Source organism: Triticum urartu, chromosome 1A (genome assembly GCF_056163025.1).
Source record: "Triticum urartu cultivar PI428250 chromosome 1A, HENAU_Tu73, whole genome shotgun sequence".
Lineage (NCBI taxonomy): Eukaryota > Viridiplantae > Streptophyta > Magnoliopsida > Poales > Poaceae > Triticum > Triticum urartu.
This window is the reverse complement of record NC_141873.1, coordinates 313,738,988-313,811,076: the sequence shown is the minus strand read 5'-3', so window position 1 is coordinate 313,811,076 and position 72,089 is coordinate 313,738,988. Positions and strand designations below refer to the sequence as shown.

Below are 72,089 nucleotides of genomic sequence, written 5' to 3'. Positions count from 1 at the left end.
TCTTGGCAACAAAGATCTTGCCTTCGGATCTGAGGTAGAAGGTATACCCAATAGTTTCTTTAGGGTATCCTATGAAGACGCATTTTTTCGATTTGGGTTCGAGCTTTTCAGGTTTAAGTTTCTTGACATAAGCATCGCATCCCCAAACTTTCAGAAACGATAGCTTAGGTTTCTTACCAAACCACAATTCATACGGTGTCGTCTCAACGGATTTCGACGGAGCCCTATTTAAAGTGAATGCGGCAGTCTCTATAGCATAACCCCAAAATGATAGCGGTAGATCGGTAAGAGACATCATAGATCGCACCATATCCAATAGAGTGCGATTACGACGTTCGGACACACCATTACGCTGAGGTGTTCCAGGCGGCGTGAGTTGTGAAACTATTCCACATTTCCTTAAGTGCGTGCCAAATTCGTGACTCAAATATTCTCCCCCACGATCTGATCGTAAGAACTTGATTTTCCTGTCACGTTGATTCTCAACCTCACTAAATTCCTTGAACTTTTCAAAGGTCTCAGACTTGTGTTTCAATAAGTAGACGTACCCATATCTACTCAAGTCATCAGTGAGGGTGAGAACATAACGATAGCCACCGCGAGCCTCTACACTCATTGGACCGCACACATCAGTATGTATGATTTCCAATAAGTTGGTTGCTCGCTTCATTGTTCCGGAGAATGGAGTCTTGGTCATTTTTCCCATGAGGCATGGTTCGCACGTGTCAAATGATTCATAGTCAAGAGACTCCAAAAGTCCATCTGCATGGAGTTTCTTCATGCGTTTGACACCAATATGACCAAGGCGGCAGTGCCACAAGTATGTGGGACTATCATTATCAACCTTACATCTTTTGGCATTCACACTATGAATATGTGTAACATCACGCTCGAGATTAAATAAGAATAAACCATTGACCAGCGGGGCATGACCATAAAACATGTCTCTCATATAAATAGAACAACCATTATTCTCAGATTTAAATGAGTAGCCATCTCGTATTAAACGAGATCCAGATACAATGTTCATGCTCAAAGTTGGTACTAAATAACAATTATTGAGGTTTAAAACTAATCACGTAGGTAAATGTAGAGGTAGCATGCCGACGGCGATCACATCGACCTTGGAACCATTCCCGACGCACATCGTCACAGCGTCCTTCGCCAGTCTCCGTTTATTCCGCAATTCCTATTTTGAGTTACAAATATGAGCAACTGCACCGGTATCAAATACACAGGAGCTACTACGAGCGTTGGTTAGGTACACATCAATAACATGTATATCACATATACCTTTGGCATTATCGGCCTTCTTATCTGCTAAGTACTTGGGGCAGTTCCGCTTCCAGTGACCGTTTCCCTTGCAATAAAAGCACTCAGTCTCAGGCTTGGGTCCATTCTTTGGCTTCTTCCCGGCAGCTTGCTTACCGGGCGCGGCAACTCCCTTGCCATCCTTCTTGAAGTTCTTTTTACCCTTGCCTTTCTTGAAATTAGTGATTTTATTCACCATCAACACTTGATGTTCCTTTTTGATTTCCACTCTGATACCCTTGCCTTTCTTGCCCCTCTGATACCACTGTTGGGGATCATAGCAGAAATTTAAAATTTTCTACGCATCACCAAGATCAATCTATGGAGTCATCTAGCAACAAGAGGGAGAGGAGTGCATCTACATACCCTTGTAGATAGCGAGCGGAAGCGTTCAAGAGAACGGGGTTGATGGAGTCGTACTCGTCGTGATCCAAATCACCGATGATCCTAGCACCGAACGGATGGCACCTCCGTGTTCAACACACGTACAGAGCGGAGACATCTCCCACGCCTTGATCCAACAAGGAGGAGGGAGAGGTTGAGGAAGAGAGCTCCAACAGCAGCACGACGGCGTGGTGGTGGTGGTGGAGGTGGAGCAGCAGTACTCCGGCAGGGCTTCGCCAAGCTCTTAACGGAGGAGGAGAGGTGTTGGGGAGGGGAGGGGCTGCTCCTTTGATGTGGTGTGCAGCCCTCCCCTTGCCCCTCTATTTATAGGGGAAGGGGGAAGGGGGCCGGCCCCCTCTAGATGAGATCTAGAGGGGGGCGGCGGCCAAGGGGAGGGGCTTGCCCCCCAAGCAAGGGGAGGCGCCCCCTCTAGGGTTTCCCCCCAAACCCTAGGCGCATGGGCCCAAGGGGGGATGCGCCCAGCCCTCCAAGGGTTGGTTCCCTTTCCTGTACAGCCCATGAGGCCCTCCGAGAGAGGTGGGCCCTCCCGGCGGACCCCCAGAACCCCTCCGGTGGCCCTGGTATAATGCCGATATGCCCCCGAACTTTTCCGGTGACCGTATGACAACTTCCCACATATAAATCTTCACCTTCGGACCATTCCGGAACTCCTCATGACGTCCGGGATCTCATCCGGGACTCCGAAGAACATTCGGTAATCACATATAAGTCTCCCTAATAACCCTAGCATCATCGAACCTTAAGTGTGTAGACCCTATGGGTTCAGGAACCATGCAGACATGACCGAGACAACTCTCCGGCCAATAACCAACAGCGGGATCTGGATACCCATGTTGGCTCCCACATGTTCCACAATGATCTCATCGGATGAACCACGATGTCGAGGATTCAAGCAATCCCGTATACAATTCCCTTTGTCAATCGGTACGTTACTTGCCCGAGATTCGATCGTCGGTATCCCAATACCTTGTTCAATCTCGTTACCGGCAAGTCACTTTACTCGTTCCGTAACACATCATCCCGTGACCAACCCTTAGTCACATTGAGCTCATCACGATGATGTCTTACCGAGTGGGCCCAGAGATACCTCTCCGTCATACGGAGTGACAAATCCCAGTCTCGATTCGTGCCAACCCAACAGACACTTTCGGAGATACCCGTAGTGCACCTTTATAGTCACCCAGTTACGTTGTGACGTTTGGCACACCCAAAGTATTCCTGCAGTATCCGGGAGTTGCACAATCTCATGGTCTAAGGAAAAGATACTTGACATTAGAAAAGCTTTAGCAGACGAACTACACGATCTTGCGCTATGCTTAGGATTGGGTCTTGTCCATCACATCATTCTCCTAATGATGTGATCCCGTTATCAATGACATCCAATGTCCATGGTCAGGAAACCGTAACCATCTATTGATCAGCGAGCTAGTCAACTAGAGGCTCACTAGGGACATGTTGTGGTCTATGTATTCACACATGTATTACGATTTCCGGATAACACAATTATAGCATGAACAATAGACAATTATCATGAACAAGGAAATATAATAATAACCATTTTATTATTGCCTCTAGGGCATATTTCCAACATTAAGTTCATCTAATCAAATTATTTAATGAACTCCCACTCAGATAGACATCCCTGTAGTCATCTAAGTGATACATGATCTGAATCGACTAGGCTGTGTCCGATCATCACGTGAGACGGACTAGTCATCAATGATGAACATCTCCATGTTGATCGCATCTACTATACGACTCATGTTCGACCTTTCGGTCTCTCGTGTTCCGAGGTCATGTCTGTACATGCTAGGCTCGTCAAGTCAACCTAAGTGTTTCGCATGTGTAAATCTAGCTTACACCCGTTGTATGCGAATGTTAGGATCTATCACACCCGATCATCACCTGGTGCTTCGAAACAACGAACCTTCACAACGGTGCATAGTTAGGGGGAACACATCTCTTGAAATTTTAGTGAGGGATCATCTTATTTATTCTACCATCGTTCTAAGAAAATAAGATGTTAACATGACAAACATCACATGCAAATCATAAAGTGACATGATATGGCCAATATCATCTTGCGCCTTTGGTCTCCATCTTCGAGGCGCGGCATGATCACCTTCGTCACCGGCATGACACCATGATCTCCATCATCGTGTCTTCATGAAGTTGTCTCACCAACTATTACTTCTACTACTATGGCTAACGGTTAGCAATAAAGTAAAGTAATTACATGGAGTTTTCATTGACACGCAGGTCATACAATGAATTAAGACAACTCCTATGGCTCCTGCCGGTTGTCATACTCATCGACATGCAAGTCGTGATTCCTATTACAAGAACACGATCAATCTCATACATCAGATATATAATTCATCACATCCTTTTGGCCATATCACATCACATAGCATACCCTCCAAAAACAAGTTAGACGTCCTCTAATTGTTGTTGCATGTTTTACGTGGCTGCTATGGGTTTCTAGCAAGAACGTTTCTTACCTACACAAAAGCCACAACAGTGATATGCCAATTGCTATTTACCCTTCATAAGGACCCTCTTCATCGAATCAGATCCGACTAAAGTGGGAGAGACAGACACCCGCTAGCCACCTTATGCAACAAGTGCATGTCAATCGGTGGAACCTGTCTCACGTAAGCGTACGTGTAAGGTCGGTCTGGGCCGCTTCATCCCACAATACCGTCGAATCAAGATAATACTAGTAAAGGTAAGCAAATTGAACAAATCATCGCCCACAACTACTTGTGTTCTACTTGTGCATAGAATCTACGCATAGACCTAGCTCCTGATGCCACTATTGGGGAACATAGTAATAATTCAAAAAATTCCTATGTGTCACCAAGATCAATCTAGGAGATGCTAGCAATGAGAGAGAGAGAGAGTGCGTCTTCATACCCTTGAACATCGCTAAGCGGAAGCGTTACAAGAACGCGGTTAATGGAGTCGTACTCGCGGCGATTCAAATCGCAGAAGATCCGATCCAAGCGTCGAACGGACGGCGCCTCCGCATTCAACACACATATAGCCCGGGGACGTCTCCTCCTTCTTGATCCAGCAAGGGGAGAGGATAAGTTGAGGGAGAACTCTGGCAGCACGACGGTGTGGTGGCGGTGGAGCTCTTGGTTCTTCGGCACGGCTTCGCCAAGCACTATGGAGGAGGAAGAGATGTTGGAGGGGGGAGGGCTGCGCCTGGGGAAAGGGTGCGGCTGCCCTCTCTATCCCTCACTATATATAGGGGGAAGGGGGAGGAGGATGCGCCCTAGGGTTTCCCTAGGGGAGGGGCGGCGGCCATAGGGGAAACCCTAGATGGGTTTGGGCGCCCCCACCCCTAGGAAACTTGCCCCCCAAGTCGGGAGGGGCGGCTGCCCTAAGGGACGCGCCCCCACCTCTCCAGGTTATGTGAGATGGGGTTGGAGGGGTGCACAGCCTCTTAGTGGGCTGGTGTGCCCCCTCCCCTTGGCCCATAAGGCCCCCAATGCTTGTCGGGGCCTTCGAAACTCCTTTCGGTCACGCTAGTCGTCACCCGATACTCCCAAAACAATTCCGGACTCCAATACCCTTCGTCCAATATATCGATCTTCACCTCTGGACCATTCCGAAGTTCCTCGTCATGTCCGGGATCTCATTCAGGACTCCGAACAACCTTCGGTAACCACATACTATTCCCATTACAACTCTAGCGTCACCGAACCTTAAGTGTGTAGACCCTACGGGTTCGGGAACCATGCAGACATGACGAGACACCTCTCCAGCTAATAACCAATAGCGGGATCTGGATACCCATATTGGCTCCCACATGTTCCATGATGATCTCATTGGATGAACCACGATGTCAGGGGTTCAATCAATCCAGTATACAATTCCCTTTGTCCATCGGTATGTTACTTGCCCGAGATTCGACCGTCGGTATCCCCATACCTCGTTCAATCTCGTTACCGGCAAGTCTCTTTACTCGTTCTGTAACGCATGACCCCGTGGCTAACTCCTTAGTCACATTGAGCTCGTTATGATGATGCATTACTGAGTGGGCCCAGAGATACCTCTCCGTCATACAGAGTGACAAGTCCCAGTCTCGATTTGTGCGAACCCAACATACACTTTCGGAGATACCTGTAGTGCACCTTTATAGCCATCCAGTAACATTGTGATGCTTGATACACCCAAAGCATTCATACGGTATCCGGGAGTTGCACAATCTCATGGTATAAGGAAATGATACTTGACATTAGAAAAGATCCAGCAAACGAACTACACGATCTTGTGCTATGCTTAGGATTGGGTCTTGTCCATCACATCATTCTCCTAATGATGTGATCCCGTTATCAATGACATCCAATGTCCATGGTCAGAAAACCATAACCATTCATTGATCAACGAGCTAGTCAACTAGAGGCGCACTAGGGACATGTTGTGGTCTATGTATTCACACATGTATTACGGTTTGTGGTTAATACAATTATAGCATGAATAATAGACAATTATCATGAACAAGGAAATATAATAATAACCATTTTATTATTGCCTCTAGGGCATATTTCCAACAGAAGATTATGTTGCTGCTGAAGAGGAGGTTAGCTCAAAGAAGAAAGTTGTCAAGAAGGAATTTGGCACAATAGCTTCAACCAAGCCTGTAATGCACAAGAAATCTCCTGCCAAGAGAGTGCCCATGTCAAAGGCCAGAGCCTCAACTCTTGAAGCCTCCAAATCAACTGAAGGAGAGGCTGCTGGTGAGGGAAAGAAGAGGAAGGAAAGGGTCAAGAAGACCATGGCCAAAGTTATTGGCAAGCCCTCAATGCTGATCCAATCAGATGAGGAAGAGGAAGAAGAGGTTGATGCACCATCATCAAAGACTCAGAAGCTGATGGGGGATGCCATCAAGTATGGGGCTGCTCCATCAAAGCTCAAGACTGCCCCCAAGGCTACTGTTCAAGCCACAAAGTCTGCACCAAAGAGATCCACCAGGAATATACGAGCTGCTGAGAAGAACAAGGCCCCAGTGCCTGGAATAGAAGAAGAAGACGATGAAGCCCAAGTGCTCATAAAGTTGAAGCCCAAGCTCCCAGATCATGATGATACACATCCAATGGCTGAAAACATGAAGATAAGGAAGGATGCAGGTCTCAGATTGTGGAGACAGTCAGATCCTTATGCCTCAAGAAGGAGGACTGTTGTAGATTATAGGTTCCACACTAAGGAACAACATGACTTCTGTGAGACTGTGCTCCTGGATAAGAAGCCCATAGTCAGTGACATGAAATGGGTTGATTAATGGAAGTACATTGACAACAATGAAGACCACTTCCCTGGAGTTCATGAGAGCTTCAGAATGAATGGAGTTGATGCCTTTATGGGTCAGAAATTGACCAAGTGGAATGATGAGCTTATCATGCAGTTTTATTCAACAGATCACTTCTACCCAGATGGAAGAATCGTTTGGATGTCTGAAGGTACAAGGTACCAGTCGACTGTTACTAAGTGGGCTGATAACCCACAAGTATAGGGGATCGCAACAGTTTTCGAGGGTAGAGTATTCAACCCAAATTTGTTGATTCGACACAAGGGGAGCCAAGAATATTCTCAACTATTAGCAGCTGAGTTGTCAATTCAACCACACCTGGAAACTTAATATCTGCAGCAAAGTGTTTAGTAGCAAAGTAATATGATAGTAGTGGTAACGGTAGCAAAAGGTAACAGTAGTAAAAGCAATGTTTTTGGTATTTTGTAGTGATGATAGCAATAGCAATGGGAAAGTAAACAAGCGAAGAACAATATATGGGAAGCTCGTAGGCAATGGATCGGTGATGGAGAATTATGCTGGATGCGGTTCATCATGTAACAGTCATAACCTAGGGTGACACAGAACTAGCTCCAGTTCATTGATATAATGTAGGCATGTATTCCAAACATAGTCATACGTGCTTATGGAAAAGAACTAACATGACATCTTTTGTCCTGCCCTCCCGTGGCAGCGGGCTCCTTACAGAAACTAAGGGATATTAAGGCCTCCTTTTAATAGAGAACCGGAACAAAGCATAACACATAGTGAATACATGAACTGCTCAAACTACGGTCATCACCGGTAAGTATCCCGATTATTGTCACTTCGGGGTTAACGGATCATAACACATAATAGGTGACTATAGACTTGCAAGATAGGATCAAGAACACTCATATATTGATGAAAACATAATAGGTTCAGATCTGAAATCATGGCACTCGGGCCCTAGTGACAAGCATTAAGCATAGAAAAGTCATAGCAACATCCATCTCAGAACATAGTGGATACTAGGGATCAAACCCTAACAAAACTAACTCGATTACATGTTAGTTCCCATCCAACCCATCACCGTCCAGCAAGCCCACGATGGAATTACTCACGCACGGCGGTGAGCATCATGAAATTGGTGATGGAGGATGGTTGATGATGATGACGGCGATGGGTTCCCCTCTCCGGAGCCCCGAACGGACTCCAGATCAGCCCTCCCGAGAGGTTTTAGGGCTTGGCGGTGGCTCCGTATCGTAAAACGCGATGATTTCTTCTCTCTGATTTTTTTCTCCCTGAAACTCAATATATGGAGTTGGAATTGGAGTCGGAGACGCAACAGGGGGCCCACGAGGTAGGAGGCGCGCCCTAGGGGGGCAGGCGCGCCCCCACCCTCGTGGCAAGGTGGTGGCCCCCCTGGCCTTCATCTTTGGCAGGTATTTTTCTTATTTTCTGAAAAGTGGCTCTGTGAAGTTTTAGGTCATTCCGAGAACGTTTGCTCCTGCACATAAATAACACCATGATAATTCTGCTGAAAACAGCATCAGTCCGGGTTAGTTCCATTCAAATCATGCAAGTTAGAGTCCAAAACAAGGGCAAAAGTGTTTGGAAAAGTAGATACGTTGGAGACATATCAACTCCCCCAAGCTTAAACCTTTGCTTGTCCTCAAGCAATTCAGTTGACAAACTGAAAGTGATAAAGAAAAACTTTTACAAACTCTGTTTGCTCTTGTTGTTGTAAATATATAAAGCCAGCATTCAAGTTTTCAGCAAAGATTATAACTAACCACATTCACAATAACGCATAGGTCTCAAGTTTACTCATATAAAAAGCATAATCAACTAGCGAGCCATAATAATAAATCTCGGATGACAACACTTTCTCAAGACAATCATAATATGGTATGACAAGATGGTATCTCGCTAGCCCTTTCTGAGACTGCAAAACATAAATGCAGAGCACCTTTAAAGACCAAGGACTGACTAGACATTGTAATTCATGGTAAAAGAGATCCAGTTAAGTCATACCCAATGTAAACTAATAGTAATGAATGCAAATGACAGCGGTGCTCTCCAACTGGTGCTTTTTAATAAGAGGATGATGACTCGGCATAAAAGTAAATAGATAGGCCCTTCGCAGAGGGAAGCAGGGATTTGTAGAGGTGCTAGAGCTCGGTTTTGAAACAGAGGTGAATAATATTTTGAGTGGTATACTTTCATTGTCAACATAAAAACCAAGAGATGGCGATATCTTCCATGCTACACACATTATAGGCGGTTCCCAAACAGAATGGTAAAGTTTATGCTCCCCCTTCCACCAACAAGCATAAATCATGGCTTGCTCGAAACAACGAGTGCCTCCAACTAACAAGAGTCCCATGGGGAGTTTTGTTTGCAATTATTTTGATTTAGTTTGCATAAAGCATGGGACTGGGCATCCCGGTGACCAACCATTTATCTCGTGAGTGAGGAGCGGAGTCCACTCCTCTTGAGAATAACCCGCCTAACATGGAAGATACAGACATCCCTAGTTGATACATGAGCTATTCGAGCATACAAAACATGATATTTATTCGAAGGTTTAGAGTTTGGCACATACAAATTTACTTGGAACGGCAGGTAGATACCGTATATAGGTAGGTATAGTGGACTCATATGGAATAACTTTGGGGTTTAAGGGCTTGGATGCACAAGCAGTATTCCCGCTTAGTACAGGTGAAGGCTAGAAAAAGACTGGGAAGCGACCAGCTAGAGAGCGACAACAGTCATGAACATGCATTAAAATTAATCAACACCGAGTGCAAGCATGAGTAGGATATAATCCACCATGAACATAAATATCATGAAGGCTATGTTGATTTTGTTTCAACTACATGCATGAACATGCGCCAAGTCAACTCACTTAAATCATTCAGAGGAGGATACCACCCTATCATACCACATCATAACCATTTTAATAGCATGTTGGCACGCAAGGTAAACCATTATATCTCATAGCTAATCAAGCATGGCATAAGAAACTATGATCTCTAGTAGTCATTGCAAACATGTTTATTCATAATAGGCTGAATCAGGAACGATGAACTAATCATATTTACAAAAACAAAAGAGGTCGAGTTCATACCAGCTTTTCTCATCTCAGCCAGTCCATCATATAACATCATAATTGCCTTTCACTTGCACGACCGAATAGTGTGAATAATAATAATAGTGCACGTGCATTGGACTAAGCTGGAATCTGCAAGCATTCAATAAATAGGAGAAGACAAGGCAATATGGGCTCTTTTGTCAGATCAACAATTATGCATATAAGAGCCACTTCAACAATTTCATCATGGTCTTCTCCTATCGACCCTCAAAGAAAAGAAAAGAAATAAAACTATTTACACGGGTAAGCTCCCAACAAGCAAAAGAAGAACATGAAATATTTTTGGGTTTTCTTTTTAATTACTACTACAAGCATGGAAATTAAAACTAGCTAGAAGCTACAACTAATTTTTTTGGTTTTTCTTAAGGTTTATTAAACACACAAGAAGAAAGCATAAAAAGGGAAATAAACTAGCATGGATGATACAATGAAAAAGTATGAGCACCGACATCTAGCAATGAGTGTGTGAACATAAATGTAATGTCGGTGGGAAATATGTACTCCCCCAAGCTTAGGCTTTTGGCCTAAGTTGGTCTATGGCCACGGCTGGCCTGGCGGATATCCATAATAGTAGTTGGGGTCGTACTGAGAAGAAGAAGAGGAAGACTCCGATTGCCACTGGCTGACAATCATCTCCGGATCCCACTGGTAATTAGACTGTCGTGAAGGATCAATTTGTGGTTCCGGCTCTGGCTCCTCAGCTGGTGCAAGGTTCCGGTAGGCGTGAATAGCCTTCAACGGAACAAGGTACGTGCCTACAGACAAATCAAACAAAGAAGGAGCAGGCAGGGTAATAGTCTCGGGATGATGTTTGTTAAAGAACAATTGATATTTAAGTTCTCCTTCCCTATTCTTAACAATAAAATCATGTGCCACCATACTTTTATAATCTAGATAAACACGAGGCAGCACTTTTTCTTCCTTCTCAGAATGCCTAATAGGTATGTTAAAATGTGCAGCTAGGCGTGAAGCATAGATGCCTCCAAAGATGGGGCCCTTGGTACGGTTCAGACTTAACCGTTTGGCAATAATACCGCCCATACTAAAAGTGTTATCACCGTATAAACCTTGGAGCAAAATAATAATATCAGGGATACTAAGGTTTCCACAGTTTCCGCGACCAATTAAGCAACGACTAGCAAATAATGCAAAGTAACGTAAAACAGGAAAATGTATGCTAGTGATTCGTGCATCGGAAACCTTCCTTGTTTCCCCTATAGTGATAGTATCAATAAACCCCTCCACATCATCACGATGTGGTTCTTCTGTCTTGCCCTCAAAAGGGACTAAACAAATCTGACAAAAATCATAAAGTGACATCTCCTTATGCTCATCATATAAATGAAACTCCTCCGTAGGTGGCGAGTTCCTGGAATGGAAATGAAAGTTTTGCACAAAGGTATTTGTGAGTAAGAGATACTGATCGCATTGGTCGTGGAGGAAAGCGGTGAGGCCTACATTATGAGCCAATTCATGAAAATCTTCATAAATCCCGGTTGCTCTCAAGAAATCCTCGGAAGGCCATTCACACGCCCGAACCTCCGCGGTGCGAGGCAGATTATACTTAGGCTTCGGTGCCTTTTCCTTCGAGCGTTGGCTCGATGAGCCCCTCAAAAGTCTCCTCATCATTTCCTGAAAAATTCTGAAATTTTTAGTAACTTCAAAATAAAAATAAACCAAACTCAATAATATTGATAGTAACTACTCCTACAAGTGCCTAGGGCCTATATCATGCATCAAAACTACTTCTGACCATATAAATTTGACATGCAAGCTCAAGAACAGGGTCACCTAAGCAACAAAAATTTGCAATGAATAAAGCACTAGAAAAAACTAATTGGACCAATGGAGGAGTCACACACCAAGGAACAATCTCCCCAAGCAGTTTTGTGAGAGGTGCTTTGAGCAAGGAGATCGAAAATGGCAGCAAGATGAGCTAGAACTCGGGTTTGAGCTGGTTATTCGTGTTTGTGGGAGGAAGATAAAGTGTGTGGGTGCAGGAATAAGTGGAGGAGGGCCACCGTGGGCCCACGAGGCAGGGGGCGCGCCCTCCACCCTCGTGGGCAGGTGGTTGACCCCCTTGGTGTGTTCTCAGTTCCATAAAGCCTCAAATATTCTAGAAAAAATCATATTTAAATTTCAGGGCATTTGGAGAACTTTTATTTTCGAGGTATTTTTATATTGCATGGATAATCAGATAACAGACAGAAAAATATTTATTTTTATTTTATTTAATATAAATAACAGAAAGTAAAAGTGGGGTACAGAAGGTTGTGCTTTCTAGTTTCATCCATCTCATGATCATGAAAACGAATCCTCTAACAAGGTTGATCAAGTCTTATTAACGAACTCATTCCAAATAACATGGAACCGGAGAAATTTCGAATAACACTATGTTACCTCAACGGGGATATGCACGTCCCCAATAATAAGAATATCATATTTCTTCTTGACAGTAGGAAGAGGAAATTCAAAACCTCCAAATATAATCGATGGAATTTTTCCAATAGTGTTGATACTATGAACTTGAGGTTGTTTCCTCAGAAAGTGTACCGTATGCTCATTACCATTAACATGAAAAGTGACATTGCCTTTAGTGCAATCAATAACAGCCCCTGCAGTATTCAAAAAGAGACTTCCAAGAATAATAGACATACTATCGTCCTCGGGAATATCAAGAATAACAAAGTTTGTTAAAATAGTAACGTTTGCAACTACAACAGGCACATCCTCACAAATACCGACGGGTATAGAAGTTGATTTATCAGTCATTTGCAAAGATATTTCAGTAGGTGTCAACTTATTCAAATCAAATCTATGATATAAAGAGAGAGGCATAACACTAACACCGGCTCCAAGATCACATAAAGCAGTTTTAACATAGTTTCTTTTAATAGAGCATGGTATAGTGGGTACTCCTGGGTCTCCAAGTTTCTTTGGTATTCCACCCTTAAAAGTATAATTAGCAAGCATGGTGGAAATTTCTGCTTCCGGTATCTTTCTTTTATTAGTAATAATATCTTTCATGTACTTAGCATAAGGATTGGTTTTGAGCATATCAGTTAATCGCATACGCAAAAAGATACTCCCTCCGTTCTGAATTACTTGTCTTGGATTTGTCTAGATACAGATGTATCTAGACTCATTTTAGTGCAAGATACCTCCGTATCTAGACAAATCTAAGACAAGTAATTTGGAACGGAGGGAGTAGGTCTAATCATTTCAGCAAAGCGCTCAAAATCCTCATCATCCTTTTTCTTGGATGGTTTGGGAGGAAAAGGCATGGGTTTCTGAACCCAAGGTTCTCTTTCTTTACCATGTTTCTGTAACGCCCTCGATGCGGCTATATCTCCTATGTGTCGAAGCACGACTTAGAGGCATAACCGCATTGAAAGCAATGTCGCAAGTGAGGTAATCTTCACAACAACCCATGTAAATAAATAAAGGGGAAAAGTACATAGTTGGCTTACACTCGCCACATCACACAAATACATAAATAAGTCAATACATTCATCCAATACACTCAGGGTCCGACTACGGAACCAAAATAAAAGAAGACTACCCCAAATGCTACACAGATCCCCGATCGTTCCAACTAGGCTCCACTACTAATCGACTGAAACGAAAACAACACAACGAACACGATCTTCATCGAGCTCCTCCTTGAGCTCGGTTGCGTCACATGCACGATATCATCGGCACCCGCAAACTGGTTTTGGAAGTATATGTGAGTCATGGGGACTCAGCAATCTCACACCCACGCGATCAAAACTATTTAAGCTTATGGGTAGGTAAAAGGTATGAGGTGGAGCTACAGCAAGCGACTAGCATATTTGGTGGCTAACATACGCAAAAGAGAGCGAGAAGAGAAGGCAAAGCACGTTCGAGAATCTATGACCAAGAAGTGATCCTAGAACAACCTACGTCAAGCATAACTCCAACACCGTGTTCACTTCCCGAACTCCGCCGGAAAGAGACCATCACGGTTACACACGCGGTTGATGCATTTTAATTAAGTAAAGCGTCAAGTTTTCTACAACCGGACATTAACAAATTCCCATCTGCCCATAACCATGGGCACGGCTTTCGAAAGATCAAATCCCTGCAGGGGTGTCCCAACTTAGCCCATCACAAGCTCTCACGGTCAACAAAGGATATTCCTTCTCCCAGGAAGACCCGATCAGGCTCGGAATCCCGGTTACAAGACATCTCGACAATGGTAAAACAAGACCAGCAAAGCCACCCGAATGTGCCGACAAATCCCGATAGGAGCTGCACATATCTCGTTCTCAGGGCACACCGGATTGTCCAAGGTTCTGGTAGGCCAGCCCAGAGTTGCCCCTGGTGGCCACCGGCAGCTAACAGGTTGGACCAACACTCAGAGGAGCACTGGCTCGGGGGTTTAAATAAAGATGACCCTTGAGTCTGCAGAACCCAAGGAAAAGAAAAGGCTATGTGGCAAATGGTAAAACCAATGTTGGACCTTGCTGGAGGAGTTTTATTCAAGGCGAACTGTCAAGGGGTTCCCATTATAACCCAACCGCGTAAGGAACGAAAAATTCGGGAACATAACACCGATATGATGGAAACTAGGGCGGCAAGAGTGGAACAAAACACCAGGCATAAGGCCGAGCCTTCCACCCTTTACCAAGTATATAGATGCATTAATATAATAAGAGATATTGTGATATCCCAACAAAATAACCATGTTCCAAAAATGGAACAATCTCCAATCTTCACCTGCAACTAACAACGCTATAAGAGGGGCTGAGCAAAGCGGTAACATAGCCAAACAACGGTTTGCTGGGACAAAGTGGGTTAGAGGCTTGGCTTAGCAATGTGGGAGGCATGATAAGCAAGTGGTAGGTATCGTAGCATAGGCATAGAAAAAGAGCGAGCAACTAGCAAGCAAAGATAGAAGTGATTTCGAGGGTAAGGTCATCTTGCCTGAGATCCCGCAAGGAAGAAGAACAAGTCCATGAAGAAGACAAACAGACGTAGTCGAAGGATCCTCACAAACGCGACGTTATCGGAACTAACCCGAAGAAGCAACACCGGAAAGAAGCAAACAACATAGTAAACAACCACCACATAAGCATGACATGATGCATAACCAAATATGATGCATGTTCGATTTAATGAAGCATGGCATGGCAAAGTGCACAGGCAATCCTACAAATTAAGTGGAGCTCAATATGCCACGGAGTTGCATATTGAAGAAAACACCACATGACTTATTTAGTTCTCTCTCGTTTAGGTACTCAACAATATTAAATGTTGTTAAGCCTGTCAAGAGGTGAAACATAACAAAACTATACCACCTAAACAATTTAAATGGGGCCGGATATAACAAATAGCGAATCCGGTAAATCCCCATATGCCTTAGTAATTTATTGCAACAACAAACCAACCATTTTAATTGTTGTTATCATGATGCAGATGACATGAACAAGTTTATGCAATTTTTATTAAAAGTTGACAAGAGCATTATGAAGCATTTGTCACCGTGGTGGAAAGGAAAGGGATGCCACGGCAACGATAACGAAAACGGTGCCATGGCAGCGTTCCGGTTCCGGTAACTCGATTGAGATACCGATGCAAAGGAGAAGTGTGCGGATGCGTGCAAAACATGGTGGGGCGCTCCCGGATTCTGGGTGTCCCACGAGTTGGTGACAAGGAAACGAGTGGCAAATTGGACACGGTGCAAACACGAATCTCAAACATCGCAAGCATTCGTTCTGCGGGTCATCGTCTCGGCGGTTATACCTTCGAAGCGTGCATTCGGGGGCGGAACGCGTTCGCGAACGAAGTAGTGGTACACGGGTCGTAGTGGAAGTAGTGGTTCACATTTCATAGATGTTCGGGGTCACGGCGAGGAACTTGACATCCACGGGGTCTTCGAGGGTCGACGGTAGTTGTTCTATGCATCGGGCGTCAAGGTACTTGTCGTTCTTAGCGAATCCGAAGACTGCGGTAGTTGTACACACGTTGTCGGGGAACTTGTCAGTACGGTCTTGGCGATGGTAGTTGTGCACGGATCATAGACGTTCTTGGGTCATCGTTAGAGGATCTTGGCGGATTTGAATCCCTTCGAGGTTGTCGTGGTACTTGGGGTCTTCGGACTTGCCGGTCTCGATGAAACGAAGGGGTACTTGGCGATCGACGGGCGTCGTGGTACTTGGGGGTAGTGGTACTTGACGCATCGTCATGGTACTTGGCAAAATTCTTCGAGAAGATACTTGACGGTCCGGGTATGGTTCTTCGCGTATCGTTCTTGCCGATCCAAAACAAAGTGAGACCAAAAGGCTCTCTGGCCGGAAGTAGAGAAAAGCTTGGGTTGCGCAAAGGCTTGCGGCTGGGCCAGACTGGACAAGGGTGTCACGAGGGAACAAGAGAGAAGGCGCGGCCAAAGACCACTCAGGGTTGGGCAGGAGCTAGCAAGCGCGAGGAACAGGCCAGGCGCGGCGGCAGCTTGCTGACGAGGCGACGAGGCAGATGAAGGCGAGGTGGTGGAGGCCAGGTCCGATGCGGGGAGATGCGAGGGGACCGTATTCACATGTTATTCCGCCGGACCTTGGGCAGAACGGCCTCAGCGGAAGGGGATGAGGACCAGCGGCGGCTTGAGGTGGCGGGAGCGGGCGCGCAGGCCGATCTGGACGAAGGCGCGCAGCAGGAGGCGACGGCGGCGCAGCGGGAACGACACTCCGGCGCGGGGCGGACGGAGTAGCTCCGGCAGAGCAGGGCACGGCGATCCATGGAGGCCGGCGGTGCCAAGGTCGTGCGTGCAGGCGAGCTCGCGGAGTGGCAGGGAGGAGGTCCAGGCCGGCGCTGGGGCTCGCGGCAGGAGACAGCGCTCGTGGTGCTCTGTTGCGGGGGTGGCTGGAGCGAGGTGGGATCGAGAGAGATAGATAGATGAAGGGAATGGGCAGGATGCAGTGCTGGAGGAAGGATGAATGGAGGCGGCGCGCGTTGGAACGAGAGGGAGATCGAGAGAAGAAGGGGGGTTCGAGCGAGGGAGCAGCGCTCGCTGTCTCTGGCGGCGCGAGGGAGAGGGTTCGGCTGCGCTAGGGTTAGGTTAGGGAGTGGGTCGGCGCTGGATGGGCCTTGGTGGGCTGAGGAGAGCATGGCTGCGAGGTGGGTTAGGCCCCAGAGGCCGGTTAGGCTCTCTTTCCCTCTCACTCAAAAGAAAAAAACAAGAAAGAAAAGAAAAGGAGGGGGGTTAGGGAAAGAATATGGGCATGCGGTTAAATCTCCCGGACTCATAAAAATGAGTTCGTTCCGAGAAAATGCATTTGGCACCGCTTGAATGGATTGCATTAAAACACATTTGAATGTGATTCAAATAAGTTTGAATTAGAAAAATATTTTTGGAGAGTCCAAAAATGTTCGTAATTTTTGTGGAGATCGGGAAAGCGATGAAAGAAAATATGGGCAAAGTTTGAGGACCAAACTTGAAACGGGAAAAAGGCATGGGAGTTAAATTGCAAGTATGATAAGCTGAATTCCGAAATAGTGGAATATTTATTATAGCTCCCTAATATTAAGATATATGTTGTAAAGAGAATCACCATGTGAATTCCCTCGGGTTAAATGGACTGAAGATCCATACAATTTATTTAAGTGAGTTTTAGTTGGCTTTGAGAAAATGATGGATGATGACATGATGCAATGCACATGATGCAAAAATGAATGCAACAGATGAAACAAAACACACAACGAAACCCGGAAACCACGGAAGGCATCTGAAGCTCCGATCTTGGGGTGTCACAACACTCCACCACTACGAGAGGATCTCGTCCCAAGATCTAGAATGGCACCGGAGGGGAAAACGGAAGAGGAGAGGAGAGGTAAAACTAAGTTGCTTCTTTGACCAATGAGTGAAACCAAAGAACCTTGCGAGGTTAAAAAAATTGAAATAAGTAGCCAACAAAGATGCAAGAAGTTGAAAACACTCTGATAGATAAGAGGAACATGGGATACGACGAGAGTCTATAGGTTAAGTGGCAAGATAGATATTGAAACCACTCCGGTTAAAACAAGATAGAGAATGAATAAGAATGATATAATTTGGGCAGCACTCCGACTGAGAAGGGAGGCAAAACTTGCTAGAATGGGAAGAACTTGATAAGAGGGCACGACACTTCGGTTAAACGGATAAGCAAAGAAAGAACATGATCTTCATAATTCGAGATGATGACTGAAAAGAGCAACATCACAATGCCTCCGGAAGAGAGAATAGAAGATGGATCATTGCAATAAAAGAATGGAGACGAAAATGCCAACTTCTGGCACAAAAAAGTTTGAAAAGGCATCCTTAGGAGAAGGGTCGAACGGAATTGTTGCAAAACCAACAAAGAAAGGATAAGGTTGATACGGGCTTAGGGAATACATCTCAAAATTATGAGGTGACAACCTGCCACTCACGGAAAAAGATTTGGATTGATATCAACAAGAAGGCGAGAAACTATTTCACCAAGAGGGTAGATAAAGAACTTGGGTCATATATGAGCACCATAATTAGCAACAATCCTTAGGGAAGGTTTTAGGTGAAATATAACCCAAGATAACTCCAATGATGAGATTGATGGATTTAAAATATCTCATTCTTAACAATATGTGAATCCTGTAACATGAACCCAAGTTATCAAGAATGACATAATACCACCTCCAATGACATGGAAGAAAGAATTGCACTCCGGATTGCAAGATGAAGAAACTTGAGCTCCTTAGAAAAGAATCTTGATGAACACTTCGAGAAGGAATTAAATCCTTGATGAACCACCATGTAAAGCCTCCATGAAGAACTCTGGTAACAAAAGGATGATCAAATGGAAGGAAAGAGAAGTTGAAAACACAAGGTGAATCCTTGCAATGATTAGATGGATCTTCGCGATGAAATAATTGAGAGAACTTGGAACTCCGGGAAAAGAAAGATGAACAAAAGAAATCAAGAATTTTTTATGAGCCTTTGGAATAAGGAATATAATTTACTCGATGAAACAAGAATAAGAATTACATTATGCTTATCCTTCACCATTTTAAATTGATGACAAGAAACGAATTTAGCATACTACTTATTCCAGTTGCAAAGGATTGAAGAGAGACATAGCATGAACTTGAGAAGGTCTTCCACGGATCCACCGGTACGATTGAAAACAACGAATACATAGATATGATAAACGAAGGAAGAAGAATATTGGAAGAACCACTGTAAGAATTGGAAACGATTGAAGAAAAGATAAAGAAGCACCGGGAAGAATTAGCAAATGAACGAAGATGCTTGAGAGAATTAGAAACAAGATAATGAAGAGATCTTGAACTAATTAACGGATACTTGAGCGATGCGCCGGTAAGATTTGGAGAACAAAAGCTGAAAGCTGAGAATGATTAATATTTGAAAAGATGGCCTTCGGAGAATCAAATTGAAAAGAATCTTGAATTGCTCTGGATAGGTGAAAAGAATTCTCACAATCAAAAACAATTATGAGAGGATGGCATCAAGGTAGAATCACGAATCTTTGGGAGAACGGGTAAGATTGAGGAGAAACTCTTCTTCGGTCTTCACAAACGCGAGAATGACGACGAGAAAGACCATCATGACTTGTTGAGACACTCCGGAATGAAAATTAGAAAGGTTGAACTAATGGTGAAAAGAATGTGACAATTCTTGGAGAAGGCATTTAACTGATGATAACTCATTCTTATGTCAAACTTGGAAAAGAATTTGAGAAGCTCCGGGAAAATTAGAAGAGTCAGGTAAGATCCTGGCAAAAGACCTGTGGGTTAGGGCCCACTCAAAAGATACACCGTTGAACAATTACTTGAAAGGGAGATTGCACTGGTTGATTTAAATGGCTAGAATGAGATAACAACCTCGAAATAGGTTGAACTGATCTTGAAAGACAAGACGAGCCTTCTGAGATATCTTCAGCGCTCCAGAATAATAGAATAGCGAATTGGGAATGATTATGAGGTGCACCGGCAAGAGAAGACATTTGAAACGAGGAAAAGATCTGATCAACAAAGCTTGAATTAGATCCACCGAAGAAGAAAATGAGTGAAGAGTGACGAACTTGAAGCTCCGTTAGAATCTTCATGAGAACCACCGGGTAAGAACTTTGACGGAAAGCATGAAGAAACTTCACATCCATAAAATGGATACTTGATAAGAAATATGAGTCCTTGAAGAAAAAGGGTGGGAGGGCGGGAAAACAAAGGCAACTTGGAGACGGATGAAACAAACACCATTGAGAAGAACTGATAATTGATCTTGCTGATGTTCAAATGATCGGATCCACTTGAAGAGAAACACGCCGGTTGAAAAGGATTGACAATACAATCTCGATGATCAAGAAGGATTAGTATTCACATAGAAATATGAGAACACCGCTTAGGAAAGGTATGGAATCAACACTTGACTTCGAAGCAACTCGAATACCACAACTGAAAACAAAACAAAGGATTGGCTTGCAGAATAAGCCGTAACAAACATATGATAGAGATTTCGTCCGAAGTTTTAGTGGTGGGGCCTACATGGGCTCGATCGTACAGCAGCATCATGTACAAGGCAGTGCACATGACATACGAAGCGTCCCCGAGTCAGCATAGCCAAGGACTCTTTAAGACACAACAAGACCACTGTAAAACCAACCGTGGATAGGCGGACCACTAGACGTCGAACCCCAATTTCATATCACACATCTGTCGGAAAGATATCCTAAGAGCTACTTGAATTCCCACTTATAAACTCCCGAAATTTTCCCGGTTATGCAATCAGGTGTTGGGGATACAGGGGAAGCATAATATCTCACCCAAAACTAACAAATCCTACATCCAGCTGTATCCATCCTTCAACACATAACCAAGAAACCTTCGGAAATCATTTACCTCAACCTTCGAAAAGCATCCGTTATACGAGTTATGGCAATACTCCCGAACTCCCGCCCCAGTACTGGGTGGCGTCGAGGTTATCTCACCAACAACTGCATAAAAGAGATTTTCGATGTCGGCGAAACTCAGGTATTCCAGAACTGCAATGATAAAATTATGACGACAACACCTCGGAGCTCAACTCCCCGGGATACTACCACCACCCCTAAATGTCAGGAGGCACCAAGAACAATGTTCTCATCACAAAACCATCGGAACGATTCCAAGATAACCGCGTGATCCTAAAAAACAATTTAGTGAAAATTTGAGAAGAGAAGAGTCAAAACTCTACGTCAGGATGCCTCACCAAAGCGACGAAGGGACTGAGGGGTAAAAAGAATCCTACTCTCCGATATATATATATATATATATTCTTATAAGACTCAAAACATTTTTCTAGACTCAACAACACCAACGATTCGATCAAGCAGGGGGCTCCTAAGTCGGGGAAGGCTCTGATTACCAACTTGTAACGCCCTCGATACGGCTATATCTCCTACGTGTCGAAGCACGACTTAGAGGCATAACCGCATTGAAAGCAATGTCGCAAGTGAGGTAATCTTCACAACAACCCATGTAAATAAATAAAGGGGAAAAGTACATAGTTGGCTTACACTCGCCACGTCACACAAATACATAAATAAGTCAATACATTCATCCAATACACTCAGGGTCCGACTACGGAACCAAAATAAAAGAAGACTACCCCAAATGCTACACAGATCCCCGATCGTCCCAACTGGGCTCCACTACTAATCGACTGAAACAAAAACAACACAACGAACACGATCTTCATCGAGCTCCTCCTTGAGCTCGGTTGCGTCACCTGCACAATATCATCGGCACCTACAAACTAGTTTTGGAAGTATCTGTGAGTCATGGGGACTCAGCAATCTCACACCCTCGCGATCAAGACTATTTAAGCTTATGGGTAGGTAAAAGGTATGAGGTGGAGCTACAGCAAGCGACTAGCATATTTGGTGGCTAACATACACAAAAGAGAGCGAGAAGAGAAGGCAAAGCACGTTCGAGAATCTATGACCAAGAAGTGATCCTAGAACAACCTACGTCAAGCATAACTCCAACACCGTGTTCACTTCCCGAACTCCGCCGGAAAGAGACCATCACGGTTACACACGCGGTTGATGCATTTTAATTAAGTAAAGCGTCAAGTTTTCTACAACCGGACATTAACAAATTCCCATCTGCCCATAACCATGGGCACGGCTTTCGAAAGATCAAATCCCTGCAGGGGTGTCCCAACTTAGCCCATCACAAGCTCTCACGGTCAACAAAGGATATTCCTTCTCCCAGGAAGACCCGATCAGGCTCGGAATCCCGGTTACAAGACATCTCGACAATGGTAAAACAAGACCAGCAAAGCCACCCGAATGTGCCGACAAATCCCGATAGGAGCTGCACATATCTCGTTCTCAGGGCACACCGGATTGTCCAAGGTTCTGGTAGGCCAGCCCAGAGTTGCCCCTGGTGGCCACCGGCAGCTAACAGGTTGGACCAACACTCAGAGGAGCACTGGCTCGGGGGTTTAAATAAAGATGACCCTTGAGTCTGCAGAACCCAAGGAAAAGAAAAGGCTATGTGGCAAATGGTAAAACCAATGTTGGACCTTGCTGGAGGAGTTTTATTCAAGGCGAACTGTCAAGGGGTTCCCATTATAACCCAACCGCGTAAGGAACGCAAAATTCGGGAACATAACACCGATATGATGGAAACTAGGGCGGCAAGAGTGGAACAAAACACCAGGCATAAGGCCGAGCCTTCCACCCTTTACCAAGTATATAGATGCATTAATATAATAAGAGATATTGTGATATCCCAACAAAATAACCATGTTCCAAAAATGGAACAATCTCCAATCTTCACCTGCAACTAACAACGCTATAAGAGGGGCTGAGCAAAGCGGTAACATAGCCAAACAATGGTTTGCTGGGACAAAGTGGGTTAGAGGCTTGGCTTAGCAATGTGGGAGGCATGATAAGCAAGTGGTAGGTATCGTAGCATAGGCATAGAAAAAGAGCGAGCAACTAGCAAGCAAAGATAGAAGTGATTTCGAGGGTAAGGTCATCTTGCCTGAGATCCCGCAAGGAAGAAGAACAAGTCCATGAAGAAGACAAACAGACGTAGTCGAAGGATCCTCACAAACGCGACGTTATCGGAACTAACCCGAAGAAGCAACACCGGAAAGAAGCAAACAACATAGTAAACAACCACCACATAAGCATGACATGATGCATAACCAAATATGATGCATGTTCGATTTAATGAAGCATGGCATGGCAAAGTGCACAGGCAATCCTACAAATTAAGTGGAGCTCAATATGCCACGGAGTTGCATATTGAAGAAAACACCACATGACTTATTTAGTTCTCTCTCGTTTAGGTACTCAACAATATTAAATGTTGTTAAGCCTGTCAAGAGGTGAAACATAACAAAACTATACCACCTAAACAATTTAAATGGGGCCGGATATAACAAATAGCGAATCCGGTAAATCCCCATATGCCTTAGTAATTTATTGCAACAACAAACCAACCATTTTAATTGTTGTTATCATGATGCAGATGACATGAACAAGTTTATGCAATTTTTATTAAAAGTTGACAAGAGCATTATGAAGCATTTGTCACCGTGGTGGAAAGGAAAGGGATGCCACGGCAACGATAACGAAAACGGTGCCATGGCAGCGTTCCGGTTCCGGTAACTCGATTGAGATACCGATGCAAAGGAGAAGTGTGCGGATGCGTGCAAAACATGGTGGGGCGCTCCCGGATTCTGGGTGTCCCACGAGTTGGTGACAAGGAAACGAGTGGCAAATTGGACACGGTGCAAACACGAATCTCAAACATCGCAAGCATTCGTTCTGCGGGTCATCGTCTCGGCGGTTATACCTTCGAAGCGTGCATTCGGGGGCGGAACGCGTTCGCGAACGAAGTAGTGGTACACGGGTCGTAGTGGAAGTAGTGGTTCACGTTTCATAGATGTTCGGGGTCACGGCGAGGAACTTGACATCCACGGGGTCTTCGAGGGTCGACGGTAGTTGTTCTATGCATCGGGCGTCAAGGTACTTGTCGTTCTTAGCGAATCCGAAGACTGCGGTAGTTGTACACACGTTGTCGGGGAACTTGTCAGTACGGTCTTGGCGACGGTAGTTGTGCACGGATCATAGACGTTCTTGGGTCATCGTTAGAGGATCTTGGCGGATTTGAATCCCTTCGAGGTTGTCGTGGTACTTGGGGTCTTCGGACTTGCCGGTCTCGATGAAACGAAGGGGTACTTGGCGATCGACGGGCGTCGTGGTACTTGGGGGTAGTGGTACTTGACGCATCGTCATGGTACTTGGCAAAATTCTTCGAGAAGATACTTGACGGTCCGGGTATGGTTCTTCGCGTATCGTTCTTGCCGATCCAAAACAAAGTGAGACCAAAAGGCTCTCTGGCCGGAAGTAGAGAAAAGCTTGGGTTGCGCAAAGGCTTGCGGCTGGGCCAGACTGGACAAGGGTGTCACGAGGGAACAAGAGAGAAGGCGCGGCCAAAGACCACTCAGGGTTGGGCAGGAGCTAGCAAGCGCGAGGAACAGGCCAGGCGCGGCGGCAGCTTGCTGACGAGGCGACGAGGCAGATGAAGGCGAGGTGGTGGAGGCCAGGTCCGATGCGGGGAGATGCGAGGGGACCGGATTCACCCGTTATTCCGTCGGACCTTGGGCAGAACGGCGTCAGCGGAAGGGGATGAGGACCAGCGGCGGCTTGAGGTGGCGGGAGCGGGCGCGCAGGCCGATCCGGACAGAGGCGCGCAGCAGGAGGCGACGGCGGCGCCGCGGGAACGACACTCCGGTGCGGGGCGGACGGAGTAGCTCCGATAGAGCAGGGCGCGGCGAGCCATGGAGGCCGGCGGTGCCAAGGTCGCGCGTGCAGGTGAGCTCGCGGAGTGGCAGGGAGGAGGGTCGAGGCCGGCGCTGGGGCTCGCGGCAGGAGACGGCGCTCGTGGTGCTCTGCTGCGGGGGTGGCTGGAGCGAGGTGGGATCGAGAGAGAGAGATGAAGGAAATGGGCAGGATGCGGCGCTGGAGGAAGGACGAATGGAGGCGGCGCGCGTGGGAACGAGAGGGAGATCGAGAGAAGGAGGGGGGTTCGAGCGAGGGAGCAGCCCTCGCTGTCTCTGGTGGCGCGAGGGAGAGGGTTCGGTTGCGCTAGGATTAGGTTAGGGAGTGGGCCGGCGCTGGATGGGCCTTGGTGGGCTGAGGAGAGCATGGCTGCGAGGTGGGTTAGGCCCCAGAGGCCGGTTAGGCTCTCTTTCCCTCTCACTCAAAAGAAAAAAACAAGATAAGAAAGAAAAGAAAAGGAGGGGGGTTAGAGAAAGAATTTGGGCATGCGGTTAAATATCCCGGACTCATAAAAATGAGTTTGTTCCGAGAAAATGCATTTGGCACCGCTTGAAAGGATTGCATTCAAACACATTTGAATGTGATTCAAATAAGTTTGAATTAGAAAAACATTTTTGGAGAGTCCAAAAATGTTCGTAATTTTTGTGGAGATGGAGAAACCGATGAAAGAAAATATGGGCAAAGTTTGAGGACCAAACTTGAAGCGGGAAAAAGGCATGGGAGTTAAATTGCAAGTATGATAAGCTAAATTCTGAAATAGTGGAATATTTATTATAGCTCCCTAATATTGAGATATGTGTTGTAAAGAGAATCACCACGTGAATTCCCTCGGGTTAAATGGACCGAAGATCCATACAATTTATTTAAGTGAGTTTTAGTTGGCTTTGAGAAAATGATGACATGATGCAATACACATGATGCAAAGATGAATGCAACAGAGGAAACAAAACACACAACGAAACCCGAAAACCACGGAAGGCATCTGAAGCTCCGATCTTGGGGTGTCACAGTTTCCTAGCAACAAAATCTTTCTTATCATAACGTTGATTCTTTGATTGTGGGTTATCAAGATCAACAGAAGGTTCAATTTCTATGTCATTATCATTACTAGGTTGAGCATCATTATGAACATTATCATTAGCATTACCACTAGTTTCAGGTTCATTACCAGATTGTGTTTCAGCATCAGAAATAGAAATATCATTTGGATTCTCAGGTGTTTCAACGATAGGATCACTAGAAGCATGCAAAGTCCTATCATTTTTCTTTTTCTTCTTTTTGGAAGAACTAGGTGCATCTATGTTATTTCTCTGAGAATCTTGCTCAATTCTCTTAGGATGGCCTTCAGGATACAAAGGTTCCTGAGTCCTTCTACCAGTTCTAGTAGCCACTCTAACAACATAATCATTATCTTTACTATTCAATTCATTGAGCAAATCATTTTGAGCTTTAAGTACTTGTTCTACTTGAGTGGTAACCATAGAAGCATGTTTACTAATAAGTTTAAGTTCACCTTTAACATTAGCCATATAATCGCCCAAGTGTTCAAGCATATTTGAATTGGTTTTCAATTGTCTACCAAAATAAGCATTAAAATCTTCTTGCTTAGCCATAAATTTATCAAACTCATCTAAGCATGGGCTAGCAAATTTAGTAAACAGGATTACAGCTTTATCATATCTATAGAGAGAATTTACCTTTACTACCTGTGTCGGGTTATCAAGACCATGAGTTTATTCAATAGGTAAAGGATTAAGATTATATGTTTCTTCAACAGGCGGTAAATTAAGACCATGTATTTCTTCAATAGGAGGTAAATTCTTAACGTCTTCAGCTTTAATACCTTTTTCTTTCATAGATTTCTTTGTCTCTTGCATATCTTCAGGACTGAGAAATAGAATACCCCTCTTCTTCGGAGTTGGTTTAGGAATAGGCTCGGGAATTGGCTCCAGAGGTGTCCAATTTATTTTCATTTGTCAACATATTATTCAATAGAATTTCATCTTCATCCGGTGTTCTTTCCCTGAAAACAGAACCAACACAACTATCCAGGTAATCTCTGAAAGCATCGGTTAGTCCATTATAAAAGATATCAAGTATTTCATTTTCTTAAGAGGATGATCAGGCAAAGCATTAAGTAATTGGAGAAGCCTCCTCCAAGCTTGTGGGAGACTCTCTTCTTCAATTTGCACAAAATTATATATATCCCTTAAAGCAGCTTGTTTCTTATGAGCAGGGAAATATTTAGCAGAGAAGTAATAAATCATATCCTGGGGACTACGCACACAACCAGGATCAAGAGAATTAAACCATATCTTAGCATCACCTTTAATGAGAACGGAAATATTTTAAGGATGTAAAAGTAGCGAGTTCTCTCATCTTTAGTAAACAGGGTAGCTATATCATTTAATTTAGTAAGATGTGCCACAACAGTTTCAGATTCATAACCATGAAAAGGATCAGATTCAACCAAAGTAATTATATCAGGATCAACTGAGAATTCATAATCTTTATCAGTAACAAAGATAGGTGAAGTAGTAAAAGCAGGGTCAGGTTTCATTCTAGCATTTAAAGATTGCTTACTCCATTTAGCTAATAATCTTTTGAGTTCAGTTCTATTTTGGCACGCTAAAATAGCTAAAGAAGCTTCTTGATCAAAGACATAACCCTTAGGAATAACAAGTGATTCTTCATCATCACTTTCATCAGTATCATCAGATTCAATATTTTCAATTTCTCTAGCTCTAGCAAGTTGTTCATCAAGAAAATCACTAAGTGGCATAGTAGTATCAGGCATAGAGGTAGTTTCATCATAAGTATCATGCATAGCAGAAGTGGCATCATCAATAACATGTGACATATCAGAACGAATAGCAGAAGCAGGTGTAGGTGTCGCAAACTTACTCATAACAGAAGGTGAATCAAGTGCAGAGCTAGATGGCAGTTCCTTACCTCCCCTCGTAGTTGAGGGATAGATCTTGGTTTTTGGATCTCTTAAGTTCTTCATAATGATAAGCGGATATATATCCCAAGTGACTCAAAGAATAGAGTTATGCTCCCCGGCAATGACGCCAGAAAATAGTCTTGATAACCCACAAGTATAGGGGATCGCAATAGTTTTCGAGGGTAGAGTATTCAACCCAAATTTGTTGATTCGACACAAGGGGAGCCAAAGAATATTCTCAAGTATTAGCAGCTGAGTTTTCAATTCAACCACACTTGGAAACTTAATATCTGTAGCAAAGTGTTTAGTAGCAAAGTAATATGATAGTAGTGGTAACGGTAGCAAAAGGTAATAGTAGTAAAAGCAATGTTTTTGGTATTTTGTAGTGATGATAGCAATAGCAACGGGAAAGTAAACAAGCGAAGAACAATATATGGGAAGCTCGTAGGAAACGGATCGATGATGGACAATTATGTCGGATGCTATTCATCATGTAACAGTCATAACCTAGGGTGACACAGAACTAGCTCCAGTTCATTGATATAATGTAGGCATGTATTCCGAACATAGTTATACGTGCTTATGGAAAAGAACTTACATGACATCTTTTGTCCTACCCTCCCGTGGCAGCGGGGTCCTTACGGAAACTAAGGGATATTAAGGCCTCCTTTTAATAGAGAACCGGAACAAAGCATTAACACATAGTGAATACATGAACTCCTCAAACTACGGTCATCACCGGTAAGTATCCCAATTATTGTCACTTCGGGGTTAACGGATCATAACACATAATAGGTGACTATAGACTTGCAAGATAGGACCAAGAACACTCATATATTGATGAAAACATAATAGGTTCAGATCTGAAATCATGGCACTCAGGCCCTAGTGACAAGCATTAAGCATAGCAAAGTCATAGCAACATCAATCTCAGAACATAGTGGATACTAGGGATCAAACCCTAACAAAACTAACTCGATTACATGATAGATCCAATCCAACCCATCACCGTCCAGCAAGCCTATGATGGAATTACTCACGCACGATGGTGAGCATCATGAAATTGGTGATGGAGGATGGTTGATGATGATGATGGCGACGGATTCCCCTCTCCGGAGCCCCGAACGGACTCCAGATCAGCCCTCCCGAGAGGTTTTAGGGCTTGGCGGCGGCTCTGTATCATAAAACGCGATGATTTCTTCTCTCTGATTTTTTCTCCCCGAAACTCAATATATGGAGTTGGAGTTGGAGTCGGAGACGCAACAGGGGGCCCACGAGGTAGGGGCGCGCCCCCACCCTCGTGGCAAGGTGGTGGGCCCCCTGGCCTTCATCTTTGGCAGATATTTTTCTTATTTTCTGAAAAGTGGCTCCGTGAAGTTTCAGGTCATTCCGAGAATGTTTGCTCTTGCACATAAATAACACCATGATAATTCTGCTGAAAACATCACCAGTCCAGGTTAGTTCCATTCAAATCATGAAAGTTAGAGTCCAAAACAAGGGCAAAAGTGTTTGGAAAAGTAGATATGTTGGAGACGTATCATGGGCCAAGCTTATCAATGCCCCTAAAGATAATGATGATGATACTGATGTGTATGCCAAACCAAGGAAAGGACACAACTCCATGGCACATCTGTACAAAGAGATTCCAGATGCAGCTTTGGAACATCACAAGTTTGGCTTTGTCTATTATCTTCTGTCAGGACTGCCCACAATCAATACTATCCTCAGGCACACATTGTTGCCCAAGTCTGGAGATGACAGGATGATAAGAGTGCATTCCATCAATTTGCTGCATATGTTTGATGTGCCATAAAAGTTCAAAGTGATGACACTGATTATAGGGACAATCAAGAGGACTGCTGCTGATCAGAAGAGATCATGTGGGTATGCTCCACACATTCAGACGCTCAACTCCAAGATGGGCAAAGGCATATATTTGTTGGACAAAGAACACCTTCCCTTGTGGCCTGGTTTTGAGGACAACGCAGTTGTCATGGATGCTACAGATACTACTTCAGTAGATGCTCAGGAGAAGAGAGCAAAAGCAAAAGAAGAGAAGGCGGCCAAGATACCAAGTACAGAAGAAGCTTCACAAGTTTTTCTCAAGTCCAAACAAGACCAACTGGGCTATCTCATTCGGGCTACTTTGAGGATTGAGAAAGGTATGGCCAACCTGACTCAGAATCAAGAGAGTCTTGAGAGATTTTTTGAGACAAAACTTCATGATTTGGATGGCAAGCTAACAGAGATTCAGACATCAGTGGAGAAGATCCAAGAAGATCTTGAGGACGGGAGTGACAAGACCACTACTGATGCATATCAAAGGGTTCCCAGGAGGCAAAGGTCTGCAGCAGTGCCAGTAACAGATACTAGAGCTACAACTTCAGCTCCTGCAGCCACAGCTTTAGTTGCTCCTCCGGTGGCAACTCCTCCAGCTCCTACAACCTCTACAGATGCATTTGTTGCATGACTCCTCTCCACACCAACTTCACACTCCAAAGCTCCCGAAGATCAAGCTTAGAGAGCCGCATAACACTATGCATTTTCAAGCTTTTTGGTAACTTGTTGCCAAAGGGGGAGAAAGCGTATAGATCATAGACTTTGAGAGAGAGAGAGAGCTTTGCTTCTTATTTGCTACTTATTTGTTTGCTTGCTTGGATGATACTCTATGGTTGTGTGTGAGAGATACTTGTATGGTCATGTGTTTGATCATATCATACTTTAATGCTTGTGCTTGGATGATGATATTCCCTATCTCTCATGTATGATCATTCATTTTGCCTTGGTGATGAGTGCATATTTCACATTCTGTCATTTCGAGCGCTCCACCAAGATTTATGTGACATGGAAGAGTAACCCATAATCCTAATCGATTGTGCATTTGCATTCAAAAGCAAATTTTAAATAATGCACAAATTTAGGGGGAGCTCTTGCTTATAACATACTTCTCAAAGCGACGATGTATTTCAATCTTTTTATCATTTGTCGAAGCTTTGATCTATATGTTGTCATCAATTACCAAAAAGGGGGAGATTGAAAGTGTAACTAATCCCTGGGTGGTTTTGGTAAAGTCTTAACAACATATAGCTCATTGAACTAATATCCATTCAAGATAATCTTTTCAGAAAGTTCAATGATTGGCATGGCATGGACTAGAGATGTGGACCCCTCAAAATGCTAAGGACACATATTGGCACAAGCTCAAGACTATACATTTTTATTTTAGTGATCCAAGATCACATTGAGTCCATAGGAAAAACAAATACTATTAAAAGGGGATGAGGTGTTGCTTAATGGCTTGCTTGCTCAAAATGCTTAGTGATATGCTCCAAAAGCCCTCAACCACTTTCTCATTTCCACATTTTTCCCAAACCAAAATTCAAACTCGGCCCCACCGGTTTGATCTATCCGGCGCCACCGAGTTCACTTGACATAGCCATAGCCAGAAACCCTAATTAGTTTGGTCTCACCGATAGGGATCTCGGTCTCACCGAGATGGGATTGCAAACTCTCTGTTTCCCTTCATAACGTTTTGGTCTAACCGAGATGAGCGACCAGTCCCACCGAGTTCGCAATGTAAACTCTCTGTTTCCTTTTCGTAACGTTTTAGTCTCACCGAAACGAGCGATTGGTCCCATCGAGTTTGCCTGACCAACTCTCTGTTTGCCTATTACTGAAATTGGTCTCACCGAGTTCATGTGATCGGTCTCACCGAGATCAAGTTATGCCCTAACCCTAACAAAATCGGTCCCACTGAGTTGATCATGTCGGTCCAACCAAAATGCCTAACATTCACATTTTGAACTAAATCGGTCTAACCGAGTTTCACTATTCGGTCCCACCGGGTTTGGTAAATTATGTGTAACGGTTAGATTTTGTGTGGAGGCTATATATACCCCTCCACCCTTCCTCCATTCGTGGAGAGAGCCATCAGAACGTGCCTACACTTCCACTACTCATTTTCTGAGAGAGAACCACCTAATCATGTGTTGAGACCAAGGCATTTCAATCCAACCACAGGAATCTTGATCTCTAGCCTTCCCCAAGTTGCTTTCCACTCAAATCATCTTTCCACCATATCCAAATCTGTGTGAGAGAGAGTTGAGTGTTGGGGAGACTATCATTTGAAGCACAAGCGCAAGGAGTTCATCATCAACACACCATCTATTACCTTTTGGAGAGTGGTGTCTCCTAGATTGGTTAGGTGTCACTTGGGAGCCTCCGTCAGGATTGTGGAGTTGAACCAAGGAGTTTGTAAGGGCAAGGAGATCGCCTACTTCGTGAAGATCTACCCAAGTGAGGCAAGTCCTTCGTGGGCGATGGCCATGGTGGGATAGACAAGGTTGCTTCTTCATGGACCCTTCGTGTGTGAAGCCCTCCATGGACTCGCGTAGCCGTTACCCTTCGTGGGTTGAAGTCTTCATCAACGTGGATGTACGATAGCACCACCTATCGGAACCACGTCAAAAATCTCCATGTCTACATTGCGTTTGCTCCCCTCAAACTCCTCCCTTTACCTTCATATGCAAATGATTTACATTCCGCTGATATACTCTTAGAATTGCATGTGTAGGTTGATTGCTTGATTTGTGATAAATTGCTAAAATCTGCCAAGACTTAAAATTGGAAAAATGGTAGATTTTTATTTAGTCAAGTAGTCTAATCACCCCCCCCCCTCTAGACATACTTTTGATCCTACAAATGGCTTTGGTGGTATGATGGCTGCCATGGGAGATGACTTTGGTGGTAACATGAGTGCCATGGGATGTGGCTATGATGATAACATGGGTGACATGGGAGGTGGCTTCGGTGGAGATGGTGGCATCGATAAATCATCGCGTGACAACAACGATAAAGAAGCCAATGTTCACAATATGACAAATGACAGAAGAGAAAGTGAAAGTTGAGAGACTATATTTGTCTTTATGTTTATGTGCACTTTTGTTTATTGGATCATGAACTATGTTGATATGATGCACTGTTGTTATTTTGCTATGTGGAGTTGATGTTGAATTTGACATATTATTGATTATGTGTGAGATGATCTTACAAAGTATGTTCGACTTTATACTTTTGTTAAATACATATGCATTTCGAGGAAACAAAAATATGGAGCAACTGTCGTGCAACTATCCTATTTTACATCTTCTATTGAAGCACTAGTGCCCTATTTTACATCATTTGTTTAAGTTGGAGGTTTTGTAGAAAAACCCTCACTTGCTTACAAGAGCGCGAGACCTTGGATCACTTGCTGGTGCAGTGCTCGTTTGTGTGCGCACTCTGGTTTGACGTGCTGTAGGTGAAAGGATGGGAGAACTTCACTCCTACGACTCAACCTCAGGTGGTGGACGACAACGAGCGATGCGGTGCCAGATGCTCGAACGAAAGAAGTGAACGCCCTCGTCATCCTCGTCATGCACTCCATTTGGAAAGAAAAAACCCGAAGTGTTCGACAAGGTGTCAAGAACAAGGAGCAAATTTAGGATGAGTAGTGAGTTTGGCAATTGGTGCGGCAGTGGAGGCAGGCTAACCACGGTAGGGTGGGCATCAGTGAATAGTTTATAATAGATGTGTTCGGTGGAGTGTGTGGCCCGGGGCTTCTTTCGCCTGGACCACAAGCTAGTTGTAATGCCTCAACTCTATTCTTCTTTCTTAATAAGGTGACGCGCAATTCTAACGTGTGTTCTGAAAAAATATTTTTGATGATGAAAATTATACATGAAGCACTATTTGATGGTCGTTACTATGCGTCGGTCGACGGATCTTTTTAAAAAATTAACAGATTGAGCGGCCAAGCGTCACCTTTTATCATTGCAACATAGGATCATGTTGCAGATTTTTTTGCAATATAGGTGAAGTTGCAGTTTTTTTTGTAATAAAGGTCTTGTTGCATTGTTTTGCAACATAGGTCTTGTTGCAACACAAGTCATGTGGTTATCCGTGGGACGCGTGGCACATTGATGGAAGATCCGTAACACGAATTATGTTGTGCTCGGCTGTTTTGCAACACGACCAATGTTGCAAAACACGAATGCGGTTTGGAGGATGTTGTGCGCCGCACGATCAAGTGTTGATCAAACGGTCACCGACACAATCAACGCGCCGATCTGTTGGTTGAAAGGAAACAGTTTTCTTTATTTGATAAAATGTATTTTACATCATCTACTTTATCGGAGATGCTCTAAAACTTAATCTTTTTTTAATGCCATTATGGCTTGTTTTATTAAATTAAATCACACTAACATCGTTAATTAACAACAATAAAATAAAGCTAGGGGGGTCATCGGCCCAAAAACACTTCTCTGAATTACACTCCTGGGCTAGCGTATGTGCGACACGGTTCGTTTCCTTTGGACAATATGTGAACTGAATGTTGCCGAATGAGCTTGCCTGTATACATATGTCCTCGAATATTGGCGCTGCAGTTGTCGCAGAAAACCCCCCATTCTGAAGAATATTAATAATTTCTGAACAATCTGATTGGATTACCAATTTCTGACACCCAAGTTGGTTTGCAAGATGAATTCCGTCCCAAACTGATTGTGCTTCAGTAGTTGCCGCATCTATCGCGAAGGGAATGATCTGGGAGCCTGCTGCTAGAAATCTTCCCTTATCATCTCTAATCACCACGCCAGTAGCTCTAGAGCCCAAGTCAATATCAAACTTTGCATCAACATTTACAGAGATAAATTCAGTGGTCGCCCTCTTCAGATACTCAACTTTGGTTGGGACTCTTTACCTGATGCTTTAACAAAATTTGACACTAAAACTTGAATTGATAGCGCTGCATGTGACAAGGACTGCAAACTTTCTGCATGAACCGTCTGTCTTCTTCTCCACCAAATATACCAAGCCGACGTCAAAATTGTTTCTTTTATGTACTTCACAGATGCATCAGTTGCATTCTTAATCTTTATCTCCCGGAGGCGGGATTCCGTTTAAATTGTCAATCCGAAGGGAGGCTATCTGTCCAGCTTCAGTTGAAAACGGCAGCTATCCTGGGACCTTGAGATTTTCTGGGGATGGATTAGAGTTGCCGTAAGTGCCTTCCTGCCGTCCCTCCCGCTCCAAGCCGCCGACGCGTTCTCCCGCTCCTCTCTTTCACCGGGAAGGCGGGAAGGACCCATGGATCTGGGCTGAACCGTTGCAGGCTTGCAGCCGGCTTAGATCCGGCCGGATTCATGCTCTTCTTGCCGGGCAGCGGGAGGGAGCACCTAACCATCTGAGGCCCGCGAGAGGATGAGGTGGCGGCACAGCGCTTCAACGCGCTTGCGTCCAGGGCTGCCGCTCGCCTCAGCTTGCAGGCCAGCTTACTGCCGCATCGAGCAGCAGGAGTAATCCTTGAATAGTTGCAGCCAAAAGGTAGCAATACTGTACTAATACGAAAACCTAGATTAGTAAATTGATTGGAAGTTGACTTGATTAGAAAGAACAGAGCAGGATTGTTTGGGGGAAAGTGGAGTCAACTCTAGTGATGTATAAATGCCAATAGTTAGGCAGAAAAAAGACCAAGATGTTAAAGTCGACTTGATCATACTGTCCTTTTCCACTCTTTGTATGCAGTGGGAGCAATAAAAATGGGAAGGAAGGCTGGCGTAAATGAAGCAGTCTGCTCAGCAAAATCAAGGTGAACATTGTATATCGTTTTCATCCACACATCTTTGCTCTTTAAATTATTTGCAGGTGTGTTGTCATGTCATGTATTTGTGTGCTCCAAATTCTGCAGAAATATTTGAGCTGTGATTTCAAGAAAATAAATAAAGGTAGACTTCATCGTAACTAGCTGTCCAGGATGTGCCAAGGTAATCCCTCCGTCCCAAAATTCATGTTTTAAATTTGTCTAAATACAGATATATCTAGTTATGTTTTAGTACCGCTCAAAAAGAAGTTATGTTTTAGTGTTAGATACATTCGTATCTAGACAAATTTAAGACAAGAATTTTAAGACGGAGAAGTATAAAATAGCTGATTATTGTTACATATGGCTGCTCCTGCAACTCAAAACTCTGGATAAGTACTAGGGAATGCAAGTAAGTTTTATCAGAGAAAGAGAACTGGAGTCCGTTGTGTTGAAGCAAGGATACTTGAAATGTGTATTTGATAAAAGTAATGTTAGATTTTCTTGCCATCCTGGTATTTTATATAAAATATGCAAAATAACTGCATTGCAGCATGGAACTGAAGGATGGAAAAGCTGATAATCTGATGTTGAAAAAACATCTGCAGACAATGCAGTTCAGAAGGTGTATTATTGGAATGCTCCCTTAAACACTGGCCTTGATTCCGTCTCTTGCTCTCTTGTTTTTGGACTCCCTCCCATCTCAACGTCGGTAACTGTGCATGTGCAGAGCACGTTGAAAACAAATACATTTATATTTTTTCAAGTATACTTATTAGAATTTTTTCCCACCTTCAGTATTGTTGACACGGAAGAAACTATAGAAAAACATGTTGCGTGTTTTTTAAGAAAGGTTAGTAATACGTTTTTAAGCTCACATATATCTATCATTGTATATTTTCATGTTAAATTAAAAAAACACATTGTTTCGAATTTTACATCACATATTGAAAGCATAGGCATATGTAACACCCACGATGCGGCTATATCTCCCACGTGTCGGAGCACGACTTAGAGGCATAACCGCATTGTAGGCATGTCGCAAGAGGGGTAATCTTTACACATCCCATGTACTGAATAAAAAAGAGGTACATAGTTGACTTACAATCGTCACTTCACACAATACATAAATATAGCATTATATCATCCAGATACAATCAAGGTCCAGCTTCGAAACCAAAATAAAGACAACCCCAAATGCATAAGATCCCCGATCGCCCCAACTAGGCTCCACTATTAATCGTCTGGAAAGGAAACGTAGTAACGTCCTGAGTCCTCGTCGAACTCCCACTTGAGTTCAGTCGCATCTCCTGGAATGGCATCATCGACCCCTGCATCTGGTTTGAAAGTAATCTCTGAGTCATGGGGACTCAGCAATCTCACACCCTCGCGATCAAGACTATTTAAACTTATGGGTAGAAAAAGGTATGTGAGGTGGAGCTGCAGCAAGCACTAGCATATATGGTGACTAACTTACGCAAAAGAGAGCGAGAAGAGAAGGCAAAGCACGGTCGAGAAGCTACACAGATCAAGACGTGATCCTAGAACTACTTACGTTCAAGCATAACACGAGACCGTGTTCTCCTCCCGGACTCCGCCGAAAAGAGACCATCACGGCTACACACGCTGTTAATGTATTTTAATTAAGTCAAGTGTCAAGTTTTCTACAATCGAACATTAACAAATTCCCATCTGCCCATAACCGCGGGCACGGTTTCGAAAATTCAAAACCCTGCAGGGGTGTCCCAACTTAGCCATCACAAGCTCTCACGGTCAACGAAGGATATTCCTTCTCTCAGGACGACCCGATCAGACTCGGAATCCCGGTTACAAGACATCTCGATAATGGTAAAATAAGACCAGCAAAGCCACCCGATGTGTCGACAAATCCCGATAGGAGTCGCACGTATCTCGTTCTCAGGGCAACACCGGATGAGACTAGCTACGAGTAAAACCAACCCTCAAGTTTCCCCGAGGTGGCCCCGCAGGCAGCTCAGTTCGGACCAACACTCAGAGGAGCACTGCCCCGGGGGGGTTAAAATAAAGATGACCCTTGAGTCCGCGGAACCCAAGGGAAAAAGGTTTAGGTGGCAAATGGTAAAACCAAGGTTGGGCCTTGCTGGAGGAGTTTTATTCAAGGCGAACTGTCAAGGGGTTCCCATTATAACCCAACCGCGTAAGGGACGCAAAATCAAGGAACATAACACCGGTATGACGGAAACTAGGGCGGCAAGAGTGGAACAAAACACCAGGCATAAGGCCGAGCCTTCCATCCTTTACCAAGTATATAGATACATTAATTAAATAAGAGATATTGTGAAATATCAACAATAAACATGTTCCAACAAGGAACAAACTCCAATCTTCACCTGCAAGTAGCAATGCTATAAGAGGGGCTGAGCAAAGCGGTAACATAGCCAAACAACGGTTTGCTAGGACAAGGTGGGTTAGAGGTTTGACATGGCAATATGGGAGGCAAGATAGAGCATGTGGTAGGTATCGAGGCATAGGCGTAGCAATAGAGCGAGCAACTAGCAAGCAGAGATAGAAGTGATTTCGAGGGTATAGTCATCTTGCCTGCAAAGTTCTCCGAGTTAACGTAAGCTTGATCCTCGTAAGCGTACTCAACGGGTTCTCGATCACGTACTCATCTCCCGGCTCTACCCAAGGCAAGAACACAAGCAAATAAAAACACAATCAACCACGGTGCAATGCGTAAGCAACATGATGCAAAACATGGCATGATATGCGGGATGTGATATGCAATGCATATGCATGCTCCGGAAGGAAAATATTGAACTAGGCCTCAACTTGGCAAACCAAGAGCGCCGCTGGAAAGATGAGTTGATTTCGGTCGAAATCAATATAAGGATCACCGGAATCGGATGCACGGTTTGCAAATGGCAAGCAAAACAATAATGGAACTATTCTGCGATTAACAGCACGAGCCATCTAGAATGCAACAAGAAACTAAGTTACTGCACTCTAACATAACAACAAAGCACATGGCAGTGATCCACTCAAGATGCTTGACAAAAGATGAACACTGAGCTACGGCTAAATCACAGAATAGCAGGTTCAAACAAGCATGTCAAAAGTGCAAAAGATAACAGCATCACAGACTTAGTGAAAATACTAACATGCCAGGAATTAACATCAAGAAGCAATGTTTAGAGCAAGATAACAACATGCTACATGAACATATCATGGCAAAGCAAGGCATGGCATGACACTACTCAAAGCATATAACAAAAGTCCCTTGCCGACCATAAGCCAAAAAGGATCAGAAGACATGATGGCACCCATGTAAACATAGCAAGTTTCGTTAACAGTTTCAGACTTAGCAGAAAACTGGACATGGCAAAATAGAGTTACGTAGGCATGTTTGCGAGCTCGATGCACTCACCACAAGGCATTTCATGACAAACTAAGCATACACCCAACAAAAATACATGATCAAGAAGCTAAACATGGCAAGAACAACCTCATAGCATGCATGGATCAACTACAACAACCTTGGCAAAATTGATTAACACGCAAACAATCTGCCAGGAATATTTTATAGCAAAAGTAGAGCGAGATTGAGTCATGCTAGGGTACTCCATAAATGCAAACAAAGACATGGATGGATAGAACATAACAATATCTCAAAATCATCCTTACTGAACATGATCAAAAGAGGCATGGATCATTCTGTAGCAACATGAATACATGGCATAAAAATAACCTCAGGGAAATGACTTAGAAGAATTCTAAGTCCCTGAAATCAGCAACATCACGAGAGCTACTTTGCATACTTGTGCTAGTCACGACATTGATCACAAAAATACATGGCATACACCCCTGTAAAGATGGCATGGCATATCCCAAAACACATGTAGGGCTCAAGTTCATAGGAGGCACACAATAATCTTGGCAAAAATGACAAATGTCCATAATCTGTTAAGAAACAGAAACTAACATTACATAGCACTCTTGCAACAGCATTTTAGGCATCAAGATGGACTCAAACAAGCATGGTGCAATGGAATGAAATGAAGAGCACATCCTAACGAACATTTTGATATATCACACGCGCAAAACGGAGCTACGGATGATGAGATATGGCATGATGAACAGAGCAACATAGTGCAAAAGTTTCGGGACTTAGAGAAATTCAACCTCGGGGAAAAATTTAACGGGGCACGGGAACCGAGGCTCGCCGGAGATGGCGGGGAAGGAGGTGGGGCTCGTCGGAGATGGCGGATCCGGGCCGGATCTCGCCGGATCTGGCCGGATCACGGCACGGGGAGGCGGAGGAGGTCGCCGGCGGGCGCGGGGCGAGGCCGGGTGCTCGGGGCGGAGGGCGGCGGCAGCCGGTGGCGATGAGGACGGGCGGCGCGTGGGGCGGGGTCCGGCGGGCGCTCGGGCGAGGCGCTGGCGGCGGGGTGGCGCGGGCTCGCCGGGGCGCGGAGCGGCGGGGTAGCGGGCCGCGGGGGCCGCGGCTGGGCCCGGCGGGCTTCGGCGATGTGGGCGCGGAGGCGCCACGTGTCGGCCCCTGGTAGGCCGCGGGCGGCGGCGTGATTCGTCCGGAGTCGCCCAGACGTGTTCGGCGGCGCGGAGGGGAAAATTTTAGGGTTAGGGTTGGATTTGCCTCAGATTTGGACAGGGAAGACTAATTTATAGGTAGAGGGAGCTAGGAGACTCCAAATGGAGTGCGGTTTTCGGCCACGCGATCGTGATCAAACAACCGAGAGGATGGAGGGGGTTTGGATGGGTTATTGGGCCACTTTGGAGGGGTGTTGGGCTGCAACACACACAAGGCCTTTACGGTTCCTCGGTTAACCGTTGGAGTATCGAACGAACTCCAAATGGCACGAAACTTGACAAGCAGTCTACCAGTGGTATACCCAGGCCGCTTGGCAAATCTCGGACCAATCCGAGAATGTTTAACACCCGCACACGAAAAGAGGCAAAAGGGGACGTCGGGGGACGTAGGAGTGCCGGAATGCAAAACGGACAACGGGGAAATTGCTCGGATGCATGAGACGAACACGTATGCAAATGCGATGCACATGATGACATGATATGAGATGCATGACATGGACAAAATGCAAAACGAAGACAAAACCCAACCACGAGGGAAATCATAACTTAGTGCCAAAAATGGCAAGAGTTGGAATACAGATATGGTAAATTACATCCGGGGCGTTACACACTCCACCACTACGAAACAATCTCGTCCCGAGATCTAGGACTAGAAAAACTCCGGGTATTCGAAACGGAGGTGGTCCTCGCGTTCCCAGGTGGCTTCACGGTCGGAATGATGTGACCACTTCACTTTCAGGAATTTGATAGACTTGTTGCGAGTCTTGCGCTCAGTTTCTTCAAGAATAGCAACGGGATGCTCATGATAAGATAGGTCTTCTTGGAGATCAATCTCTTCAAAGTTGATGGTGCGGTCAGGAGTCTTGAAACACTTGCGAAGCTGAGACACGTGAAACACGTCGTGCACATTTGTAAAGTTGGATGGAAGCTCAAGCTGATAGACGAGATCGCCTCTTTTGCCAATGATCTTGACAGGACCCACGTATCTAGGGGCAAGCTTCCCTTTGATACCGAAGCGACGAGTACCTTTCATTGGAGATACGCGGAGGTAGACATGGTCTCCGATCTCGAAAGCCAAGTCACGATGCTTGCTATCATAGTAACTTTTCTGGCGCGATTGCGCGGCTTTGAGATTTTCATGAATGACTTTGCACATTTCTTCAGCCTCTGTGATCAAGTCATTTCCAAGAAGTTGGCGTTCACCGGTCTCTGACCAATTAAGAGGAGTACGACACTTTCTGCCATATAGAATCTCGAATGGGGCCTTGCCCAAACTCACTTGGAAGCTGTTATTGTAGGAGAACTCGGCATATGGAAGACAATCTTCCCACTTCATGCCGAAAGAAATGACACAAGCCCTGAGCATATCTTCAAGAATTTGATTTACTCGCTCGACTTGTCCACTAGTTTGAGGATGAAAGGTTATGCTGAAGCGAATGCTGGTGCCCATAGCCTTCTGGAAGGAATCCCAAAACTTAGAAGTGAAGATGCTTCCACGATCTGAAGATATCAACTGCAGAATGCCGTGCAAGGAGACAATCCTGGAGGTATATAGCTCTGCCAACTGAGCTGCTGTGATAGATTCTTTGATAGGAAGAAAATGAGCCACTTTAGTGAGTTTGTCGATGACAACGAAGATAGCATCATTGCCACGCTTGGACTTGGGAAATCCAGTCACGAAGTCCATCTCAATATGGTCAAATTTCCATTCTGGAATGGCTAGAGGTTGGAGGAGACCAGCTGGCTGTTGGTGTTCTGCTTTCACTCTTCTGCAGACATCACATTCATTCACGAACTGAGCAATCTCGCACTTCATTCGAGTCCACCAATACGACTGCTTGAGGTCATGGTACATCTTTGTACTTCCAGGATGAATAGAAAGGATTGAATTATGAGCCTCGTTCATAATGGCTTTACGAAGGTCACCCTTAGGAACAACAATGCGATCCTCGAAGAATAGAGTATCTTTATCATCAAGGCGATAGCACTTATACTTGGGTTGGCTCTAGGCAATCCCAATCTTCACCTTCTTCACCATAGCATCAAGAAGTTGAGCCTCATGAATCTGATCTTCCAAAGTAGGAGAGACTTGGAGGTTGGCAAGGAATTCTTGAGGAACAACTTGGAGATTAAGTTTGCGGAAAGCTTCACAAAGATCCGGTTGGAAGGGCTTAAGAATCAAACTGTTGCAGTAAGCCTTCCCGCTCAAAGCGTCAGCAATGACATTGGCCTTGCCCGGAGTATATTCAATACTCGAATTATACTCTTGAATCATTTTGACCCAACGAGTCTGCCTGAGGTTGAGGTTGGGCTGAGTGAAGATGTACTTGAGACTCTTATGATCAGTGAAGATGTCCACTTTTCTTCCCAACAAGAGATGTCTCCATGTTAAAAGAGCATGGACAACTGCCGCCAACTCGAGGTCATGAGTGGGGTAGTTCTTTTCGTTGGGCTTCAACTGGCGAGAGGTATAGGCCACAACTTTCTTCTCTTGCATTAACACAGCACCGAGACCTTGAAGGGAAGCATCACAGAAAACCTCAAATGGTTTGGATTCATCAGGAGGAGTCAGAACTGGAGCTATGACTAACTTCTCTTTGAGGGTGTTGAAAGCGATGTCACATTCAAGCGTCCAGACATACTTCACATGCTTCTGGAGAAGGTTGGAAAGAGGCTTCGCGATCTTAGAGAAATTCTCAACGAATCTTCGACAATAGCTTGCGAGCCCAAGAAAGCTACGGAGCTGCTTCACATTCTGAGGCGGTTCCCAATTCACAATTGCAGACACCTTCTCAGGATTAACAGCTATGCCCTTGGCTGAGATGATATGCCCAAGGTAGAGAAACCTCATCGAGCCAAAACTCGCACTTTGAAAACTTCGCATAGAACTGATGTTCTCTGAGTTTGTCCAGCACCAATCTCAAATGCTTGGCATGATCCTCCTTGTTCTTGGAAAAGACCAAAATGTCATCGAGTTAGACCAAGACGAAGTCATTTGTGTAGGGGTTGAAGATGAAGTTCATCATGCGAGAGAACGTTGGAGGAGCGTTGACAAGGCCGAAAGACATGACAGTGTATTCATATGAACCATAGCTTCTTCTGAATGTTGTCTTGGGGATGTCTTGTTCACGAATGCGAATCTGATGATAGCCCATACGGAGGTCAAGCTTGGAGAATACTTGAGCACCTTTTAGTTGTTCGAAAAGCTCATTGATGTTGGGAAGTGGGTACTTGTTCTTTATGGTCTTCTTGTTCAATGGACGGTAGTCGACACAAAGTCGGTCCGTGCCATCCTTCTTCTTGACAAAAAGAACACCACAACCCCATGGAGAAGAACTTGGTCGGATCAGACCCATATGCTCTTGTTCATCGAGTTGTTTCTTCAGCTCCTTCAACTCTTTCGGTCCAAGCTTGTAAGGACGTTTACAAACAGGTTCCGTGCCAGGCTCAAGATCGATGACGAATTCAACTGGCCGGTGTGGAGGCATTCCTGGAAGCTCTTCTGGAAAGACGTCTTGATATTCACAAATGACTGGAATCTGAGAGATGGCATCCAACTCTCCCTTCTCATTGAGAGAAAACAGTCGAATGGTATCATCACGAGCGGCAAAGACGATTACATCCTCAGACAAATGTGTCAATTGAATCTGCCTGGCAGCACAATCAAGCTGAGCCTTGTGCTTAGAAAGTCAGTCCATTCCGAGAATTAAATCAATATCCGAGTTACCAAGAACAATTGGAGAAGCCAAAAATTTGTAGTCACCCATCATGATAGGAACATCCGGAACCACCATGCTAGAACTCAAACGCTTAGCCGGAGAAACAACTTGCAATGCTTTAGGTAATGCCTTAGTGTCAAAGTTGTGCTCCGATGCAAATGGGAATGACATGAAAGAATGCAATGCACCAGAGTCAAAAAGAACTTTTGCAAGAATACCGTTAACAGGAAGGTTACCCATAATCACTTCTGACGAATCCTCTGCCTGAGCTGCGTTCATCATGTTAACCTTGACATGCTTGAGATTATGCTTGACCACCGCATTGCTGGTGGATCTCACGGGAGGAGGAGGCGGAAGACGCCTCTGGTTGAAGCATTTGTTTGCATAGTGACCCTTCTGCTGACACTTGTTGCAAGTAACCTCTGAGAGCAGCCGGTGATACGGAGCACTTGACTTTGGAGCATGAGACGAAGTTTTGTTCTGAAAGCCTGGGTTGGGTGGGTGGGAAGATCCATTGCCACCTTTGCTCTTCTGCTGATAAGGCTGACGGAACGGAGGAGGAGGAGGCAACCAGTACTTTTGTTGCTTAGCTGCCACTTGAGTTGAAGAAGAAGAAGGAGTTGCATCCCTGACTCTCTTCTTAGATGCATCACACTTGATCTGAGCAGCTTTTTGCTTTAATGCCATGTTGTAGAATTCATCATACTTTTTCGGCTCAAAAAGCACAAGAGCTAGTTGCAGATCTTCTCTGAGGCCACCTCTGAACTGATAAATCATGCTCTTCTCGTCAGGATGTCTTGCTTGGCGAAGCGAGCGAGCCTCTGGAACAGGATGTTGCATTGGTAAACAGACAAGCTGCCTTGCTTCAGATTGCGGAACTCCTCACGCTTACTCTCAACAACACTGTGAGGAATGTGGCGAGCTTTGAAGTCTTGGCGGAAATCATCCCAGGTAATCACATGACCTCCTTTGGAATCTTTGTATTGTTGATACCACTCAGTAGTTTAGTCTTTGAGTTGGAACGAAGCAAACTTTACAAAGTCCTCAGGCCTGACATTGCTACACTCAAAATGTTTGCAGATATCCATGAGCCAATCGTCAGTGTCTGTGGCCTTGACACAGTTACTGAAAGACTTCGGCTGGTTTGCGAGGAACTGGTTGAGGGTAGCAAACTGAGTTTGATTGTTGCCATTGCCTTGATTTCCTTGGTTGCGCTCTTGCAAGAGTTGCATAAGCATCTGTGTGTTGGCGTTGGTAGCGGCCATCACAGCTTGCCATGCCTCCGGAGGTGGAGGTGGTGGCGGTGGTTCCGAATTCTGACGCGTTGGAGGAGCCATCCCGAAGAGGGTGACATCCATTAGCATCTTGAAAGACATATATTCAAGCTGAATCAAATGGATCGAAATTGCAACATACAGTCTTAACATTCGAACAAGAATGAACGAATGAATTCCAAAGTAAATGATCACACTTCCATAAATTGAGAAACCACTTAGATAGGGGTAGATGAATAAAAAAAAGGTACGGACATGAACAAATACTTGGTAAAGATTACCCAATCACAAACCAAATATTTGTGGAAGAAATACTAGAGCTACATGAATTCCCACCTATGAAACTCCCGAAACTTTTCGGTTATGCAATCAGGTGTTGGGGATACAGGGGAAGCATGATATCTCACCCAAAACTAGCAAATCCTACATCCAGCTATATCCATCCTTCAACATATAACCAAGAAACCTTCGGAAATCATTTACCTCAACCTTCGAAAAGCATCCGTTATACGAATTATGACAATACTCCCGAACTCCCGCCCCAGTACTGGGTGGCGTCGAGGTTATCTCACCAACAACTGCATAAAAGAGATTTTCGATGTCGGCGAACTCAGGTATTCCAGAACTGTAATGATAAAATTGTGACGACAACACCTCAGAGCTCAACTCCCCGGGACATTGCCACAACCCCTAAATGTCAGGAGGCACCAAGAACAATGTTCTCGTCACAAAACCATCGGAACGATTCCAAGATACCCGCGTGATCCTAAATTTTTTTTAGTGAAATTTGAGAAGAGAAGAGTCAAAACTCTATGTCAGGATGCCTCACCAGAGCGACGAAGGGACTGCGGAGTAAAAAGAATTCTACTCTCCGATATATATAATCCTAAGACTCAAAACATTTTTTTCTAGACTCAACAACGCCAATGATTCGATCAAGCAGGGGGCTCCTAAGTCGGAGAAGGCTCTGATACCAATTTGTAACACCCACGATGTGGTTATATCTCCCACGTGTCGGAGCACGACTTAGAGGCATAACCGCATTGTAGGCATGTCGCAAGAGGGGTAATCTTTACACATCCCATGTACTGAACAAGAAAGAGGTACAGAGTTGGCTTACAATCGCCACTTCACACAATACATAAATATAGCATTACATCATCCAGATACAAATCAAGGTCCGGCTATGGAACCAAAATAAAGACAACCCCAAATGCATAATATCCCCGATCGCCCCAACTGGGCTCCACTACTAATCGTCTGGAAAGGAAAAGTAGTAACGTCCCGAGTCCTCGTCGAACTCCCACTTGAGTTCAGTCGCATCTCCTGGAATGGCATCATCGACACCTGCATCTGGTTTGGAAGTAATCTGTGAGTCACAGGGACTCAGCAATCTCACACCTTCGCGATCAAGACTATTTAAGCTTATGGGTAGGAAAAGGTATGTGAGGTGAAGCTGCAGCAAGCACTAGCATATACGGTGGCTAACTTACGCAAAAGAGAGCGAGAAGAGAAAGCAAAGCACGGTCGAGAAGCTACAAAGATCAAGACGTGATCCTAGAACTACTTACGTTCAAGCATAACACGAGACCGTGTTCTCCTCCCGGACTCCGCCGAAAAGAGACCATCATGGCTACACACACTGTTAATGTATTTTAATTAAGTCAAGTGTCAAGTTTTCTACAACCGGACATTAACAAATTCCCATCTGCCCATAACCGCGGGCACGACTTTCGAAAACTCAAAACCCTGCAGGGGTGTCCCAACTTAGCCATCACAAGCTCTCACGGTCAACGAAGGATATTCCTTCTCTCAGGACGACCCGATCAGACTCGGAATCCCGGTTACAAGACATCTCGACAATGGTAAAATAAGACCAGCAAAGCCACCCGATGTGTCGACAAATCCCGATAGGAGTCGCACGTATCTCGTTCTCAGGGCAACACCGGATGAGACAAGATAGAGAATGTGGTAGGTATCGCGGCATAGGCATAGCAATAGAGCGAGCAACTAGCAAGCAGAGATAGAAGTGATTTCGAGGGTATAGTCATCTTGCCTGCAAAGTTCTCCGAGTTGACGTAAGCTTGATCCTCGTAAGCGTACTCAACGGGTTCCTCGATCACGTACTCGTCTCCCGGCTCTACCCAAGGCAAGAACACAAGCAAAGGAAAACACAATCAACCACGGTGCAATGCGCAAGCAACATGATGCAAAACATGGCATGATATGCGGGATGTGATATGCAATGCATATGCATGCTTCGGAAGGAAAATATTGAAACAGGCCTCAACTTGGCAAACCAAGAGCTCCGCTGGAAAGATGAGTTGATTTCGGTCGAAATCGATATAAGGATCACCGGAATCGGATGCACGGTTTGCAAATGGCAAGCAAAACAATAATGGCACTATTCTGCGATTAACAGCACGATGCCATCTAGAATGCAACAAGAAAACTAAGCTACTGCACTCTAACATAACAACAAAGCACATGGCAGTGATCCACTCAAGATGCTTGACAAAAGATGAACACTGAGCTACGGCTAAATCACAGAATAGCAGGTTCAAACAAGCATGTCAAAAGTGCAAAAGATAACAGCATCATAGACTTAGTGAAAATACTAACATGCCAGGAATTAACATCAGGAAGCAATGTTTAGAGCAAGATAACAACATGCTACATGAACATATCATGGCAAAGCAAGGCATGGCATGACACTACTCAAAGCATATAACAGAAGTCCCTTACGGACCATAAGCCAAAAAGGATCAGAAGACATGATGGCACCCATGTAAACATAGCAAGTTTCGTTAACAGTTTCAGACTTAGCAGAAAACTGGACATGGCAAAATAGAGTTACGTAGGCATGTTTGCGAGCTCGATGCACTCACCACAAGGCATTTCATGACAAACTAAGCATACACCCAACAAAAATACATGATCAAGAAGCTAAACATGGCAAGAACAACCTCATAGCATGCATGGATCAACTACAACAACCTTGGCAAAATTGATTAACACGCAAACAATCTGCCAGGAATATTTTATAGCAAAAGTAGAGCGAGATTGAGTCATGCTAGGGTACTCCATAAATGCAAACAAAGACATGGATGGATAGAACATAACAATATCTCAAAATCATCCTTACTGAACATGATCAAAAGAGGCATGGATCATTCTGTAGCAACATGAATACATGGCATAAAAATAACCTCAGGGAAATGACTTAGAAGAATTCTAAGTCCCTGAAATCAGCAACATCACGAGAGCTACTTTGCATACTTGTGCTAGTCACGACATTGATCACAAAAATACATGGCATACACCCCTGTAAAGATGGCATGGCATATCCCAAAACACATGTAGGGCTCAAGTTCATAGGAGGCACACAATAATCTTGGCAAAAATGACAAATGTCCATAATCTGTTAAGAAACAGAAACTAACATTACATAGCACTCTTGCAACAGCATTTTAGGCATCAAGATGGACTCAAACAAGCATGGTGCAATGGAATGAAATGAAGAGCACATCCTAACGAACATTTTGATATATCACACGCGCAAGACGGAGCTACGGATGATGAGATATGGCATGATGAACAGAGCAACATAATGCAAAAGTTTCGGGACTTAGAGAAATTCAACCTCGGGGAAAAAGTCAACGGGGCATGGGAACCGAGGCTCGTCGGCGCGGGGCTCGCCGGAGATGGCGGGGAAGGAGGCGGGGCTCACCGGAGATGGCGTATCCGGGCCGGATCCGGCCGGATCCCGGGGCGGGGAGGCGGAGGAGGTCGTCGGCGGGCGCGGGGCAAGGCCGGGTGCTCGGGGCGGAGGGCGGCGGCGGCCGGTGGCGATGAGGACGGGCGGCGCACGGGGCGGGGTCCGGCGGGTGCTTGGGCGAGGCGCTGGCGGCGGCGCGGCCTCACCGGGGCGCGGAGCAGCGGGCGCGGGCGGCGGGGTAGCGGGCCGCGGGGGCCGCGGCTGGGCCCGGCGGGCTTCGGCAATGTGGGTGCGGAGGCGCCACATGGCGGCCCCTGGTAGACCGCGGGCGGCGGCGCGATTCGCCCGTCGTCGCCCGGATGTGTCTGGCGGCGCAGAGGGGAAAATTTTAGGGTTAGGGTTGGAGTTGCCTCCGATTTGGACGGGGAAGACTAATTTATAGGTAGAGGGAGCTAGGAGACTCCAAATGGAGTGCGGTTTTCAGCCACGCGATCGTGATCGAACGACCGAGAGGATGGAGGGGGTTTGGATGGGTTATTGGGCCACTTTGGAGGGGTGTTGGGCTGCAACACACACGAGGCCTTTACGGTTCCTCGGTTAACCGTTGGAGTATCAAATGAACTCCAAATGGCACGAAACTTGACAGGCAGTCTACCGGTGGTATACCCAGGCCGCTTGGCAAATCTCGGTCCAACCCAGGAACGTTTAACACCCGCACATGAAAAGAGGCAAAAGGGGACGCCGGAGGACGTAGGAGTGCCGGAATGCAAAATGGACAACGGGGAAATTGCTCGGATGCATGAGACGAACACGTATGCAAATGCGATGCACATGATGACATGATATGAGATGCATGACATGGAAAAAAATGCAAAACGAAGACAAAACCCAACCACGAGGGAAATCATAACTTAGTGCCGAAAATGACAAGAGTTGGAATACAGATATGGTAAATTACATCCGGGGCGTTACAACATAAGATCTTTTCATAAAAACAATATCACTTAAAAGGACAAATTCTCTGTGCACGTAAAAACAAGAATTCTCATGTATATAATATAAATTAGAGAGTGACAGAACAAAATAAGTATACTAAGAGGCCATAGGTTAGTGTTATTAGGGGAGGTTGTAACATTTGTTCACAATAACTGCTGATCAGCTAGTTTGGAGATGGGCGGCCTCCGATATATACTCTGCTAGCTCATGCTATCTTGCCACCTTCCAGGGATCCATGACTTGCTTCTCATGGAAGCTCATATGGAAGAATTGGGCGCCGCCAAGAGTGAAGTTTTTCCATTGGTTGGCCAACCAAGACCGGTGCTGGATGGCCGACCGCTTGGCTCGACGCGGTCTCCAGCACCAGCCACGATGCCCACTTTGTGACCAGGCTCCCGAGACGATGCACCACCTCCTCTTGCAGTGCCCCTTCGCCAGGCAGACTTGGCATGAAATCCTGTCCTGGCTACGGATGACCACTGCAGGGCCAAGCCACGAAGATTCACTCATGGACTGGTCGCTACAGGCAAGGAAAAACACGCCAACACCGATGCGTAAGGGCCTAGCCTCCATTGCTCTGTTGACACCATGGATGATCTGGAAACTGTGCAACGAATACATCTTTGAGGGCGCCCAGACCCTGGTTCAGGTCCTTGTCTCGAAGATCAAAGAGGAAGCCGAGCAGTGGGCAAGAGCGGGCGCCCATGGCCTACGCGTCATTCTGCCGCCCACCTGGGACGTGCACTAGTTTTGCTGATCCTAATCTGTAACTGACCTCCTAGGAGGATTGTATCAAAACTCCACCTTTTCAATGCAATGAAATGCAAAAGCCCTTTGCATTTTCTCGAAAAAAAACTGGATGAATAATTATGAAATTGGGTTGACAGATCAAAAGTATACAAAGTTCAACTCATGATTTTATATTGGTATAAATAAGAATTTCCCATTATTATCTTATGAAACTAGTGCTCAAGAACAAGGCACTGATGCTGCATCACTCTAAACTACATTTCCTAGTTACTTCTACAGCATAGCAAGCCCTTATCTTGTTCATCTTAGAAATGACATCTCTCATGGACAGCCTGTCAGTTGGTCTTTTCCTGCAGCATGCTAGGGCAAGTCTTGTGACAGAGTACATGTAACTATTAATATCTTGCCGTGTCTTCTCAACTGATAGCAGAAGGGGATCAACAATCTCCATTAGTTGTTCTGGATATGCCATGTTTGCATACTCGAGCAAGGTCAATCCATCTGTAAACATACCATGTGTAGGCGTCTTCCCTGTAAACATCTCAAGGAGGACAATACCGAAGCTATACACATCCCCACTTGTAGATATTTGACCACCTTCACCGTATTCTACAGTGCACAAACAACATGAATAATATACAGAGCAAAGCAACCCAATTTGCTGGAACAACAATAAAATAAAATTTAGTTACCTGCAGCAACATATCCAATTGTTCCCACTACAGAACTCTTTGAATGGATCAATTGTTCCCCTTCTGGATCTATGAGTATCTTTGCAAGGCCAAAGTCCCCAACATGAGCAACCATATCCTCTCCAAGAAGAATATTGCTGGGCTTCAAGTCGCAGTGAACTATTGTTGGCTGGCAGTTGTTGTGCAGATAGTCTAGAGCGGCGGCAACATCAAAAGCAATACTCGGTCTCTGCATTAATGTTAGAATTTTGACTGGATTAGATGAATATATGTCTGGATGTAACCACTTATCAAGACCCCCATAAGGCATGAAATTGAGAACAATGGCTTTGAAGTCATTCCGGTTAAAGTCAAAGCAAGAGCAGCAAGTTATAACACTAATCAAGTTACAGTGGCGAATTTTGCCAAGTGCCTTACACTCTGCCTCAAAACTTTTCGTGGAACCAGATTGTTCAAGGTCAAAAACCTTCATAGCCACAGTACTTACTGACCTCTTGAGCATCATCCTCCCCTTATAAACACATCCATATCGTCCAGTGCCAACCAAATTGTCAGTTGTGAAGCCATTTGTTGCTTGGAACAAGTTGGAATAAGAAACTCGAGGATGCATGTCACCCATCAAGGAAGGAGCTACCAAGGTTGCTCTTATAGATGGCAGTCTTAATTTATTTTTCAGTGAGAAGAAACCTAGTCCCGCTATAAAGCACACAAAGATGATTATAATGCTCGGGATCATTGCATTTCGAATGACTCGGGGTATCCTTTGACCACCCCCAGTTGCTTTGGATGGACATGAAGGCAAATGCAACTCTTGAATGCCACCACAAAGCTTACCATTCCCATAAAAAGTGAACCCAGTCAAATTGGTGAACACACCATGTGCTGGGACTTGCCCATCAATAAGGTTGAAGGATATGTCGAGTCAGTAGAGTGATATCATGCTTTCCAAGTGTTGGGGATATTACTGCTGGGCGTAAACCGGCCTATCTGGGCCGGGTTAACTTCGTCAGTAGTTAAGTATGTTAAAGCCCAAGAAGGCAGATGAGGGCTCAAGGCCCATGGTCGGTTCAAGGCCTGTAGCCGTAAACCGGCGTTAGTAGTTAACTTGTATTGTAAGTTAGGAATAAGTAGAGACCAAACCGGACACATCTATGAGCCGGTATTGGGACTCTGTAAACCGACGGGAGTCACCCGTGTATATAAGGGGACGACCCGGGGGCGGTTCAAGGACAACAGACAACAACTCGAGACATAGGCGAAGCTTGTTTGCTCCCTAGTCATCGAAACCCCATCAATTCCATCACAACTAGACGTAGGCTTTTACCTTCATCGAAGGGGACGAACTAGTATAAACTCTCTTGCGTCCCTGTGTCCGCTTTAACCCCTTCAAACTAACCCGTCGCGATGGCTCCACGACTAAGTCCTTTCACTAGGACATCTGCCGTGACAATTCCACGACAGTTGGCGCCCACCGTGGGGCTATCGCACGATGGTTTCCGGTTCTTGGAGGGCCGCTTTGAAGGACTCAAGGGCTACGCTGTAGGCCGGATGACTAAGAGTCGTCGCGGCAAGTTCTACATCGACGACGCAGGCTGGGGCCCCGAGGCCGGCTCAATTGAGTACGGGTACCGGGTCCCCTTTGGTGGCATTCACGTTTTCATTGGCAAGATCGGTGAACCGGGCCCTGAGCCGAACATCTGCACCGACCTCGTCGAGACGGCTCAGCGTGCGCGATCCGCCCGGGTTAAACCGTCCATGAAGCGTGCCTTCGTGGGAGTCATTCATGGAGGAAGTTATGAGGATGGATCGGAATCTCGCGGCGATACCGTCATTTGTTCCGATGACGAGTCATCGACCGAAGAAACCGAATCTCTTTATTAGCTACAAGACGGCCGGATTGGGGGTTGTTCCGATGGCGACAGTATTCCGGACCCCTCTGATCTGCCCAACCGGGTTGGAATATTCATGATGGCACACAAGCAGCGCTTCATTCTTCGACCGCTGCGGCAACAACCTCCGGTTCAGCAGCGGCGACGGCTGCCGGGGCAGGAGGCCCTGTGCGCCCGCCGGCTCAAGTTCTATCAGAGCTATTTGATGCATTGGTTGTGCTTATGGCGGAGGCTAATCCGGCGGATCAGGGCATTCACAACGCCGAGATTGCAAAAGTGAAGGAACAGATCACCCAGGCCAAGGCAGATCTGGCAGCTGAGGACACCAGGATGGCCACAGAGCGGGCCGCTTTAGACGCACAAGCCTACAGGCTCATGTTGGACCAGAGTGCGTCGCAGGAAGTCATGAGGAGGAAGTACCGATCCCGTTTGCCTCCGGTTTTTGAGGCCAGAGACCTTTTCAACACTCCAGGAGTAGGAACCGGCAATCCGCTGGAGGGAAACTGGGCGGAAGCTCCCGGGACCGGTGCACCGGTTCAGCCTCGTCAGATGGACCCGCCTCGTCAAAACACCATTATACCTCAGGCTGTTTTAACACCTCCGGGTCACTACTCCAACCCGATGGACAATCTCATTGCCGCTGCTGCACGGCCGGAGGCCATTCCAATTGAAGGTGATTCGCCGCAGGCAGTAGATACGCGATGGGTCAAGGAGCTTCTGAGGACAACTTTGGTCCAACAGGAAGCATACTCGTACAGCCGCAACCGGATCCACTCGAGCCCCCGTCCAAGCCGGAGCTATAGCAGACATATGGATGAACCGGCAGTGTCGAGTAACGAACGACGTGGAGCACCCCATGGCAACAACCCGACGGGTGGTGCTGATAACGCTCAGGAAGTGGTGAACCGGGCCCGAGCGCGCAGGGAGGCCGAGTTAGCCACACAGCATCAGGCTCGGCAGCTCACGCCGGTTCGTCCAACCATCTCGATCGAACCTGGTGTTACTTCTAGTTCTTTGGGGGTGCCTTGCCTTATCTCCGCTTTACGCAATGTGCGCCTGCCCAAGGATTTCAAGGGCCCGCGCAAGGTACCAAATTACACGTCGGATCAGCCTCCAGAGACATGGGTGGAGAGCTATGAGATGGCCATGGAGATGCTTGATGTGGATGACGCGGCGTGTGCGAAATACTTCACCATGATGCTTGAAGGAACGGCCCGTACTTGGTTAAAAAGCTTGCCGGCTAATTCTATCAGTTCATGGGCCCAATTACGAGCCCGGTTTATCAGCAATTTCAAGGATACATGTAAACAACCTATGTCGATAGTGGACTTAGCTGCATGCATCCAGGAGGAAGGAGAATCAACGACTCATTGGGTGCGCCGGGTTTCACAAGTGTTGCACTCATCAGACCGCATCAACGCTGACACCGCAGTATTAACCCTAGAAGGCAACTGCCGGTTTGGGCCCCTGAAGCTGAAGTTGGGACGGATGAAGCGTCATTGCACTGACATGGGGACCCTCATGGCCGCTTTGGTGAAATATGCTGATTCTGATAGTACCAAGGATCCCGAATATGATGATGACAAGACAAGGAAGGGAAAGAGGAACAACAACTCCAAAGGTCAGCAGCATCACTGGGCAGGCAATGGTGGTGGAGGCAAGCGTAAAGCGGATGGTAACATGGACTTTGTGGCTAATACCAACGCACAAGACAATGGCCAGCGACGCAAGGGTAAACCGAAAAATCGTAATGGGGCACCCAACCCTAACCCAGGCCGCCTAAACTATTTGCTAAGCCAGCCCTGTCCAAGACATGGGACGAAGGAGGCGCCAGCAAACCACCTTTGGAAGGATTGCTTTATTATGCAGGAGTTCAAGAATTCTAATAATTTCCGGTATGATCACGAATCTGGCGGTGGCTCAGGATCCGGGCCGGGTTACGGTGGAGGAAGTTCCGGTTCAGGATTTGATGGTATCCAAGCAGACATAATGGTCAAAATAGTTAGAACAATCAGGGTGGTTACAACCAACAGCAGCAACAGTCAGGTTACCAGAGCAATCCAAAGCAGTTAAGTAGTGGGCAGTACCATGTCTTCACCACTAGCTTGGACAAGCGAGACCGGAAGGTTCAGAGGCGGGCGGTCAACTCTGTTGAACCGGCCATACCCCGTTATCTACGTTGGTCTGAACAGCCAATCATATGGAGCAGAGAGGATCACCCTCCCCAGGTCGATAATCTGGGTCAGTTGGCTCTGGTGGTGGTGCCTCAGGTGGGAGGTTACAAGTTCACCAAGGTGCTCATGGATGGAGGTAGCAGCATTAATATCTTGTACTATGAGACCTTCCATCGTATGGGACTGACAGATAAAAATCTTAAACCGTCTAATACGGTGTTCCACGGTGTAGTACCTGGCAGATCAGCATATCCTGTTGGTAAGATAGCTCTGGAAGTGGACTTTGGGGATGATCATGATTCCAGGTCGGAGACATTGATGTTTGAAGTGGTGAAAATCCAAAGTCCATATCATGCCCTATTTGGGCGACCGGCCTATGCCAAGTTTATGGCATGGCCCTGTTATGTGTATTTGCATCTCAAGATGCCGGGTCACAAGGGGACAATAACGGTTCACGGAAGCCGCAAAATCGCTTTGGAGTGCGAGGAAGGTGATGCGGCCTATGCAGAGTCGGTTTGTGCCACCGAGGAGCTGAAGTATTATAAGGACAATGTTGATCCGGCGGACATGACTCCATTAAAGAAGCCAACTACGGAGCATGATCCGGCCCTGAAGTTCAAATCGGCAGTAGAAACTAAGCTTGCTGACTTTGTACCTGGCGATTCGTCCAAGAAGTTCAGCATCAGTGCTAATTTGGATCCGAAATAGGAAAGCGCGCTCATCGAGTTCATCCGTGAGAATCGGGACATTTTTGCATGGAAGCCCTCTGACATGCCAGGTGTACCGAGGCAACTCGCTGAGCACACCCTTAATGTGGATCCTAAATACAAACCGGTGAAACAGTTCCTCCGCCGGTTTAACGAAGAAAGACGCAAGGCAATTGGAGAAGAGGTAGCCAGGCTCTTAGCAGCTGGTTTTATTGTTGAAGTTTTTCACCCTGAGTGGCTTGCCAATCCGGTGCTGGTCCTTAAGAAAAACAGCACCTGGCGCATGTGTGTGGATTACACAGATCTTAATAAAGCTTGTCCAGCAGATCCTTTTGCCCTCCCCCGTATTGATCAAATTATTGATGCTACGGCGGGTTGTGAGCGTTTATGTTTTTTGGATGCATATTCTGGCTATCATCAGATCAAAATGGCAGTTAAGGACCAGGAGAAAACGGCATTCATAACTCCCTTTGGAGCCTTCTACTATGTGTCTATGCCCTTTGGGCTCAAGAGTGCCCAGGCAACTTATCAACGTTGTGTGCAAAATTGTCTACACAAACAGATTGGCCGTAATGTACACGCCTACGTGGATGATATCGTGGTTAAACCCAGGGAGAAGGAGACTCTGATTGGTGATTTCAAGGAAACTTTTGATAACCTGAGGATATACAAGATGATGCTTAATCCGGACAAATGCGTCTTTGGTGTACCGGCGGGCAAGTTATTAGGCTTCCTGGTGTCCAATAGGGGAATTGAGGCTAATCCGGAGAAGATCACAGCCATCACCTCCCTGGCTAAACCGAAGTGTATCAATGATGTTCAACGCCTGGCAGGCCGGATTGCCGCGTTAAGCCGGTTTATTAGTCGTCTTGATGAAAAGGCAATCCCTTTGTATCAAATGTTGAAGAAGACGGATCAGTTTGTATGGAGTTCTGCTGCTGATGAAGCATTTGAGGACTTAAAGCGACAATTGGCCAATCTGCCTGTGCTCGCCGCTCCCATTGACAAGGAGCCGTTACTGCTATATGTTGCTGCTAATGCTCGGGCGGTCAGCGTGGCTATTGTGGTGGAGCGAAAGGAGGCAGGTAAGGAGCATCCGGTTCAACGTCCGGTCTATTATATAAGCGAGGTGCTCATTGAGTCCAAGCAAAGGTATCCGCATTGGCAGAAGCTGGTGTATGGAGTTTTTATGGCAAGCCAGAAGCTTAAACAATACTTCCAAGGGCATCCAATTATGGTAGTCAGTTCTGCTCCTTTGGGGGATATCATACAGAACCGGGAAGCAACTGGCCGGATTGCCAAGTGGGCTATAGAGCTTGGGCCGCATGATTTGAAGTATGTGTCTCGGACGGCGATTAAGTCTCAAGCACTGGTTGATTTTATCAATGATTGGACGGAAATGCAAGCACCTGAAGAAAAGCCGGATCACACATATTGGACCATCCATTTTGACGAATCCAGGCAATTGGAAGGTTCGGGGGCTGGAGTCGTATTAACTTCCCCCATGAGGTGATAAGTTTTGTTATGTTCTCCGCTTAATGTTCCCTTGTACTAGCAATGCAGCTGAGTATGAAGCCTTGCTCCATGGTCTCCGGATGGCTAAGGAGATGAATCTAGGTCGAGTTAAGTGCTTCAGTGACTCGGACCTCGTGGCACAGCAAGTGTCTGGCACTTGGGACTCTAAGGATCCACTCTGGGATCTGTGCAGACAAATTGTTCCGTCCAAGATACAGTTCTTTCAGGCCACTCATGAGTCCTAACTCTTGTGGGATTCCTCCTGTGAGCTTGTTTTTGGTCAAATTCAGCAGTGTCAAGCCTCGCATTCTACTTATGGACAAAGGAATCATACCGTGGAAGTAGTTATTATTCAAAGGAGCTCCATCAAACTCTGGCATTTGCTGAGAGCATCTGGCAGCAGCCCAGACAAGTTGTTCTCATGGATGTACAAGTATGTGAGCTCTGTAAGACCACCAACCTGGGATGGAAGGGAACTACTAAAATGATTCCTCGACAAGTCCAGAACGTATGACAAGGATGACAGGCTAAAGATCTCTCCCGGTAATGGACCTGAAAGCGCATTGTTCGAAAAGGTTGCGCTGACAAGTCGTTGTAAATTTCCAATGTTCATTGGAAGAGGTCCCTCCAACATATTGTTATCTACTGAAAGGTGCTGCAATTGTGTTAAGTTCCCAAGTGAGGGCGGCATCATCCCAGAGAGTTGGTTATTCTCTAGTGTCAAGAACTGGAGCATGTTCAGTCTTCCTATGCTGTCTGGTATGGGGCCGGTTAACTGATTGCCAGATAGCCCTAGCTTGAATAGTTTGGGAAAGTTGCCAATGCCAATTTGTATCTTGCCCGATATCCCATTGTATCTGATGTCTAGGGCTTCAAGTTGCCCTGATAGGTTTGCGATAGAGCGTGGAAACCCACCACTAAACTTGTTGTTTTGCAATGTGACCCAACGAAGGCTTGTGCAATTTGTCAGGGAAGTGATGAACCCCCAGTCTTGAACAGTGGTTGCCTCCAGCTGGTTTCCATTAAGAATCAGGTATTTTGGGCAGAGTGTTCCAATCTCTAGAGGCACGACTCCGGTGATGTTGTTACCAGAGAGGTCCATCGATTGGATTGTAGTTGCATTTGCAATTGAAGCTGGAATACTTCCCGTGAAATGGTTCAGAGCAAGGATAAGGTATCGGATGTGTGGCAGGCCATTGCCCAAATTGGGGGGCAGTCTGCCATGCAGTTGGTTCATTTGGAGACCAACGAGGATGAGGGATGAAATGTTGAAGAGCATTGTTGGAAGGTTTCCTGAGAGTTGGTTTACTTGCAGTGCTATTGCCTCAAGCTTACCAAGCCTGTCAAGGCTCTCAGGGATTGGGCTACTCAGCTGGTTTTCATTGAGGTATAATCTCCGCAGCGATGAGAGGTTCCCAAGTGATGGTGGGATGATCCCAGTGAAGCTATTCTTCCCTATTGAAATGGTCTCTATCCTTGGCAAGTCACCAAGTCAATCAGGGATTTCTCGATCGAGTTTGTTCAGGTCAAGTTTGATACTTACAAGGTGAGTACAGTTCCGCAGGCCATGTGTGATCTCCCCTTAAAGTGAATTGTTTGATAGATATAGGTAAGTTAACCATGGTAACTGCCCAATTGTCCAAGGCATTTCACCTTGGAGTGAATTATTTGACAAGTCAAGATATGACATTTGCGTCAACTGGCCAATCACCCGTGGGATTTCACCGTGTAGCAGATTGTAGCTGAGGTCTAAACTTCTCAGGTACGTGAGGTTCCCGAGGGAAGGGGTTATGTACCCAAAAAGCCCAGTCGGGGAGAGATTCAGTGCCAATACCCTTCGCTTATGCCTGAGGCTGCACATGACACCACGCCACTTGCACAAGTCAGTGGTTATGTTCCATGAGGCCAGTGCATCTGACTGGTAGTTTAGACCTGCCTTGAATGCTAGCAAGGCATTGTGATCAGTTTCGTTGCTGAGTGGCAGTGCGTGAGAATATGAAGTCGTTTCCAGTAAGAGCAGATGAGGAAAGAGAAGCAAATTTAGAGCAGGAAACATTTTGGAGCAGTTCCCTGACATTTACAAACACAAAACACAATTAGTGTTGGAAGGTTCTCATATGTTTAATACGCAAGGACCAATAAATATGAAAAATACTAGCCACCATCCTGGGATTATACTATCATGTAGCAAACTAACATTCCATTCAATACCATGTATATGCACTTAGACCATTTCTGTGCTAGAAAAAGGCTGGCCTTGTGCAGTAACTAATGATACCCCACATGTTTGTAAATGTCATTGGCCGTCCCCCTGCGCTTCTACATGCCTGTGGCCTCCATCGCCCCCAACCCTCGGTGCCACGACCCAAGCCATGTTGGTTTCCATTTTCAAGCTAGTAGTTTGGAAATAATCTAAACTTGCCAATAGAGTAGTGTCCATGCTCTCACCTAATAAGCTTGTGGTCTTGGTTATAGCAGTGCATTAGCCACCATAGCATATGTCACCATGCTCATTAGGGACTGGATTTTTATTCAACGTAGGATAGAACATTGTCACACACAACAAACATTGTTTTACACAAAGAGAACATTGATTGAATTCAATGAAACCTAAAATTTAGAATTTATCGCTTTAGGGGCAATGTTCGAAACCATTTCCATTCTTATTTATTCAGGACCTACATGCCTAGTCCAATTGGTCCATCATGTTCAGAATAAGCAGACATAGGAGGTGCGTGATAACCGTCGCCACCCCTTAGATAGTTGAAAGTATGCTTCGCGAAGGAAGATAAGCCACATGCAAAACCATGTTTAGTCTTGAGCTTCTTGGAGGTAGGAGGTTCAAAAGAGTTGCCTCTATTGCTCTGTTTGCGCGCATCCCTCCTATAAGCACGATGTTCTTGGCGAGATCATGGAAAGACAAGTCATCTGGAAGACTAGAACTTGTTGATGCAAACCTGTAGCAAAGGTTGAGCATACAATTGGTCTATCTATCGAGAAAGGTGTAGTATTAATAAGTACAACTAATAGTGACGTTTAACAAGTCAAGATGATGACATGCCGAGCAATGATGGAAGCATATATAGTTGTTGCCCCCGTTCTAAGAAGACTTTATGTTATTAACCCTCGAATTACTAATAATGTGACATTAACATGGTACAACACTTGACTTACTGGAGCCTTGATCAACCTCCATAGAGGTTGCTATGATGAAGCTAACATTTGCTTCACCATGACAAGTTGGTCCCTATGGCATTCAGCTAGTTCTTCGAAAATGTGGTAAAACATAATTTGCATGTCAGCATCTGTGACTACTATTTCCCTCATGCCTAGAGGGAAATATGTCTCGTGATTACCTAGGTCCGCATACATAATCACACTAGTGATATCTAAAGTTGATACAATATCAGAAATTAGATAAGAAAAAATTCAATGTGCATTTGATATCATATTATAGAATCTATATTATACAAGCATACTAATAGTTGAGCCATGTGGGTTTTTGAACACAGCAGCCACAAATGTGAATGTCAACGGAAAATTATGGCTAAATAGCTAAATAGTTATGTTATAATGCAACATGAATAAAGCCATTGGGAGATGGAAATAATATTATAATTCTCGGCAACAAATATCTACTGGCCAACACACAAAACTATCATGTTCCCTTTTCTGTTTTGTGTGTTGGAAAGTAGATATTTGTTGTCAAGAATTATAATCCTTCTTTTCATATACTGATGCAAATTTTCATGTTGCATTATAATATAATATTTGTTTTCCTATTTAATCATACTTTTATGTTGACATTAGCGGTTGTGGCCGATGTGTTTAAAAACCAACATGGCTCAACCAGTGGTATGCAATATATATTCTATATTATAATATCGAATGCACATTAACTTTTTTCTTATTTAATTTCAGATGTTGTACCAATCGTAGATATCGCTGGTGTGATTATATACATGGGCCCAGTTGATCATGAGACATATTTCCCTCTAGGCACGAGGGAAATAGTAGTCATAGATGCTGGCATGCAAACTATGTTCCTCTGCATATCAAAGAACTAGCCATAGAACAAACGTCTTCCTGGTAGAGTAACTGTTGGCTTCATCCATGGCACCTCTATGGTGATTGATCAAGCCTATAGTAAGGCCTTCTTAAAAGGTGGTGTACCATGTTAATGTCACATTATTACTAACATGAGGGTTGATAACAGAAACTCTCCTTAGCACCGGGGAACAATTCTATGCTTCACTGCTTGGCATGTCATCATTTCGACTTTCTTAAAGTCACAATATTACTCTTTTCTCGACCAAGTGACCTGTTTTTCCGTGATCTTATCAAGAATGTTGTGTTTATTAGGAGGGTTGCACGCAAATCAAGCAATGGGGATAACTCGTTTGAATTTCCTTCCCCCAAGAAGCTCAACACTGAACTTGTTTTTGGTGCGACCAATCCTCCTTGGTGAAGTACGCTTTTATAACTATCCAACGGGTGGTGATGGTTATCACGAACCTCTCATGTCCACTTATTCTGAGCTTACGCCTGTCGGCGTCAACAAGATGTACTAACCGGAGTAGGCATTCCGGTCCCGAATAAATAAGAATTCGAATGGTTTAGAACTTTGTTGCTGAAGCAATATACTTTTAAAGTTCAGGGTTCATTAGATTCAGTAAACGTTATGTGTGTCGAACAATGTTTATTGTGTGTGATTGTGTTCTATCCTATGTAGAATAAAAAAATAGTCAGTGTCTAATGAGTACTGAGATAGATGCTATGGTGCTAATGCACGGCTATTAATAGTGACCTAAAATTGGTTAGATATATAATGTAGGTTTGTTTATTTTATTTTGATGGTTTGTTGTTGATAGCGTCAATAAATTATACTGCATGGTGAGAAGGCATGCGCTATCCTTTATGTTCATGTTCATGAAGGTGTGCACACGATCGGGAAAAAATATTTTGTGTTTTATGTGCAATACATGTCTCTGTTCGACCAACAACTGATGGTTATCACAGTAGGAATTTTATGTTACACATATTTTATAGAAAGTAAATTGTGAAACGTGTTTATTTTCGAGAGGACAGAAGGTGTGTTTTGTACCACCAACATATACATGACTGGAACCAAAGAATGCAAATTCAAATGATATAACCAAAACTACAAGCTTATCTCATGAGGGCATGAACACTACTCTATTGGCAAGTTTGGATTATTTCCGAAACTACTAGCTTGAAAATCGAAACCAACACTAATACGTTTCTTTGATTGGCAAGTTCTGAATTCCCACAATCACTAGACCATTTCTGTGCTAAAAATGGTTGGTTTGTTCTTTCTGAGGCCTGGTAAATTGCTGTTGTGTATTTAATTAATCTGTAAAATAGTCTTGCTCTCCAAATGCAGTATGGATCTAATAAGTGAAGAGAAAATACCAACAATTGTGCCACTCCTACTCTTACAGTTACAGAATTTTCATGCTATTGCTTTTGTTATCTAAAATTACCTGAACATATTTTGCAACAACACAAAGTTTCTTTGTAGCTCAGGCTACATGGAACCTCTTATCCTTAACCCTCCAGCCTTGCTTTGAGATCCGTACTCTCCAACTAACTAACAACAAGAAGATTTCTCTTTTTTGTTTCTCGAAAATGAAACAACATATGAACTTCAAACTTTGCAGACCGAACAAACATTAGAACATCAATGTGTGAAAAAACTTTCAGATTTTTTGGTCTGATATAAATATACAAAATGAGATTTTCTTTGAATAAAAATATTATTTCAAGTATTTAAAATGCATGAAAAAATCTGAAAGTTTTTTCCTATATTGTACTTAGAATGTATTGTTGTTCTGCAAAATTTGAAGTTCATATGTTGTGTCGTTTGAGAGAAACAAAAAAGACAAATGTGTTTGCACAGATCTTGATGCATAAATGGATGGAAAAGATAAGGGGTACCGTGTAGCCTGAGCTACAGAAAACCACACTCAACAACTTTGCAACAAATGTTCAGCCTAGACTCATCTGCATGACATACAATCTGTAATCCTAAGGTACACGTGGTGCACTCCCCTGATTTGTGTGCACCCCTTTTTTGTACTAACTAGTGTAGGTTACAATTTGTAAGGTGGCACATGCATCAGAAGGAAAAGGTCACCAAAGCAAGAAAGAGCACATCTGAGAAAAAACAAGAGCAATGAGAAATCTTGCATCTCCTTTTACTTTATTCCAGTATACTCCTAAAGAATGGTAAATTATAGTTGTTGAGGATAACTTGCACCATTTTTGTTGTTCAATAGGTTACCAGAGTGGATTGCATGATTTGGGCAAAAAAATGGCATGGAAGAAGAAATGACAAAAACGCACACCGACGAGCTGCTCCCATGGTGGCAGGAAGAGAGGGCACCAGCGCACACTGACGAGCTGCTCCCATGGTGCGCAGCATACAAGCCTGAACCACAAGGCCTCAAGGACTGGTTCTCTATCCTACTCCTGGGAATGTGGATGATCTGGCCGGCCTCCTCCGTGGCGATCTGGAAGTGTTCTTCCAACGGTTGTTTAGGCGGTGTAATAGCGAGTAATCCGCAAATTTGGTAGGGAATCGGACGGACAGTCCAGCTTGTAATATTGTGGATGGGTTTCTTTACCCTCTCTTCTTTCATTATATGATACACATACTCATGCATGTTCTAGAAAAAATAACAGAAACAGGGACATGGGATGAAAAGATTGGCAATTCTGAAGAACAACATAGCCTGGAGAGAAAGCGAATGGTAAAAGTACCTGAACTCCTAAAGTTCTCCTGACCAAGGCCTTGCTTTCGTTGTTGTTGCCTTTGCTCTGGTCGCTTTTATGCTGCCTCCAGGTACGAGACGAAGCATAGGTCAAGCTGACCCCGGTAAGCTTTTCCCACCGGAAGCCATGACTTTTGTTTGAGCTTGGGCACTGGTCGTCCTATAGTCAAGTCAAGAACGGAGATTGCCCAATTATTTTTCTTATTAGTCCTATTGCTAGTCGTATGTCCAGACAACGGACTCAGGTTAGAAGAGAAGGAAAATGCCGACATTTGACTATGACAACTGAGCCTGTAATTGGAGTAAATAGCATAAAACTATTAGTTTACAGGCTAGGGTTCCAAAAAAACTACCACTTTTTAATTTTTCTCAGAAAGCTACCAGTCGCGTGGTTCGCTGTTTCAAAAAACCCAAAACGCCCGTGACTAGGGATTGAACCGTTTTTCTGACCGCCCGGACCCACATGCCAGGCCACCTGGCCACGCGCGCTCACGGCGCGGCCGTTGACGGTCGTTAGCCCGTGCGGCCCGGTCGGAACAGGGGTAAATAAACCCCCTCGGTCGGTCGGGCGCTCCTGCTCACTCACTCTCTCCCTGCTCGCTCACTCCCCTGCTCTCACTCCCCTGCTCCAGTACGAGCTCGCCGCCGCTCGCCGTCTTTGAGGTGGCTCGCCATTGACCTCCTTGCCACCATGCCTTCCTGGAACGACGAGGAAACTAGCTCGGAGGAGGACTACGAGGTCGTCAGCATGGACATGGGACTTATGGTAAGTTCTTTGCCACCTAGGGTTAGGGTTAGGTGCTAGTAGGCCTAGGCTACCGCCATGGATCTTGCTAAGTGTAGTGTTGGTGTTGTAGGATTCTTGTTCAATAGTGAGGCTGGGGTTTGATTGTAGGATTGATGTAAGCTAGGGTTCATCTTAGTACAGTGTTAGGGTTCATGCTGAGTTGGGGATTTTTTTAGTGTTCATGTTTAATGAAGCGTGCAAGTATATTCTGGTGTTGAGTGCAGATTGAAACTAGTGTTTGCTGGTTATTTTGGTTGCAGGAGGAACCAGACACCACTGTGGAGCCCCTTTTCTGTGGCCAACTTGAGCTTGCTCATCCCAAGTGCATTCTGCATCAAATGAGGCCTATTAAGCGTGTTGCTTTGAAGGGCCTTTAACAGGAAGGCGTTTCTATGGCTGCCCAGTCCAGGTTAGATGGCAATAAACTTTTCTGCTATGTATGGTCACTGATGATTGATATGATGCAGCACTTTGTTTGATATGATGCCAATAAACATTTTTCTGCTATGTATTTTTGTTACTTTGGAAACTTAATGATGGCATTATAATAACTTATCATATCTCATTTATGTTGTTCATTGTTAGAAATTATCAAGTATATACAAGTTAATCATGGAACTGAAATAATCTCCTAGTCCATTTGTAATAACTTATCACATTTATAAATGCAGGAAAATGGTGTGAATTGTGGTGTTGTAGAGTGGGTTGATGGGCCTTGGCCAACTGTTCTTCAGAGATGTTTGTGCAAGCTATGGGAGATGTTCCATGAGTAGAACTTTGGAAGGGTACAGGACAAGGAGAAGTTTGAGAATGAGTTGGCCAGGCTTAAGAGTGAACATGAAAGGGAGTTGGCCAAGCTTAGGACTGAAAATGACAAGCTTTGCATTGAGTACACCAAGCTTGTTGATGATGTATCCAAGATGTTTGATTGGTAGGATGGTAGGATGGACAAGAAGGTGCACCAGAAACAAGTGGAGGAGGAAGAACTTGAGAAGAAGAAGAAGGAGCTAGAGGAGAAAGCTATGTTGGAGGTGTAGATGGAAAAGCTCAAACTTGTAAAAGAGCGGAGGTGCATTTTGCAGAGCCAAGCTGATATCATCAAGAACACCAGGAAGGCTATGAAGGATGTTTAAGTTGACAGAGATGTTCTTAAGAAGGAGAAGGCAAAGATTGAGCTTGTTGTTGCTGGGCTGCTGAAAGAAGGGTATGGCAGCAAGGAGAAGTTAGAGAAAATCAAGGCCATCCTTGAGTCTTGAAGTGGCTTTGATATGTTGGTGAAGTAAGTACATCCAAAGGCCTTTATATAAGGATGTGGCCTGGCATGACTGCAAGTGATTATGGGTGTACATTTTGGGGGAATGTGAAGTTTAACCTAGTGTAAGAACCTTATTTACTATGTTGTTAAGTTGTAATGGATCACCTATGCTATTAAGTGTTGTAATGGATCTCCTATGCTATTATGTAGTGGAAAATGGATCTCTTATGCTACTAGGTTGTGGAAATGGATCTTGTATGCTATTAAGTGTTCAACTTGATCTTCTATCTTTTAGATGTTATTTGTTAGCCTACATATATTATTTCTGTGGGTAATTGGGCTTAGTGGCCCACTATTCTCTGACCAAATGCAACCCTAGGCCTACTAAACCCAACCCCATCCATCTGTCAATATAAACCCCTCCCCACCCCCACCCTTTCGCAGTCACTCCACCAGCCGCCACCCAAAAGAAACCCTACAGATGGATCCTGACATGGGAGATGTCACAGAGGAGGATGGGGAGGCTGTGGATGTTAGGACAGCAGCAGTAGCACAGAGGAGGAGGAGGAGGCGCAGGCAGAGGGCACTAGAGGCGGCACAGAGGAGGAGGAGGAGGAGGCGCAGGCAAGAGGAGTTCAACCGCCGACTCTCCGACAAGGTACTGGAGAAGTGCAATGACGAAGAACTGGAGCTGGTTTTCACTGGTGGTAGGGGAAGGTCATTCATGGAGATCATTAGGTGGGCAAGGATGAGGGCAGTCATGGCTCCTCATCCAGCAACTAGGGCCAAGTGGGTCCGTTTCTTCGAGCGATATGACTGATATGTCAATCTCATCTCATCCATCTATATACCTATCTATCTATCTTTCTATGTTGGTGTACTATGTAAGATCTATTCTATGTAATAAGTGGTGTTTGATGCTACTCTGACCAATCTATCTATGTATTTATGCTACTCTCAATGAATTCATGCTACTCTCAGTGAAATGTACTGACTGAATTCACTGACAGAAGATACACTCACTGAAATGTACTGACTGATTCAACAAAGGAATCTTTGTCTAAATGAACAGACTGCATAGTAGTTATTACAAACCATGGTAGTTCAACTGACTGAATATCTCTGAAACAAAATAAAGTTACAAACCATAGTAGTTATTACGGACCATAGTAGACCCAAATCCATCCAAGAGCTCAAGTTACAAACCATGGTAGTTCAACAAACAGAACCATGCCAAATGAACCATGCCAAATGAACTCAAGTTACCCAAATCCAAGAGCTAGTTACCACTTGCATAAAAATAGTCTTTCAGCCTCCCACTTGGCTTCCTGATCCTCTTTGACCCCTCCTGGACAACAGTTGAATTTGATTGCCTTGGTGCAATGAAAGTTCTTCTCTGGGCACTTGAAGATCTGGTGTTCTTTGCTGGAGAAGATGTAGATGATCTGGTGTTCTTAGCAGGAGAAGAAGTGTTAGTGCTGGTCCTCTTAGCTGGTTGTGCTTGTGCTGTAGCTGCTGGAATAGTTGAAGCAGCCCTTTTTCTTGCCCTAGGCCTAGAATTAGCAACTGGAGCTGGTGAAGGTGCAGAAGGTGTAGCTCTTGCTGTAGCTAGTCTTGCTTCAGGTGTAGTAGCAGCAGGTACTCTTGGAGGCCTCTGAGCATTTGTAGCCATAGAAGAACCAGCTTGAGAGTAATTTGCTCTATTTTCCTACACAATTAAGAAACATTGTAAGAAAATGAACAATGAAAAGAGACAATGAAATGAGACATGGCCTCAAATGACCTGGTGCTTGTTCATCCTTATCTGAAACTTAGGTTTCAAAGGGTCACCACAGTTGCTGAACCTATGCCCTTGCTTCTTGCAGTTGCTACATGTGACAGTACCAATTCTTGAGGTATCCTTTTTTGCTGGCACCTCAAATACACCTTTCCTCCTGGCAGTTTGCTTTTTGCCCTTCTTTTCTTTGAACACTAGTGGAGATATGTCATGTCCAGGTGTATGAGGCCAGTGGTCAGGTCCTGGAACTGGGAAAATTATATGCTTGTATGTTTCACAGTACATGGGCTTTTTGAAGAAGTCATTGACAAAGTCTTCAGGATGTAGCTTCACTTTCTGCATTGCAGCAATGGAATGACTGCAAGGCACAGCAGTCATGTCCCACCTCCTACAGTCACATGTATGGTTGTTCAAGTTAACACAATATGTGTTCTCGGAGCTACTAGTCACCTGCCAGATGCCTGGACCTGCCATGTATGCATCACAATACTTAGCCCACTTCTTGCCTTCTTCTAAAATTTCTGAGTAGGTTGGTGTAATCTCCCATCTACATGACTCTGTTTTCTCTCTGGTTTTCTGAAACTTGATCATCAACTTTGTTCTTATGCCCTCCAGCATAGTCCTGATTGGCCTGTTCCTAACATCCAATATCATTCTGTTGAAGACTTCACTGAGGTTGTTAACAACCAGGTCAGTTTTGCAAACAATATCCATTTTATATCTTGCCCATGTATGGTCTGGTATCTGTGACAACCATTGCCAAGCTTCAAAACTTTCTTTCTTCAAATTTTCCATCCCTTTTTCATGACCACTCTTAGTGAAGGAATAGGCAGCCTGATCTAAGTGTTTCTTGAGTTCCTCCCCTCTAAAACCAGCAGATTGAAAGTTGGCATATATATGTCTAAGACAGAACCTCTGTGGGGAGTCAGGGAATACATCATTGATTGCATTCAACAATCCCTGTTAATTATGAATTAATGATGGCTTAGAATGATGGATAAGTATGATAGTTAGGGAATACATCATTGATTGCATTCAACATACCTTTTGCCTGTCAGACATAATTGTGTACTTGCCAAACTTGTTCCCACTTTCAATAACAGTTCTCAGCTGTGTGAGAAACCATGTCCAGCTGTCTGTGTCTTCCTTGTCAACAACACCAAATGCAATGGGGAAGATGTTGTTGTTCCCATCCCTGCCAGTAGCTGCCAATATTTGTTGTCCAGTGCTGAGCTTGATGAAGCAACCATCTAAACCTGGAAATATGATCACATTAGTTGTAAATAACATGAATGCAACCATCTTAGATATATGTGTAAGGATAAGGTACCTATAAATGGCCTGCATCCATTGAGAAAGCCCTCTTTGCATGCAAAAAGGCAGTAGAACATGTAGTGGAATCTAGGGGTAGGAGCTGGATTTTCTAGGTCCTCTTTGGTTGTCACTATGCATCTACTGCCTGGATTAGTATCTAACACACACTGTAGATAGTCCCTTAGTCTGTGATATTGGAGTCTGTGATCTCCTTGCACAACTTCAACTGCTTGCCTCCTTGCCCTATATGCCAAGCTTTTAGGCACATGAACACCAAATGTTTTCTTTGTGTATGACATAATTGTCTCAACACCAGCTCTAGGGTTTGATCTAATGGTATCCTCACAAACCTTGGCAACCCAGTTTACTGTAACTTTGGTGCTCTCTCCACTTGCTCCACAAGTGTGATCCAAATTCATCTTCTTGATGCTGAAAGTAGACTCATTTGCTATTCTAGAGGCCACTATATAAAACTGACAACCTTGCTTTCTATCAGAGCACCAAGCAATAACCCTAGTTGGTTCATTTCTGTGATACTCAAAATTCCTAAGTGTCCTGACATGGAAATTTCTTAGTGCTTCTCTGAACTCCACAACATTTAGGAAGCACAAATGCAATGCAAACTGCTCATGTGCATCAGGGACTGATGGATCATACCACCTCCTCTCCTTCCTCTTCTTCAACCTTCTCTTCCTACCAGAAGGCAACCTTGGAACTTCTTCTTCATCACTAAGACCAAAATCACCTGGAAAGCAGTATTCATCAGGTTCAGGCACCCAATCTTCAAACTTGATGTGTTCAGGCTCACTGTGTGACTTGCTAGTTGGGCCTGGATTTCTGACAGGATTAAGCTTCTTTGCTCCTTTCTCTGGTACAACTGAGGGTTCTTCATGTTCAGAAAGGATTTGGTCTTCCTCCCAAAACTCAGAAGGTTCTGAGTTTGCTCCACAATAGTGATCTGCAGGTTCTTCCTCTCCCCTAGTCTTATGGCTTGTCCCTGTGCCTGCCTCATCTTCACCCCTACACTAAGCCTTGTATGATATATTCTGCCCTTTGTAATCACCCCTAAAAAACTCAAAATCTGAAGAGGATTTGTCCATCTCATCTTCATCTTCATCATGTTCTTCTTCTACATCTTCTTCTTCTTCTTCCACAACATTTTCCCCCTTGTTGAAATTACAACTCTGTTGTGTGTTAAGATAGGGCTCCTCGGGGATTGCTGCTGCCAAAGTTGCATTAGGGAGTGGATACAGGACCCCTTGTTGGGAAACACTATAAACAATAGGTTCACCAACATGATCAATGGGGATCTGCTCCTCAAGCATGATGTGATCCATGTTAACATCTGCTGGGCTTGGATCAGTAGGCTTTCTGACAGTGATGTTCAGGATCTTCTTATCAACAAACCAGTCAAGCATGTCCTCTAATGCCTCCTCACTATCCAGGACCTCCACCCCCTCCAAGCCCTTTCCCTCTTCCTTTACATAAGTCAGACAAGCATCCATTCCATAACCCTCCAACTCAGCCAATGCTAATATGGTCAGATAACTAATGTCTGAAGAAACTGAATACTCTCTCTCCATGTTATCTGTTCCGTGAAAATGTAGCCTCATGTCCCAAATCTCATCATCTAAGCTGTAGGATTAAATTGACAAACAATTAATTTTTAACTCACTAAAACTTTAAACAATGACCAAATGTACTGAACATTACTAAACTTTCTTCTAATTATAGTGAATGCACTGACCAAATGAACTAACCAAATGCACTTTCTTCTGAACTGACTTAACCAATAAAACAATGTACCATGCCAAGAACAAACAATTACTAACCCTAGTTCTAAATTGAACTAAAGGACCCAGAAATTTGTAATTTGAACTAAAGGTATGAAGTGCCAGAAATTTCTTACCTCACTCCACCAAAGGATGAAGCCCAAGTGTGGCCGCCTTCTGGATCCGCGTGGATGGACTTCGCCACTGCCCTAGCCACGCGGACTGCCGGATGTGAGCACGCCGGATCGACCTCAGCCGCGGGCGGTGATGGCTACTACAACCGCTGCGCCGGGAAGCTCGAGCTGCCTCGCCCTGGGGCCACCTCTGGATGTCCACCGCCCTCCTAGCCGGTGACGCCTTGGCTCAATAGGTCGCCGCCGACGGCATTTGGCTGCGCCGCCGCCATTGCCAACCTAGGTCACTGCGGGGGAGAGGGGAGAGGAGGGGGAGACTGAGAGAGAGTGCGGCCCGACCAGCTCCTTTCGTTCCGACCGGACCGCACGGGCTAACGGCCGTCAACGGCCGCACCATGAGCGCGCGTGGCCAGGTGGCCTGGCATGTGGATCCGGGCGGTCAGAAAAACGGTTCAATCGCTAGTCATGGGCGTTTTGGGTTTTCTGAAACAGCGAACCGCGCGACTGGTAGCTTTCTGAGAAAAATTAAAAAGTGGTAGTTTTTTGGAACCCTAGCCTGTAAACTAGTAGTTTTATGCTATTTACTCCTGTAATTGACACATTCAGAGGCAATTTCAGATGTGTGGAATTCAAGAGGACTGTAGCTGCCGTTCCATGGAGGTTCATAGTGGTTTCGGGAGCTACTTTCCGCATGTGT

General features: G+C 44.9%; 1 protein-coding gene, 1 long non-coding RNA gene and 1 pseudogene across 2 annotated transcripts; 1 reads left to right on the top strand and 2 right to left on the bottom strand.

Annotated features, from left to right (window-relative positions):
- The first annotated feature begins 34,051 nt into the window (after nucleotides 1–34,051).
- On the top strand, nucleotides 34,052–35,903 carry LOC125528414 (uncharacterized). Its single transcript, XR_007292394.2, has 3 exons — nucleotides 34,052–35,282; nucleotides 35,484–35,547; nucleotides 35,647–35,903. It is a non-coding gene; the product is annotated as an uncharacterized LOC125528414 (long non-coding RNA).
- A 14,923-nt stretch (nucleotides 35,904–50,826) lies between these two features.
- LOC147991018 (uncharacterized) lies at nucleotides 50,827–59,615 on the bottom strand (annotated as a pseudogene).
- An 8,059-nt stretch (nucleotides 59,616–67,674) lies between these two features.
- On the bottom strand, nucleotides 67,675–69,249 carry LOC147991017 (uncharacterized). Its single transcript, XM_087535283.1, has 3 exons — nucleotides 69,217–69,249; nucleotides 68,179–69,132; nucleotides 67,675–68,103 (listed from the first exon to the last, which is right to left on the bottom strand). The coding sequence occupies exons 1-3, from the start codon at nucleotides 69,232–69,234 to the stop codon at nucleotides 67,675–67,677; spliced, it is 1,401 nt and encodes a 466-aa protein (XP_087391409.1). The 5' UTR covers nucleotides 69,235–69,249.
- Nucleotides 69,250–72,089: the final 2,840 nt, after the last annotated feature.

Coding starts and splice junctions, on each gene's coding strand:
- LOC147991017 (XM_087535283.1), bottom strand. Junction 68,104..68,178: donor TAAGGATGAACAAGCACCAG/GTCATTTGAGGC, acceptor TTAATTGTGTAG/GAAAATAGAGCAAATTACTC.